A 60,948-nucleotide genomic window follows, 5' to 3' on the forward strand; every position below is an offset into this window, starting at 1 on the left:
GCACCTACCAAAAAAACCCTACTGATTTTTTAACAAAGGCCATTCAAAACATTTTCAACTCATGATATATCTTCTCCCAGATTTCCTTTATCACTTTGAGAGCCAGTGTGGTGTAGTGGTTAAGAGCGGTAGTCTCGTAATCTGGGGAACCGGGTTTGCGTCTCTGCTCCTCCACATGCAGCTGCTGGGTGACCTTGGGCCAGTCACACTTCTCTGAAGTCTCTCAGCCCCACTCACCTCACCGAGTGTTTGTTGTGGGACAGGAAGGCAAAGGAGAATGTTAGCCGCTTTGAGACTCCTTAAGGGGAGTGAAAGGCGGGATATCAAATCCAAACTCTTCTTCTTCTTACAGTTCCACCATGTGGTGAAAGGTGCCTTCCTTCTCCTTACATTTCCAACAAATATTATTTGAAGATGGCTATTGTGCTACCTTTCCGCTTTCTCTGGGCAAAGCATCCCCAATTTCCGTTCTTCATAAGGCTCGGCTTCCAGACCTTTGATCATTGCCCTTCTCTGCATACATCCCAGTTTGTCGATACAGTTACTTCCCTCAGAGCTTCAGTGTGCTGATGACAACGTAGTGTGCACACTCAGAGGATGACCTCCAAAACCACCCTAAATATATTCGCAGAAGCTTACGAAAAGCTTGGCTTGTCGCTCAACATCCAAAAAACCAAAGTGCTGCACCAACAAGTACAAAATAACCCATCTGCAGTGCCACAAATCCAACTCAATGGTGTAACATTGGAAAGTGTCGATCACTTCTCCTACCTGGGCAGTTACCGGTATCTTTCCACAGTCTTCCCACATTGATGCCGAAATCCAGCATCGCCTGAGCTCTGCGAGTGCGGCATTCTCCTGACTGAAGTGCAGAGTTTTTGAGGACCAGGACATTCGCAGGGAAGCCAAAACGCTCATTTAGAAAGCTATTGTACTACCAACCTGACTGTACGCTTGTGAAACGTGGACCACTTATGAACACCATCTCAAACTCCTCGTAAGATTCCATCAACGGTGTCTCCGAAAATTTTTACACATCATTTGGGAAGACAGGCGAGCTAATACCAGTGTACTGGAAGAAGCAAAGATCACCAATGTTGAAGCAATGATTCTTTGTTGGACGGGTCATGTTGTGATCAACTCCCGCCCGGAGACCTACGACCCCATTGTGGAAGGACATGTGGATCCAGAATTGGCCTCCGCAGTCACTTATGGACTCATTGTTAAAACCGTGTTTATGGAAGACAACCTTACTCGGCTACGAGGGATCACCAAAGGAGGAGGATATTCCCAGATCTACCTGCTCAGGCCCCTTCATGGATCACTGCCTTGCCGTGGTGAAGGGGCTTGAATAACTCAGAGAAGCTATGAGCTATGCCGTGCAGGGCCACGCAAGATAGACAGGTCATAGTGGAGAGTTTTGACCAAACATGATCCACCTGGAGCAGGAACCGGCAAGCCACTCCAGTATCCCTGCCAAGAAAACTCCGTGGACAAAGACAACAGGCACATCCCCTCTCCATTCTGAAAGAAATCAGCCCTGAGTGCTCACTGGAAGGACAGATCCTGAAGCTGAGGCTCCAAGACTTTGGCCACCTCGGGAGAAGAGAAGACTTCCTGGAAAAGACCCTGATGGTGGGAAAGATGGAGGGCACAAGGAGAAGGGGACGACGGAGGACGAGATGGTGGGACAGTGTTCTCGAAGCTACCAGCATGAGTCTGACCCAACTGCGGGAGGCAGTGGAAGACAGGAGTGCCTGGCGTGCTTTGGTCCAGGGGATCACGAAGAGTCGGACACGACTAAACGACTAAACAACAACACCTGCTCAGGATTAAACCTGGGACCTCTTTGACCCGTTCTACGCTCCTCGTTTTGGGGAGGCGGACAAGGCTCTGGGGATGCGCGGCACGGCCTGCTCCATGCGTTGCGGAGAAACAGTGGGGTGTGACCCCCTCGCTTCTCCAAGGTACCATCAACATGTTGTCAAGCAGGGGGCCTCTTGACCTCTGGGCCGCAAACAATGCTGCCTCTCCTCCATTTACACGAGAGATACATGTCTTTCTGGCCTGCGACGCACTCGGCGCTGGGGGAAGATTGGCAGGGGACAAGGCTGGTTTCCCACATGGGGGGGCAGCACCCGGATATGCACTCCTCGCCTCCCCGCGGCAGGCGTAAAATGCCGATTCTCATTTGCGCCTGTCAAACAGCGGGGAAATCCTGGTGTGTGTGTGTGTGTGTGTGTGTGTGGAGTGGGGGGATTGTGCCAAGAGAGGAATGACCGGCTTTTTGGGGGGGGGGAGTGTTGAGGCCTGTCCACACAGAGAGCAGAAGGAGACCACAAAGCAAGCCTCTTTGCAGCCGACTGCCACACAACCTTGCCACAGCAGTGACAGGCGAATTTTTGCAGCAGAGAAGTTGAAGAAAAATTCGGGATTTCCGAAAGTGACAAAACGATGCGTTTTTATTTATACGAAGTCTGGTTTAAAACCAAAAAACACACAACCGTCCAATCCACCCCCCAATCTTCTCGCCTTGTCAGCGCGGCGTCGGCTGTCACTCACCGGCCTTCCCCGAATTCTCCTTCAAGTTGTCATAGCGAGACGGGGGGCCGGGTGTGGGTGGAGGGGGGCCGGATTATGCTAACGCGGTGTCCAGAATCGATTCAAGTGGAACGCTTGTTTGACTAGCGGAACCGCTGGTCTGAGCGGAGAGCGTTGAGACCCTGGATTTTCCCACCTTCCCGGAACAATTTGGCATTGTTTTGGTTCCAGGCTCGGTGAGCTCTTGTCCTGGAGATCTGAATGACAGAGCTTTTGAGTCTATGCGAGGCTGCTTTGAATTTCTAAGACCCTCTCTGGAAGTCCCCATGGTCTCCCACTTCTGTTGTCTTTCCCTTCTAACCCCCCCCCCCCCTTTGCACTCTCTTTTGACTCCCCCCCTTCACTCCAATTCTTCTAATTCCAAGCCTTTAGATCCCTAACGTATTTCCCCCCTCTCTTATCCGCATGCCCCCATCTCCTTTGACCGTCCAGAATTTCACTTTGCTCTCTTGCGGTTGCTGCAGACATTTCCCCTTTTCCGAGCAAAATATAGAGAGGGGAGGTGGATTTCAGGGAGAGTTGGGGAAGTGTTAGGATCAGGCCCTTCCCCCCCCCCCAAAAAAATGTTTAGGGGTGCTCTCATTTTGACTCAAGAAAATCACTGTTTCGTAGTTCAAATTGGGGAAAAATAAAGACAGTAAATGGACAAAAGTACAAAGATCCGCAAAATGTTTAGGGGTATGCGTACCCCCAGAAAAAAAGCACCGGTGAGGATGCTTACATTACTCGCCACCCCAACCCATTTTTTTTAACCAGAGCAGCTGCTATTTTGCGCACACACACACACACACACACACCCTGTATTTTAAATTCAAGGGCTGAAAAAATGAGCCCTGGAGAGGAAAACTTATTATTTATTAGTTGATTTCATAAAATCTACACACTGCCTGGTTGTATTCCCCCCCTCAAAAAAAGGCAGTTTACCAAAAAAAGACAAAGCAATAAAATTATCAATAAGACAAATGAACAACAATGATATGAATAAAAGGAAATAAGGAAAACACATTAAAATTTGCACCAGCTTTCTAAACATCTGGGGAGGCTTGCCTGAAATATTTTTAGCAGAAATAGAAGTTATTGATTGATTGCCTACATATTTTTACCTTTCTCCTTCAAGGAGCTCAATGTGGGGTATGTGGCTTTCCCCCTGCCCATTGAAACCCTACAACAGCCCTGAGAGGTAGGCTAGGCAGAAAGGTAGTGACTCACCCAGCGAGCTTCTTCTGGTTGAGTCACGCAGTGCTGGATTTAAAAAGGTAAAGGTAAAGGGACCCCTGACCATTAGGTCCAGTCGTGACTGACTCTGGGGTTGCGGCGCTCATCTCGCTTTACTAGCCGAGGGAGCTGGCATGCAGCTTCCGGGTATGTGGCCAGCAGGACTAAGCTGCTTCTGGCAAACCAGAGCAGCGCACGGAAATGCCATTTACCTTCCTGCCAGAGTGGTACCTATTTATCTACTTGCGCTTTGACGTGCTTTCAAACTGCTAGGTGGGCAGAAGCAGGGACCGAGCAATGGGAGCTCACCTCGTCGCGGCGATTCGAACCGCCGACTTTCTGATCGGCAAGTCCTAGGCTCTGTGGTTTAACCCACAGCGCCACCCGCGTCCCGCGTGCTGGATTTACGTATAAGCTAAACAAGCTGCAGCTCGGGGCCCCACTCTCTTGGGGGCCCTGAAAAAAATTAAAGGGGGGGACTAGATGTACACTTCCAAAACATAAGATAAAAAACAAATAAAATAAAACCTACATCTAGCAACAGTGTTTTGTGTTGCGTAGGCTCCTAAGATGTAAGTCATGGGCCCCGCCTGCTCCCTAAAATAGCACTGCTTTGCTCCTTTCTATATGTAGGGTGCCGACATTCTGCATGGACTGGTTGCATGGCAACATGCACAAATGGCTTGAGATGCCTATTAGGTCCATCAATTACCATATAGCATAGATTCAACACAAAAAACAATGACCATTTGTTGTTGACAAAGGACAGCTGGACATAGAAAGGGCCCCATTCCCTTCAGTAGCTTAGGGCCTCATCAAACCTAAATCTGGCCCTGGTTGAGTGCGAAGACTTGAACCCCGTTGTCTCCCAACTCTACAATTCTATGATTCTATATTTGGCTTTTAAAAGCCGCAAACGCTTTCGCCTTTCCCTTTCCAAGAAGCCGGCCCGGTCCACCATCGCTTCAATAGTTTTGGCTCCCTGAGACTTATAATCAAATATTAGAGTTGGAAACCCAATGGGTCACCTAGACCAATCCCCCTACAACGCAGGAACAACCCAACAAAATTATACCAGAATTCACGGGCCTAAAGTAGCCACGCCAGTTAATTTCAGTGGATCTACTCTCACAGTTTGGCTAACATTGGATACGATAAAGGTAAAGGACCTCCTAGACGGTTAAGTCCAGTAAAAGGCGACTACAGTGGTTCCTCGGGTTACATACGCTTCAGGTTACAGACTCCGCTAATCCAGAAATAGTGCTTCAGGTTAAGAACTTTGCTTCAGGATGAGAACAGAAATCGTGCTCTGGCGGCGAAGCAGCAGCAGGAGGCCCCATTAGCTAAAGTGGTGCTTCAAATTAAGAACAGTTTCAGGTTAAGTACGGACCTCCGGAATGAATTAAGTACTTAACCTGAGGCACCACTGTATGAGGTTGTGGCTCTCATCTTGCTTTCAGGCCAAGGGAGCCGGAGTTTGTCCGCAGACAGCTTTCCGGGTCATGTGGCCAGCAGGACTAAACCGCTTCTGGCGCAACGGGACAGAAACCAGAGCGCACGGAAACACTGTCTACCTTCCCACCACAGCGGTACCTATTTATCTACTTGTGCTGGTGTGCTTTCGAACTGCTAGGTTGGCAGGAGCAGGGACCGAGCAACGGGAGCTCACCCTGTCATGGGGATTCGAACCGTCAACCTTCTGATCAGCAAGCCCAAGAGGCTCAGTGGTTTAGACCACTGTCTCCGAAGCGCTTTCTGCTCCTCTGTGAGATGGGACGTGCAAGGCCGTCTGCGGCGTTCCGAAATACGCCCGTACGTCAGATTTGTATGGAGTTGTTTCTTCCCTCCCGTCCCTAATAATCCCTAACATGGAATTCTGCGCTCTCTCTTCTTCCCCCCCGACTGCCAATGCACACTGAGCTGACATTTTGATAAAACTATCCGCCGCGACCCCGAGTTCTCGTTCCTGGGAAGGAGACATCAGCCAGCATAAATACTCTGGTGCCAGGGGGACAAGAGTCTACCTTTAATCTCCCAGACGAAAAATAAAATAATAATAAAGCACCATTCTGCCTCCTGCTCTCCAAGAAGCCAGTCTTCCTCCCCACTCTCTCATGTTTTCAGCAAATATAGAGCCTATAAATATATGAATTTATCAGCAGAGAAAATCCATTCTTTTACCTGGAGCAAAATGCTAACGAGGGCTCTCTGCCGGCGCGGCTGACAGTTCCAAAGTGTGTTTCAGTCACAGGCGAGACAACTCACTTCTAGGGGGAAATGAGAGAGGGAAAGTCTGGCAGGAGGCAATGGCAGGAGGCGAGACTGTGGCGGAAAGGGAGTGCTGTGTAGTGGTTACAGCAATGGTGCTCTGCTCACGGGAAAGCCTTAGGGCAGTCTTGCCTTTATACTGCACCCCCCATAAGCCCTGTCATGGTCCAGTTCATGGGCGATCAAAGTCCCGGCTGGGGACGTCGGGACCGGGGGCAAGATGGTGGGGAGGGAGCAGGAACAGGAGTCCAGAAGCCAGGAGTCAGGAAGCCAAGGGTCCGAGGGTTGAGAAGCAAGGAGTCACGAAGTCATGGGTCCAAGGGTCGAGAAGCAAGGAGTCACGAAGCCAAGGGTCCGAGGGTTGAGAAGCAAGGAGTCACAAAGTCATGGGTCCGAGGGTCGAGAAACAAGGAGTCATGAAGTCAAGGGTCCAAGGGTCAAGAAGCAAGGAGTCACGAAGCCAAGGGTCCGAGGGTCGAGAAGCAAGGAGTCACGAAGCCAAGGGTCCGAGGGTCGAGAAGCAAGGAGTCACGAAGCCAAGGGTCCGAGGGTTGAGAAGCAAGGAGTCACAAAGTCATGGGTCCGAGGGTCGAGAAACAAGGAGTCACGAAGTCAAGGGTCCACGGGTCAAGAAGCAAGGAGTCACGAAGCCAAGGGTCCGAGGGTCGAGAAGCAAGGAGTCACGAAGCCAAGGGTCCGAGGGTCGAGAAGCAAGGAGTCACGAAGCCAAGGGTCCGAGGGTCGAGAAGCAAGGAGTAACGAAGTCAAGGGTCCGAGGGTCGAGAAGCAAGGAGTCACGAAGCCAAGGGTCCGAGGGTTGAGAAGCAAGGAGTCACGAAGTCATGGGTCCGAGGGTCGAGAAGCAAGGAGTCACAAAGTCAAGGGTCCGAGGGTTGAGAAGCAAGGAGTCACAAAGCCAAGGGTCCGAGGGCTGAGAAGCAAGGAGTCACGAAGCCAAGGGTCCGAGGGCTGAGAAGCAAGGAGTCACGAAGCCAAGGGTCCGAGGGTTGAGAAGCAAGGAGTCACGAAGCCAAGGGTCCGAGGGTTGAGAAGCAAGGAGTCATGAAGTCAAGGGTCCGAGGGTTGAGAAGCAAGGAGCCAAGATCCGAGAATCAGGAAGCAAGAAGCCAAACGCAGCAAGGCAGGAAACAAGCTGCTGTGGCAAAGAGCCGAAGGGAAATGCTGACCTTATATCCCTTCCTGGCTCTTGCCACCAGGTGCTCTGAGTTACCAATCAACCTCACCTCTTCAGAACAAACTTAGGAAGGCCCCAGTCCCGCAAAGTCCTACTGGTCCCAGGGCCTGGCTCCTGCATGCACTCTTGACAAGCCCCAGCCAGCATGGCTGTTTTGAGCTACCACTCCCAAGTCACAGAACCATAGAATCGTACAGTTGGAAGGGACAGATGGCCACCCAGCCTCTGCTTGAAAACCTCCAAGGAAGGAGAGTCCACCACCTTCCATTCCACAGTCAAGCTGCTCTTACTGTCAGAAAGTTCTTCCTGATGTTGAGTCGGAATCTCCATTCATGCCACTTGAAGCCATGGGTTCAAGTCCTACCCTCCGGTGCAGGAGCAAACAAGCTTGTTCCCTCTTCCATGTGACAGCTCTTCAGATATTTGAAGATGGCTCTCATATCTCCTCTCGGTCTCCTCTTTTCCAGACTAAACATACCCAGCTCCTTCAACCGCTCCTCACATGGCTTGGCTTCTAGACCAAGTGCGCATTTTGACATGCAAGCTTTCTTGCTTACTCACTATCGGTTTTTTAGATAGGGTAATGTCAGGGGCTGTGTGACCACCTCCGACTCCTCAAAAGATTCCATCAACTTTGTCTCCGAAAATTTTTGCACATCACATGGGAAGACAGGCGAGCTAGTGCCAGTGTCCACCAAGAATCATTGATCACCAATGTTGAAGTGATGATTCTGAAACATCAACTTCGTTGGACTGGTCATGTGGTTCAGATACCTGATTATCGTCTTCCAAAGCAACTACTCTACTCCAAACTTTAAAATGGAAAGTGTAATGCTGGTGGTCAACAAAAGAGGTTCAAAGACTCTCTCATGGCAAATCTAAAAAAAATGTAGTATAAACACTGACAACTGGGAAACACTGGTCTGCGAGCCCTCCAATTGGAGAACAGCCTTTACCAAAGGTGTTGTGGGCTTTGAAGACACTCAAACTCAGGACACAAGGGAGAAACACGCTAAAAGGAAGGCACGCTTGGCAAACCCTCACCGGGATCAACTCCCGCCCAGAGACCTATGTCCCCACCCTGGAAGGACATGTGGATCCAGAATTGGCCTCCATGGTCACTTACAGACTCATTGTTAAAACTGTGTTTATGGAAGACCATCTTGGCTACAAGTGATCGCCAAAGAAGAAGAAGACACCAACTCTTTGAGTTCCTTATGCTGTTGGCCGCCATTTTTTAATTCCCTGGTGCTGTGGATCAAAGCTACGCTGCTATCAACTATGGTTTTGCACAGGCTGGGAGCACAATGAGCTTTTTGTAGAATTACCACCACCACCAACCCCCAAATAAATCAACCCACCCTCCTGAAAAACACTCAACAGTGCCCCTCATTCGTGGCCACCGAATGGGGCGTACGAAAATGGAGAGGCCATTATGCCTCAGGCCTACACAACCCTTGACAGTTGAACACGCTCTGGTCTCAGAAGGCTCCAGGATATTGGCTGCTAGTAAGAAAGTTGAAGAGGGCCTTAGTTAGCATTTTGCTCTGGGTTATAAAAGAATGGATTTTCTCCGCCGATAAAGTTTTATACTTAGAAGCTCTACGTTTTCAAGAAAGCATGATGGGTGTTGTAGGTCTGCTATTAGAAAGGATTTGGTGCTGAGGGACTGACATGAATAGAGAGAGGGAGAGATGGAGAGTGGAGATTTCCAAATACTTTAATTCCCCTTTTCTCTCTTTCTAGAAAGAGCATGGCAGTGGAGAAATTAAATATACGTGCTTTATTATTATTTTTTAAGTGAACAAAAGGAAGGGAGGTCATCAGGTGTCCTCCCTCCACAGATGTAAAGTAGTCCCAGGAAGTCAATTCCGTTCCCGTTTAAAATAAGATTTTATTCCGGCATAATGAGAGAACAAAATAATTAATTTCCTTCCTCTTTTCAAGTCGGAAAAGCAAACGAGCAGAGAGCTAAGCGTCTTGGTTTGAAAAGGGCGATTCCCCAGTCTCGACAAAGCCCAAAGCGGAACTGGCTGGACGAGAGGACAGGTTTAGTTGAAATAACGCCGAAAAAGCCCTGAAGCGGAAACTGACCAAAAGGGACCCATCGAGCCTAGCATCCTCTTCTCACAGTGGCCAAATGCCCCAAATAACCTAAGAATCTAAATAGAGTGTCTCTGAACCTGGAGGTTCCACAAGAACCTAAGAAGAGTGTGATGGATTAAGCCAATGGTCATTCTAGTCCAGCAGCCTCTTCTCACAACGGCTGTGATGGCCTGGGATTCAGACTCGGAGGCTGAACCTGAGGAATCCCAGCCTGCACAGGAGTCCCCGCCTCCAGAACCAGCTGAGCCGGGACTGGGGCTTGAGCCTGAAGGGTTCTCACCTGTGCTGGATCCTCAGGTGAGTCTGCTCTGGCTCCTGAGGTGATGGAGGACCCATTGCCTGCAGGTGCTCCACTCTCAGCCCCGTCAGGGGAAGAGGAGGTTGCCTCTGGGTCCGGGAACCCTCCAGCCTCTCCTGAGCTGCAGAGGCTCAGGGCAGAGAGGCGGAGGGAACTAAGTTCCCGCAGGAGGAGGGCTCGCCTCCAGGCCAGGAGAGGCGAGTCACCTGTGGACTGGGGCCGCCCTGTGCCTCGGGGCAGATAAAAGCCAGCCAGTCCCAGTCCCAAGTTGCAGGAGCAACAATGTTGGTTGCTAGTTCCTGCCTGCACCCTGTCCTGCTTCTCTGCCGGAGCTCCTGACCTCACCCGACTCCCTGCCTTGGACCCAGCTTCAGCTTTGACGGACTGTCTCCCTACTGCACCCTTGATTTCGGACTGGACTCGGAGCTCACCTCACGGTTAACCCTCGAGACCAGCACAATGGTCAACCAGATACCTTAAGCAGAACCTGAGCCACTCTGCCCATGTGTGACCCCAACAACTGTTACTCAGATGTAAAAGGTAAAAAGGGAAAGGACCCCGGAATGGTTAAGTCCAGTCAAAGGCAACTATGGGGTTGCAGCGCTCATCTCGCATTCAGGCCGAGGGAGTTTGTCCACAGAGAGCTTTCTGGGTCATGTGGCCAACATGACTAAACCACTTCTGGTGCAACGGGACACTGTGACAGAAACCAGAGCACACAGAAACGCCGTTTACCTTCCCGTCGCAGTGGTGCCTATTTATCTACTTGCACTGGTGTGCTTTTGAACTGCTAGGTAGGCAGGAGCTGGTACAGAGCAACGGGAGCTCACCCCGTTGTGGGGATTCGAACTGCCAACCTTCCGATCACCAAGCCCAAGAGGCTCAGTGGTTTAGAAGCAGACCACCTCTGACAGTTGTGGAAGAACATACGATCCCTCCCAGATATCCTTTTTTAAATTATTGCACATCCATGATGGTTGGTGCTCTCGACGCTGTCAGAGCGGTCACACAGGATTCCCTCTTCCACTACTGTCTGTGCCTGCAAAAGTTTGCCCCACTTCCAATCAGCGCCATTTCCTCTCCTTTTTCCAGTTGCGGCATCACAAAGTAGGGCTCGGCGATGTCGTGGGGCGGTGACATCATAAGGCAGGCCCTGGTGGTGTCACAAGGCTGTCAACCCCTGAGAGCCCCCAAAAGAGACATGGGGGGTCGAGATTTGGGGCACATGGCTTTGGGCGTGCGCCACTTTCCTTTGCTCCTTTGCCACTGTGATCAGAAGGGCTGCCGATTCCATCGGGCATCGCGGCCCATAGGTGAGAGGGCAAAGATTTTACATGGACACAGAACGACCGGGGGGACTTGGCTGAGCGCTCGCGTGGAGTTCAGGTCACCGGGAGCTGTGAAGAGCCCAATGGCCGCCAAGATCTTTGAGACCATGAGCAGACTAGGCCTGGGTCTGGCGATTGCCGGTGGCATAGTCAACTCTGTTGTTTACACCGTGGATGCGGGCCACCGTGAATCCGGTCATCTTTGACCGGTTCCGAGGCATCCAGGACGTTGTGGTGAGAGAAGGGAGCCACTTCCTCGTCCCCTGGCTGCAGAAACTGGTCATTTTCGACTGCCGCTCTCGCCCGCGCAACATCCCGGTCGTCACCGGCAGCAAAGATCTACAGAACGTGGACATCACCCTGAGGATCTTGTTCAGGCCGGTGGCGGCGCAGCTTCCCTGGATCTACACCACGGTGGGCGAGGACTACGACGAGAGGGTGCTGCCCTCCATCACGACCGAGACCCTGAAGTCGGTGGTGGCTCGTTTCGACGCGAAGAACTGGCGGAAAGAGCAGCCCCCTTTGGTCTCGTTCTGGACGACGTTTCCTTGACACACCTTACATTCGGGAAGGAGTTTGTGGAGGCCGTCGAAATGAAGCAAGTGGCCCAGCAGGAAGCAGAAAGGGCCAGGTTCATGGTGGAGAAGGCCGAGCAGCTGAAAGCTGCGGCGGTCCTCTCCGCCGAAGGCGACGCAAAGGCCGCTCAGCTCATCGCCAGCTCGCTGGCTTCGGCGGGCGACAGACTCATCGAACTGCGCAAGATCGAGGCAGCCGAGGACATTGCTTTCCACCTTGCGCCATCCCGCAATGTCACCTACCTGCCCATGTTGGTCCAGCCAGCCCAGCAAGTGAAGCCAGTATCCCCGTCCCAATAGATTTAGCCGCAATTTTAAAGCTTGCCCCATTTTTAGGGGGATTGAAAATGCAAGATGTCCTAATTAAAATGCATTGGAAATCCCTCTGTTTTCATTGTTTATTTATATATATATAAATTATATAGTGGTAACTTGGTTCCCGAACAGCTTGGCTCCCAAATGCCGCAAACCCGGAAGTGAGTGTTCCAGTTTGCAAATGTTTTTCGGAAGCCGAACGTCCAACGTGCAGGAAGCTCCTGCAGCCAATCGGAAGCCACGCCTTGGTTTTTGAACATTTCGGAAGTGAAATGGACTTCCGGAACGGATTAAGCTTGGCACTTTTGTGTTTTGCTATTTATTCTCCGTTTTTGTTTTTGAGGCTTTTTCGATTCATTTGTTTTTGTGACTGTGTGGAACCCAGTTCAGCTACTGATTGACTGATTGTGTGACTGCGGAAATGGATAAAAGTCCCCCATCCAAACAATGAGTATCACCAGTGCAGGTATGAAAAATATTTAATTTAAATTTTTATCATCTACAATACTGTCTTATTTATTTTATAGTACAGCACATTGATTATTGCTTTCATTTTATGCACTAATGGTCTTGTTAGAGAGCAAAATTCAGGTTAAATTGCTGTTTCAGAGGTTGTTTTTAAAACTCTGGAACAGATTAATCCGTTTTGCATTACTTTCTATGGGAAAGCGCGCCTTGGTTTTGGAATGCTTTGGTTTTGGAACTTTCGACTTCTGAGGTACAACTGCAATGGATGTGACTATGTAGTCCTGGTAATTTTAATGGGGGTTCTGCTTTGAGAAGGACACGGGGTCTTATTAGATGGCGCTTAGAAGGCTCCATGGTTGAGTGGGCTGCAGAGAAATAAATACATCTTTATGGCGATGATGACTGGGCTGGCGAGGGTGGAGGGCAGAAGATCTTATCCGAAAGGAAACGGCGAACCAAAGTCCCCCACATTAAAAACAAGGCACAGAAAATAACCCAACCAGGATTCTCAGAAAGTATCTCTATTAGAATATTATTTTTTTCTCATATCTGAGACAATTCCAGGCTTCCTTGATGTCTCCTGACTGCCGACGACTCCTTTCAAACAGAGAGCCTTGCTTGGTTTTCGTTTCATATCTCTTTTTCCCCTGGAAAACTGAATACATTGACTCTGTCTCATGTCCTTCTGGTGTCCCTGTTATGTTCCTGAGATTTCGGGAGGGGGCTGGTGGGACGGCTGGATTTGCATCCAGTTTCTCTGAGCTGGAGGGAAGAGGAGGGGGGTGGGAGGGAGAGAGAGAGAAAGAAAGAGAGAGAGAGAGAGAGAGAGAGAGAGAGAGAGAGAGAGAGAGAGAGAGAGAGATGGCTGTCTATGGATAATGATTATTTATCACTGTTTCATCTCCAGCATCCGCCGAGCTCAGTGTTTTATCCACAGCAAATAAATAAATATGTTTAAACAGAGGACACTGCCAAGCAGGTCTGCAAACATAGAATTGGCTCCCTTTTCCCCATCCTACCACTGCCCTCTCTGGTTCCTCTGTGGTATTTTTGGCATTTCTTCTGAGCTGGTCTGAGTTGCCCAGGCCCGAAGTTACCGTATTTTTCGCCCTATAGGACGCACTTTTTCCGCTCCAAAAATGAAGGGGAAATGTGTGTGCGTCCTATAGGGCGAATGCAGGCTTTCGCTGAAGCCTGGAGAGCGAGAGGGGTCGGTGCGCACCAACCCCTAGTGCTCTCCAGGCTTCAGGAAGCTCTCCGCAAGCCTTGGGAGCCCGTGGGAGTTCCTGCCCAGCTCCCCAGGCTTGCGGATAGCAGCCTGCATCCCAAAGCCTGGGGCGCGCTGTCCTATGGGGCGAGTGCAGGCTTCAGGAAGCTATCCGCAAACCTTGGGAGCCTGCAGGAGTTCCCGCTGGGCTCCCTAGGCTTGCGGACAACAGCCTGCATCTCAAAGCCTGGGGCGTGCTGGGTGAATCAATGGTCTTGACTTGCCTGAGACCCAGCCTTTTCCTGCGGGAGAAAGGCTTATAGGGACATAGGAAGCTGCCTTTTAGCAAGTCAAGACCATTGATCCATCCAGCTCAGTATTGTCTACACTGACCGCCAGCAGCAATCTAGAGTTTCAGGTGGGGAGGGGGCATTCCCAGCCCTACCTAGGGGGATTGTACCTGGAACCTCCTGTGTTCAAAGAAGGTGCTCTCTCACTGAGCAATGGTTCTTCCTCTAAAAATAAAGATTCCAGTCCTCATTGTTCTGAATTAAGGGAACATGGACTGCAAGAAGATCAAACCTCTCCATTCTGAAGGAAATCAGCCCTGAGTGCTCACTGGAAGGACAGATCCTGAAGCTGAGGCTCCAAGACTTTGGCCACCTCATGAGAAGAGAAGACTCCCTGGAAAAGACCCTGATGTTGGGAAAGATGGAGGGCACAAGGAGAAGGGGACGACAGAGGACAAGATGGTGGGACAGTGTTCTCGAAGCTACCAGCATGAGTTTGACCAAACTGCGGGAGGCAGTGGAAGACAGGAGGGCCTGGCGTGCTCTGGTCCAGGGGGTCACGAAGAGTCGGACACGACTAAACGACTAAACAACAACTTCTTTCCAGTGGGGACTCAGTGTCCAACCTCGGCAGGCAGACCGCAGTCCAGAGCCAGAGAACCAGAGGCAGCTAAGCAGAGGGTGGCAGGTTCCGGGTGCCAACCTTGGCATGGCTCTCAGGACCACGCCATCACGCGCCAGTTGTTCTGCAGACGAGTCCAGTCCTGCTAACCTCCAGCCGCCGTCGGTGAGCAGCAACCTGGCTCCAAACGACTGCAATCTTTCTTTTACGGGGAAAGTGAAACAATCTGAGCGTCATAACAACTTGGCCACAATAAGGAAATTTTGCTCGTGGTATGACTGTTTTCCACCTTCGTATTTCGACTCTCTGGGACCCTATCTGCATAACCTAGCAATTCCAAAATAAAGACGCGCTTTTACTCTTGCAACATTGAATGTATTGCCCTCGGCTGCACCTGAGGGATGATTCCAAATATTCCACACGAAAAACGCTTATGTCCCTGTGGAGATAGCAGTCCCGAATCGGTGGCGCATGCCCTTCTGGCTTGCACCCTTTATAAAGACTTGAGGAATGAGATTATCACCCCTCTTTTATCGTCCATTCCGGGTCGCCCAACCACTGCCCCAGTATCCTTTCTCTTGGCAGATCAAGATGAGCAGGTGACAGCAAAGGTGGCAAGGTTTTTCGCTGGGGCAATCAGAATAAGATCCACTATTTGACCATTGATTCAAAACCCCAAAATGTATTTTATATAATTGACTTTTTCTTTCTATTCTTTGTATATCATATCGTTGTTCTTTTGCTATGACCGATGGCTGATGCAAATAAAGATTCATTCATTTATTCATTCAACGTCACGACGCCCAGCCACTACCACCATTCACCGTATTTTTCGCTCTATAAGGTGCATCAGACCACAAGACGCACCTAGTTTTTGGAGGAGGAATACAAGAAAAAAAATATTCTGAATCTCAGAAGCCAGAACAGCAAGAGGGATCACTGCGCAGTGAAAGCAGCGATCCCTCTTGCTGTTCTGGCTTCTGGGATAGCTGCGCAGCCTGCATTCGCTCCATAAGACGCACACACATTTCCCCTTACTTTTTAGGAGGGAAAAAGTGAGTCTTACAGAGCAAAAAATACGGTAATTTCTCTTGGCAGCTCAAGATGAGCAGGTGACAGCAAAGGTGGCAAGGTTTCTCGCTGGGACAATCAGAATAAGGTCCACTATTTTACTATTGATTCAAAACTCTAAAATGTATTTTATATAGTTGACTTTTTATTTCTATTCTTTGTCTATCGTATTTACTGTTTTATTTATTGTTGGTTGAGTCATTTATTCTTCCTTCTTCTCTGTCCTTGAACCCCCACATGATGTTCCTGCATTGTAGGGGGCTGGACTAGATGGCACTTTGGTTCCCGTCCAACTCTACCAATCTAAGATTCCACGAGATAATCAGTCTTCCACTCCCCTCCCTTTTCACAGCTCGCTGAACACCGGTGGCTGGGAGCCAAAGCGTTGTCATCTGCGAGCCAGATCTGGGGAGAACCGTGTGTCGAGGGAGCCGGATTCAAGTTCCCAGCACCGCAAAAAAGGGAATTTTGTTGTGCTGCCCTTTGCCGGGGGCCAAGTCTGACAATTCAGGGGGCTGAATATCGCCCCCCAGATCCAAGAGTCTCAGAGCCCCTGCCGCAATGGGTTGGAAGGGTCGAATCCAGACGGAGGAGCCGACTCCTCGCTCGCTAACCAGCCGGAAGAAATGGAGCGTGTTATTAAAATCCCATTAGCACGCATTTCGCATATTCAATATCCAGAACGCCGTCAGAGGAACCCATGGCGAGGTGCGACCTCATTCGCTTGCCCCTGCTGGAGCGCTAATTTCCTACCTTGTAGGTACAAGAGAAAGGCCGTGTTAGAATTCCTCGCCGATGCAAGGACATCGTCTGCCTTCTGGGAGCCTGCAAATGGATGATCCCAGAGGCGGAAGAATGTCCTTGGGCTGGCGGAGAATTCTAACACTGTCTTTTACATGCTGCGGCGGATACGGCGCTCAGAGCCAGCTTCTCTGCCTGGTCTCCTGAGCACCGGGGGAGAGGTGGGCTGGGCCGGATTAAGAGATGTGCCGTGGGCCCCAAAGCGCCAAGGGCCGGAGCAGTGCCAGGTTAAGATGTACGCAAGCTTTAAAGACCGGAGTATGAAGTCACCCGACGGCACGGCTGGACCCTACCCCAAAATATAGGATGCAGACCTTATGCTGTTGTTGTCTAGTCGTGTCCGAATTTTGTGACCCCCTGGACCAGCGCATGCCAGGCACTCCTGTCTTCCACTGCCTCCCGCAGTTTGGTCAAACTCATGCTGGTAGCTTCGAGAACACTGTCCCACCATCTCGTCCTCCGTCGCCCCCTTCTCCTTGTGCCCTCCATCTTTCCCAACATCAGGGTCTTTTCCAGGGAGTCTTCTCTATACCCACATCAGATTATGGATCTGTTTAAGAACATAATACCCCAAAGAACCTAGGAGTTCAGATAGACTGTCTCTGGAGCTGGAGGTTCCATAGAAGAGCCCAGCAGCTGGGTTGGGCCAAAGGAGGCCTATCTAGTTCAGCATCCTTCACAGGGGCGGAGGAAGGGGGTGCGGTGGGTCGGACCGCCCCGGGTGTCACCACTGAGGGGGTGACAAAATGCCAGGCGGCACTCACCACAGAGCCTGCAGTGTGCCTGAGCCACGCATCTATCATGGGAGAGACACGGTGGCTTGGGCGCGTGCAGGCTCCGTGCTGCCCAAATGGTCCGCCTGCTGCCTCCCCCCCAGCTGTAGGGCGGCTGAGTGGGAGGAGGCAGGCAGACTCCGGAGGCCCCACGGTGCGCCCTGCCCCATGGGCAAACTGAACCTGGCACCATCTGCATTCAAAATCTGTACTCTACCACTGAATAGTAAAGGTAAAGGGACCCCTGACCATTAGGTCCAGTCGTGACAGACTCTGGGGTTGCAGCGCTCATCTCGCTTTATTGGCCGAGGGAGCCGGCGTACAGCTTCCGGGTCATGTGGCCAGCAGGACTAAGCCGCTTCTGGCGAACCAGAGCAGCGCATGGAAACGCCGTTTACCTTCCCGCCGGAGCGTTACCTATTTATCTACTTGCACTTTGACGTGCTTTCGAACTGCTAGGTTGGCAGGAGCAGGGACCGAGCAACGGGAGCTCACCCTGTCGCGGGGATTCGAACCGCCGACCTTCTGATCGGCAAGTCCTAGGCTCTGTGGTTTAACCCACAGCGCCACCCATGTCCCTTAACCACTGAATATTTTCCTTTAAAATAAAGCAAGATTCCAATTCTTATGGTTTGGGGGTGGGTGGGAATGTGAATAGGGATATAGGGTGTTGGGTTATACCAAATCAGGCGTATTGGCCTGATCCCTTTGCCAACCTACAGAGAAGGAAGCAGTTTTTTTTGGGGGGAGGGAAAGTGGGGGACAAGACAGGCAGTTTTGCTGACCCTTTTGGCAGTTAAACTTTGAAAATGAGGCTTGAAGATAGTGAGATTTTGCATCAATCTGGGTCTCCTTTTAAGACATTGCTTTTCCCTCGTTCTGAAGGCTTCGCACCCCTCATTCCAAAGTTTGGGGGTCCGATTCTCCATCGTGCACCCCCATCCTTCTCTCTCTCTCCCTCGTCTGCCTTCCAACATCTTTTTAAAAGAAGGGAGACGATAAAATCCAGGTGCCTTTTAACCTGTGATCTGCTGCGTCTTGATGTTAAAATTCCTTTCCCCGCCGGAAGGTTTAACGCCTTCACCCCTTTACTCCTTTGGAAAGGTTTTAAATGCAAAACAAAGGAAGATGTGCTGCGCTGTTCTTAAAAGAGAGGCCTTCACTTTGGGGAAAGACCCATAGCTCAGCGGTAGAGTTTCTGCTTCTCAGGCAGAAGGTCTCGGGCTCAGACCCCAGGTAATGCTGAGAAGGCAGCCCTTTTCCAAAATCCTGGAGCTCTGCTGCCACTCAGTGCAGGGCAGTCAGTGATGCAGCAAGGCTGTGGCTCGGGGAAAAGCAGTTTCCAGTCTTCCTTTTTAAATCAGCCTTTGGTTCAGAGTCATGAGGTCTGGAACCATTAATAATAATAATAATTTATTTATGCCAAAGGACCAACAAAGGTCCGTATAGTAAAAGCTATGGTTTTCCCAGTAGTGATGTATGGAAGTGAGAGCTGGACCATCAAGAAGGCTGATCGCCAAAGAATGGATGCTTTTGAATTATGCTGCTGGAGGAGACTCTTTTACTCTCTTACTCTTTTACTCTTAGTCATGTCCACCTCTTCGTGACCCCCTGGACCAGAGCACGCCAGGCCCTCCTGTCTTCCACTGCCTCCCGCAGTTTGGTCAGACTCATGCTGGTAGCTTCAAGAACACCGTCCAACCATCTCGTCCTCTGTCGTCCCCTTCTCCTTGTGCCCTCCATCTTTCCCAACATCAGGGTCTTTTCCAGGGAGTCTTCTCTTCTCATGAGGTGGCCAAAGTATTGGAGCCTCAGCTTCAGGATCTGTCCTTCCAGTGAGCACTCAGGGCTGATTTCCTTCAAAATGGAGAGGTTTGATCTTCTCGCAGTCCATGGGACTCTCAAGAGTCTCCTCCAGCACCAGAATTCAAAAGCATCCATTCTTCAGTCATCAGCCTTCTTTATGGTCCAGCTCTCACTTCCATACATCACTACTGGGAAAACCATAGCTTTTACTATACTGACCTTTGTTGGCAAGGTGATGTCTCTACTTTTTAAGATGCTGTCTTAAAATAGTAGTATTAGTATTATTAAATGGCCTGACTCAGTTTAGCTAAGTTCCCCTGTTCTACATTCCCGTTTCTGGTATTTTCCATTTTTCACTTTTGCCACAAGCTGCTTTAATTGGTATCCACACAGAAAAGCAGGAACACAAATAGGAACACAGAATGAAACCGATCAGGAAAAGCCACAAGGACACTGATAAAGAGGCCAATAGCCCCGCCCTGTGGCCATTACCCACGACAGCAGCTGCCCAGCGGAATATAAGGACTTGCATCTATCTCCAGGGCTAGGCAAAGGTCCCTGGTCTCTCCTTCCCTTACAGCAGTGGTCTTCAACCCATGTGCCGTGGCACCCTGGGGTGCCTTGAAGGATGGTCAGGGGTGCCGCGGGCAACACTGGCCTCTGTCCCTCTTTCCTTCGCTCCCTCCTCTGATGCCCTCTCGCGTCTCTGCCTCCCAAAGGCTGGCACGGCTGTTTATTGCAGCACCCCTGGCTACAAGCTCCGCAGGCGAATGGTGCCTCTGGGTTTGGCCAGGGGGTGCTGGGTGCAGGGGCTGAGGCGGCCATGGAGCAAGCAAGCAAGCAAGCGGGCAAGGGAGCGCAGCCAGCCAGTCCGCCAGTCCTTGCTGTTGGGAATGGACAGACAAGTCCCAGGCTCCTGTGGGGCAGTGTAAGGAAGCACCTCTCTTTGGGGTGGTTGGGGGGCAGCTCAAAGACCAGCGACTGCCCGGAGGACGCCCAAGCAGAGAGAAGAGGAGGCTGAGTACGATTTGCCACAGCACCTGAGCACAAGGGCATCTCTGCAAAGCTGGATGTTGGATAATTTATAGAATTTCCCTAGGAAGAAAGCTGGCAGCATTCAAGCCCTTTTAATAATAATAAATAATAATCATTTTATCATTTATACCCTGTATGTCCAACTGGGTTGCCCCAGCCACTCTGGGGGGCTTCCAACACACACAAAAGCATAATTTTAAAAATCAAACATTAAAAACACCCTGATACAGGGTTGCTTTTTTAGTTTAGAGAAGAGGCGAGTAAGAGGCATCCGCACAACATGACCGGTCCAATGACGTCGATGTTGAAGAATCCTTGCTTCAACATTGGTGATCTTTGCTTCTTCCAGTACACTGGTATTAGTTTGCCGGTCTTCCCAAGTGACGTGTAAAAATTTTCGGAGACAAAGTTGATGGAAGCTTTCGAGGAGTTGGAGATGGCGTTTATAAGTGGTCCATGTTTCACCAGATGGGCTGGGCTAGCCCCTTTGGGTCTTCTGATGTTTGTAATGTCAGGAAGTGTAAAGCAAAGTTGCCATTTATGAGTGGTCCATGTTTCACAAGCAAACAGTAAGGTTAAACCTGCTATAGCTCAGTTGGTAGAGTAAGGTAAAAGGGGGAAAGGGGACCCCTGACCATTAGGTCCAGTCGTGGCCGACTCTGGGGTTGCGGCGCTCATCTTGCTTTATTGGCTGAGGGAGCCGGCGTACAGCTTCCAGGTCGTCTGGCCAGCAGGACTAAGCCACTTCTTGCGAACAAGAGCAGCGCACGGAAACGCCGGTTACCTTCCCGCCGGAGCGGTACCTATTTATCTACTTGCACTTTGACGTGCTTTCGAACTGCTAGGTTGGCAGGAGTTGGGACCGAGCAACGGGAGCTCACCCCGTCATTGCGGGGATTCGAACCGCCGACCTTTTGATTGGCAAGTCCTAGGCTCAGTGGTTTAACCCACAGTGCCACCCGCGTCCCTAGTTGGTAGAGTGTTGTTGTTGTTTAGTCGTTTAGTCATGTCCGACTCTTCGTGACCCCCTGGACCAGAGCACGCCAGGCACTCCTGTCTTCCATTGCCTCCCGCAGTTTGGTCAGGCTCATGTTTGTAGCTTCGAGAACACTGTCCCACCATCTCGTCCTCTGTCGTCCCCTTCTCCTTGTGCCCTCCATCTTTCCCAACATCAGGGTCTTTTCCAGGGAGTCTTCTCTTCTCATGAGGTGGCCAAAGTATTGGAGCCTCAGCTTCACGAGAAGTTGGTAGAGTACGAGACTCTTAATCTCAGGGTCGTGGGTTCGAGTCCCACGTTGGGCAAAAGATTCCTGCATTGCAGGGGATTGGACTAGAATAGATGACCCTTGCGGTCCCTTCCAACTCTACAATGGTAGGATTCCCTGATCCCCCAGCTTGGCTGGATACGAAATGAGTTCCTCATGCTGCAGCATCTCTGCTCTGGAGTGCCGGAGGAAGCGGCAATGAAACGCAGGCGCCTTTGGGTGGCAGGAGCGAGCCGAGTTGAGGCTGAAGCTGGCAAGCCACACTTTCTCAAATAGAGGTCACCGGGATGTTGTCTCTCCCGGGCGTGGTCTCTGAGCATCCTCTGAGCATCATCCACCAGAGCAGGAGTGGAGGACCGCTCCAGAGGGAGAAATTGCACTCCGCCATGTGAAACTTGAACCTCGCCGAAAGGAAGGCTGCAGCCCAGGTTTGGAAAGCCGCCGGCACCTCCGTGCTGATATTGTGGGGTTTATTTTCCAAATATAGATGCTGTAACTGTTATAATTACTGGAGAGGAGCAAGCAAGGGCCGTATCTTTTTCTTGGGCACCTGGCAAAACAGGGGTTGCCACGCCAACCCCAGCAGCAATCCTGGATTTAAATCTTGAAACTGGAGTGGGTGGGGGAGTGTTCCTCTCCGGGTTAGACCCCCCCCACACCTAAAAATATTTGCAATGTCCTGGAGGGAGGGTGGTTTGGGGCAGGAGCCTGAGCAACAGGAATAACTTGACTTGTCCTACTCTGCCAGATTGGTACATTATTATTATTATTATTATTATTATTATTATTATTATTATTCCTCAAGGTGATCCCCAGGATGTAGAAAAAGACGGAGACTTTGTCAAGAAGCAGAAGAAACCGCATCACCTTAACTGGAGGAGGTGGCCAACCCAGGCCTGAGTGAGAGAGCGTGCAGGGGTTCTCAGGCACCCCAAAACCTCAAGGGGTATCTCTAAAGGCAAAGACTCGCTTGCCTTTTTTTTGCAGGAGGCAGCTGGGGGCCTCGTGCAAAACGAGCGTGCAAGGAACGTGTGAGGCGGCCTGAGGGGCTCCATCCAGCCGGCGGAGAAGCGCAGCAGAGGCCCACCTGCCACCCTCTTGTGCGGAGCTGGAAGCGGAGGAGGGAGATTTGAGGACGTTTACTCTGATCCTCCCCGGATAATCCTGGAAATTGCTTTCCCATCTCCGCCGCTCCCTCCCCGCCTGCCCATCTGCGATGTTTTAAGAGGGCCAAGCGAAAAGCCAGCCTCCTCGCCTCTGGGAAGGACCCTCGCCTCTGCCCCAAAGATGCCCACCTCAAAGCCGCTGGAGGACGAGTACTGGATCGAGGGATCCCGCAGGGATGCAGTCCTTGAGGATTTCTACATCATGGGCCCGGAACTCGGCAGGTAAGGATGGGATCTAGAATTCCTTCTGGCTGTTTATTATTACAGCGGTACCTCGGGTTACATACGCTTCGGGTTACAGACTCCGCTAACCCAGAAATAGTGCTTCAGGTTAAGAACTTTGCTTCAGGATGAGAACAGAAATCGTGCTCCGGCAGCAGCAGAAGGCCCCATTAGCTAAAGTGGTGCTTCAGGTTAAGAACAGTTTCAGGTTAAGAACGGACCTCCGGAACGAATTAAGTACTTAACCCGAGGTACCACTGTATTATCATCGGCATGCACGACACTTTGGAGGGACCAAAGGGGTGGGAAGCCATTTTATTCTGAAGATCACTAGTCCATCTAGCTCAGTACAGTCTACACTGGCTGGCAGCAGCTCTCTGGGATTTCGGCTCACGTGGAGATGTCGGGAATTGCACCCGGCACCTTCTGCGTCCAAAGCAGGTGCTGAAACACTAAGCTGTGTGAGTTACTTCGCTGTTTGGAAACTCCCTGTAAGATTCCAGGCCTTGTGGATTCGAATACAGGACTGGTTTTAAGTTGGAACGTAAGACGCATTATACTGAATCAGACTATTGGTCCATCTAGCCCCATACTGTCTACACGGGTGGGCAGCAGCTCTGCAGGGTCTCAGGCAGGCCACCTTCCCCAAATTTACTTGGAAATGCTGCTGAGAATTGAACCCAGGACTTCAGCAGGCATAGCAGGTGTTCTACCGCTGAGCTGCAGTCTTTCCTCTAAAACAGAAACAAGATTCCAGTCCTCATGTTTCGGAATAAAGGGCTGGTTTTAACAGGTGCCTTAGACTGAGTCACTGCTCCAACTATTATTATTATTATTATTGATTTGCATACCGCCCTTCATCCAAAGATGCATAAAAACACAAAATGCAGAATAAAAACAAGAACGTAAACAAAGCGAACCAATAACCCTCCCTTCCAGAATATTAATCACCCCCAAACCTGGTCGAAGAGGAATGTTTTTGCCAGCTCCCAGTGCCAGGTTTACGTATAATCTAAGCAAGCTATAGCTTAGGGCCCCACTCTCTTGGCGGCCCTGCCCCCCAAAAAAATTAAAGGGGGGGAAAAACCTGGATGTACATTTCCGAAATATGAGATAAAAAAACCAATAAAATAAAACCTACATCCAGCAACAGTGTTGGGTAAGCTCCTATTTGTTATCTGCAAATGGCTTTAGATACCTATTAGGTCCGTAAATGACCATATGGCATATATTCAACACAAAAAACCAGCAACTATTTGTTGTTGTCAAAGGACAGCTGGACATAGAAAGGGCCCCATTACCTTCAGGAGCTGAGGGCCTCATCAAACCTAAATCCGGCCCTGCTTGCTCCCTAAAGGTGTATAATGAAGGAGCCAGGCAAGCCACTCTGGGGAGGGAATTCTACAAATGGCAGAGCCACTGCAGAAAAGGCCCTGCTCTCATGTTGCCAACATCCGGACCTCACGTGGAGGAGACACACAAAGAATGGTGCCAGGATTGTGGACACAGTCTGGCAGCGGCTCTCCGGGGGTCTCAGGCAGGGGAAATATTTCCAGCCCACGCCCCCCAGAGATGCTTTTGGGGACTGAATTTGGGGAATCTGCAAGCAAAGCGGATGCTCTAGCATCTTTGCCCCAACCATAGGAGTTCCCTTACTGTTAGGTAAAGGTAAAGGTAAAGGACCCCTAGACAGTTAAGTCCAGTCAAAGGCGACTATGGGGTTGCGGCGCTCATCTCGCTTTCAGGCCAAGGGACCTGGTGTTTGTCCGCAGTCAGCTTTCTGACTCATGTGGCCAGCAGGACTAAAACGCTTCTGGCGCAACGGGACACCATGACGTAAACCAGAGCGCACGGAAACGCCGTTTACCTTCCCACCATGGTGGTACCTATTTATCTACTCGCCCAGGCGTGCTTTCGAACTGCTAGGTTGGCAGGAGCTGGGACAGAGCAATGGGAGCTCACCCCGTTGTGGGGATTCGAACCGCCGACCTTCTGATCGGCAAACCCAAGAGGCTCAGTGGTTTAGACCACAGCGCCACCCACGTCTGTTAGGTGTTACCACCTGCATACTGTTAGGTGATGTACTGTAAGATTCCAGTCCTCGTGATTCCGAATTTAAATAGGAAATTAAGAAAGTGCAATGTACTGAATCAGACCATTGCCCCATTTAGCTCAGTATTGTCTACACTTACCGACAACAGCTCTGTGGGAGGTTGGTGAGGACCGTGGCCTGGGAGAGTTTTGGGGGCCAGACACCAAGGTCTGGAGGGCCGCATGTTTCTGCAAATGTCTAATTCTTTCCAAAAAATATATATTCCTTTTTCCTTTTGGTGCCCCTGTTGTGCTACTGCCCCTAAGCACGTGCTTAAATCTGCCTAGCGGGCAATCCAGTCTTTTGCCCTTCAGGGTTCAGACCCCACCCCACCTTGCACCGTCACAACGAAAGCTGTGAAACTCTGCGTGGGAGTCAATCCCACTGCGCTCAGCAGCCGATAAGCACTGGTTCGCATTCTGCACCTCTGGGTGCGCATGCCTGCCACCAGAAACACGCCTGGGCCGATGTCTCACACCCCGGCCGAGCTGCCAAGGACTGCTTTGCACTGACAATAACAAATCATAAAACAACTCTCGCTCGCTTTTTTCATTAACCTGAAGAGCAAGCCCCCTCTTGCCATTTTTGTCCACAACCCTGCGAGGTGGGTGAGTCTGTGAGGCTGGCCACACCCAAAGCCACACACCCTGGGATATTCAGGGCCGAGTAGAGAGATTTGAACCCTGGTCTCTCTCAGGTCGTTCCCCGACAATCTAACCACTACACAACACAGATAGCGATGATGTTTAGCAGGATATTTAGTTTCCTTGGGTGGTGTTTAATCACTTGGTGAACATTCAAGCTGCTACATAAAGGAACGTGCTAGCTAGGAAGAATATTGATAAACAATATATCCTCTCCTGCCACCCTGAACATCCCCACAATTCTTTGAAAGCTGAATTTTACAAGCAGAGCAACCTTGCACGTTGTTAAAGGGGGGATGGAGTCACGAACAGAGAGGAGCGGCACGCTTGAGAAAGGCTTTTGCAGAATTGCAGATAAACTCTTAAGTAAAAGCATCTGTTCTTCTCTCACTCCCATGAGCCAGATGGAAAATTAACAAAGGCTAAGGTGTCTGTTTGTTCAATTTGGCTGAGCATGCCTTAAGAGAGATACCACGGAGGCGGTGGCAAGACTGAAAGAAAGGCAACGAAACAGTGAAATGAATTCCGCTTTTTCTCCCTCCCTCCCTGGGAGAGCCAGAGAGAGAGAGAGAGACTCTATGTCCCTAATTAAGGATTTACCCAACGGCTCTGTTACAGCCACCGCACTGATCAGGATTAATATCCCCCAAATATAAGCGTTTTAAAAACACATCTCAATGTGTATTTACTAGAAGAGCATGCCAGGAGCTTCCTAAAGACCCAACACATTTACCCCCACCGCCGCTTGAACGTTCACCAAGTGACTAAACACCACCCAAGGAAACTAAAGGTAAAAGGTAAAGGGAGCCCTGACCATTAGGTCCAGTCATGACTGACTCTGGGGCTGCAGCGCTCATCTCGCTTTATTGGCCGAGGGAGCTGGCGTACAGCTTCCGGGTCATGTGGCCAGCATGACTGAGCCGCTTCTGGTGAACCAGAGCAGCGCACGGAAACGCTGTTTAACTTCCTGCCGGAGCGGTACCTATTTATCTACTTGCACTTTGACGTGCTTTCAAACTGCTAGGCTGGCAGGAGCTGGGACCGAGCAACGGGAGCTCACCCCGTGGCGGGGATTCGAACCGCCGACCTTCTGATCGGCAAGTCCTAGGCTCTGTGGTTTAACCCACAGCTCCACCCGCGTCCCAGAATAGTAGCAGAGTTACATTCCCCCTTTTACATGCCCAGCAGATAGTTGGTTGCAGGCTTGTGTGAGCCTCTCGCTACTATACAACTCAGTCTGTCTCAGATTGAATTGTACATTCCTGGTAAGTTCCCTTGAATCCCTCTCCAAAGAATAAAGAAGCCACAATCTTATTCAAAGTCAATAAAAGAAGTTGACTCACATCAGTTCACAGTTGGATTCCTGAAGGCAGACGTAGTTACAAATATGTACATGTGGATCTACCCAATATGGGGGAGGAATCCCAGTGCTTCTGCTAGCTGAGAGCTAGCAGCAGTGGCGTAGCGTGGGGGGTGCAGGGGGGGCCAGCCGCACCGGGCGCAACATCTGGGGGTTAGGGTTAGGGGGCGCAAATCCACGGGTTAGGGGGCGCAAATCCACGGGTTAGGGGGCGCAAATTACTTGCCTTGCCCCGGGTGCTGACAACCCACGCTACGCCACTGGCTAGCAGAGCAGTCTTAGCTAAAACCTGGTCAAATGAAGAAGGAAGTCAAAAAGAGAGGTGTGCTGTGTGACTCGTCCTTTTGTTACCTGGGCAGGTGAGGTCACGCCCACCTTCTATCACATGCAAAAGGAAGGATGCTCCAGCCAGGAGGAACAGGAAGTTTCGACTGGCTGGACCAAACATTCCCTCGCATGTCTTTTCTAGCATTACAAGGAATGTTGTACTTGACTGCCTCTCATGGATCACATCCTACAAGAATTTCAACCTATCTATCTCTTCTTCTTTTACCCTCCTTTATAACTTTCCATGTGCATGGAGAATATGCCAGGTGAATCTCAGCGTAATGCATGGAAATGTGTCTGGACGGACAGTGTGGTGTAATGGTTACCTCGTAGGACACGAAAAGGCAAGGGGGCAGCAGAGGAGCGCTGGAGGTGTAAATCAGACTTTTAAAAGCTCCTCTCCTAGGTTCCTATTTAAATCAGCCCTTTATTCCGAATCATGAGGACTTGACTGTTGCTCTACAGTGGTACCTTGGTTGTCAAACGGCTTGGCTCCTGAACGCCGCAAGCCTGGAAGGGAGTGTTCTGTTTTGCGGACGTTTTCCAGAAGCCAGACGTCCAACGTGTCTTCCCATCAGCTGCAGGCGCTTCCTGCGCTCAATCGGAAGCCACGCCTTGGTTTTCAAATGGTTCCAGGTGTCAAACGGCCTCCCGGAACAGATTAGTTATCTAGTTATCTCCCGCTTGGACTACTGCAACGCGCTCTACGTGGGGCTACCTTTGAAGGTGAACCAGAAACTGCAATTAATCCAGAATGCGGCAGCTAGACTGGTGACTGGGAGTGGGCGCCGGGACCATATAACACCGGTTCTGAGAGATCTGCACTGGCTCCCAGTACGTTTCCGAGCACAATTCAAAGTGTTGGTGCTGACCTTGAAAGCCCTAAACGGCCTCGGTCCTGTATACCTGAAGGAGCGTCTCCACCCCCATCGTTCAGCCTGGACACTGAGGTCCAGCTCCGAGGGCCTTCTGGCGGTTCCCTCATTGCGAGAAGTAAGGTTACAGGGAACCAGGCAGAGGGCCTTCTCGGTAGTGGCGCCCGCCCTGTGGAACACCCTCCCTTCAGATGTGAAGGAAATAAGTAGCTATCCTATCTTTAAAAGACATCTGAAGGCAGCCCTGTTCTGGGAAGTTTTTAATACTTAACGCTGTATTGTTTTTAATACTTGATTGGAAGCCGCCCAGAGTGGCTGGGGAAACTCAGCCAGATAGGCGGGGTATAAATAAATTATTATTATTATTATTATTATCATTATTATTATTATTATTAAGTTTGACAACCAAGGTACCACTGTATTTGTTTTGGAAATGACCACAGCCTGCCAATCAGGCTGGGCCAGTGGCCTGACTCAGCACCAGGAAGGTTCCTGTTGCTCCATCTCCACCAAAGATGGAGTTTCAGGCATTTTGTCAGCATCTGACGTCAAAGTCGGTTTTGCTTATGCTGCTGGAAATATACAGAGATGTGGGCAGGATGAAATTGCAAAGGATCTAGGGAGGGAAGGGGCAAAGTGAGCACAGCTAATTTTACTTTCCCATCCACCTGCTGCTGCAGATAATGAGGTTCGGCGGAACAGATGCCAAAACCAGGCTATTCTTAGCGAGAGGAAGTATATCTGGTGCAGATTCCGGAGACGCTGCGATTTCCTTTATCCTGATGGATGTTAAGAGCGGCTGTTTCCTATCATTTCCATTTCACTTTTAATTTGCACGGCGCCTTTTCTATATTGCTGCAAGGCGGTTTGCAGCGACGAAATGTACAACGAAGACCACACGCCTTATAATAATCAATCAATCAATCAATCAATCAATCTTTATTACGGTCCAGAGACCCAACAAATCATTACAAATCAATACACAATTCAGACAAGCCTTCCTCCAGGTTAAACAAGCATTTTGTTTAGAATATAGGGCTCATTTGTTCTTGCAACCACCGATAAAAACTTTGCCACTGCTAACGTTCTAGCATTTGTCCGGTCTTCCAGTAGGAACCTGACATAGTGAGCCTCTGATTTTCCCGGGAAAGGTACCAGCAAGGGTAATATCAGTTCAGCCCTGGCCTGCTCATATTTTGCATAATGCAACAAAATATGTTTTATGGAATCGATGTCTTGAGCACACAAGCAAAGTCTGTCCTGGTAGGGAACTCCTCTCCACCTGCCATCCAACACTGCAGAGGGAAATACATTTAGTCTAGCTTTGGTGAAAAGCCTTCGGTAGTTTGGTACTGTCAGGTTTTTAATGTAAGATGTTGACTTAAAGACATGCCCATATTGAACTCCTACTGCCAGCGGACTACAGACTGCGTGCAATCGAGTTCGCAAGTCACTGTGTGCATTATCCCATAATCTTTGCTTTAAAATCTTTTGGGCACCTTCATAACCCAGGTAATACACTTGGGGGGGAGACAGACCAATAGAGGTGGCTTTTTTAGCCATGGTTTTCTGCCATTTGCTGACAAATTCCTCATTGGTCAGGTGTTGGTACAAACCCTTCCCTAGATTAAACACTGAAATCCTGAGCCAATGTCCAATACAAAAAGGTCTTAACTTTGAAATGGAACAGCTTATATATAAAAAAAGAAATATTCAATAATCCTTTGGGATACAGTAGTGCGCATCAAAGTTAACTCTCAAGACATCAGCAAATCATGAAACAGAAACAGAAATTCACTCTTAGGTTACAATAAATAATTACCCAGCTATGATCTTTTTAAAAAACATTTTTTGATTCATTTCCACTTTTAACATTTATCATCATACATAAATCATCAGAAGTCAAGGAAATAAAACAACTACAGTGGTACCTCGGGTTAAGTACTTATTTCGTTCCGGAGGTCCGTTCTTAACCTGAAACTGTTCTTAACCTGAAGCACCACTTTAGCTAATGGGGGCTCCCACCGCCAGAGCACGATTTCTGTTCTCATCCTGAAGCAAAGTTCTTAACCTGAGGCAATATTTCTGGGTTAGTGGAGTCTGTAATCTGAAGCGTATGTAACCTGAAACGTATGTAACCCGAGGTACCACTGTGTGTGTCTGTGTGTGTGTGTGTGTGTAGTCTGGCCCCCCAAAAGGTCTGAGGGACAGTGGACTGGCCCCCTGCTGAAAACAACTATCTGACTTTTAGAAGACATCTGAAGGCAGCCCTGGTTAGGGAAGGTTTTAATGTTTGATGTTTTATTGTGCTTTTAATTCTGTTGGGAGCTGCCCAGAGTGGCTGGGGAAATCCAGCCAGATGGGTGGGGTATAAATAATTTATTATTATTATTATTATTATTATTATTATTATTATTATTATTATTAATAATAATAATAATTTTGGCGGGTATGCGGGTGTCCCTGGCTGCACCTCAGGAAGCCAATTCCCAGGCTGTGTGACGCACAAGCCACTTCACTCCCCCCCCCAAAAAAAGCATTTCTTGTCAGCCTGTGCTGATCAGCATGTAATCTCCCCGTAAACACAAATTTGCCAATCTGCTCAGAAGGGACGGAGGCCGTCAAGTCCCCAGGCCTGGGCCAGACGGGGTCCCTTTCGGGCTCCAAAGCCGCTTAAAGGTTTAGAGCTTCTTTAGCATTGCGGTTTTTAATTAAAAACTGTTTTAGCAAAGGCAAGCCAGAAGCGTGCATGAGGACTGGGGGCTGGTCTCTAAGTCCCTTCTGCACCCAGCTGTGTGGATCCGAAATCCCAGGGAAGTCCAAACATCCCCATCCTAGTGCCAGCCAACCCCCCCCCCAAAAAAACTTTGCTGGTTCGAAATTTGAATCTGGCGGTGTAGTTCTCCAAATGCACATACCGTGGTGCCTTGGTTCTCAAACGCCTTGGTTCTCAAATAACTTGGAACCCAAAGACTGCAAACCCGAAAGTAAGCGTTCCGGTTTGTGAACTTTTTTTCAGAAGCTGAATGTGATCCGTTTTGAGTGTTATGTTTTCGATTTGAGTGCCACGCTTCCATTTTGAGGTCTGTCTGTCTGTTTTTGCTATTTATTTTGCGTTTTTGTTTTTGCGGCTCTTTTTTTGTTTTGTTTTCGTGGCTGTGTGGAACCCAGTCCGGCTATTGATGAATTGATTGTGTGACTGCAGTACGTTGATTATTGCTTTCATTTTACGGATCGATGGTCTCGTTAGATAGTAAAATCCATGTCAAATTGCTGTTTTGGGGGTTGTTTTTAAAAGTCTGGAACGGATTAATCCGTTTTGCGTTCCTTTCTATGGGAAAGTGCGCCTCGGCTTTGGAACGCTTTGGTTTTGGAATGGACTTCCGGAACGGATTAAGTTTGAGAACCAAGGTACCAGTGTATAAAGGGGAAAGTGTGCACTGAAAATGCATGTTTGTAGAATGTGCTTCACAAAAACGTTTACACGAGTCAAAACGTGCTTGTTGGGGTAAGTGGTGACATGATATCGACGCCTGTAAAATTATGCCTGGCATGGAAGAAGTGGGTGGAGGGAAGTTTTCCTCCCTCTCTCTAACACTAGAACTTGCGGATGAAGCCGAATGTTAGAAGATTCAAGGGCGGAAATAAAGAAAGCGACGCATTGTTAACCTGCGGAACTCGCTGCCACAGGAGGCGGCGATAGCCACCAACTCGGAGGGCTTCGGTTTTATCGTTAATCAGTTTTAATCGAGCGGTATATAAATTATGAAAGAAAAATATATTCAAACACAGTTCTGACCATCCCTTCCTGCTATGATTTCAATAAGGTTCTTTAGCTTGCCTCCTGAAAAATTATGATCCATTCACAATTACAGTGCAATAGTGACATCACTGTTTTTGATTAATTGTTTGTTTGATATCCTGTCCTTCAGTTGAACTTTGAAGGGGGAATTACAGCATATAATGATAATAAAAAAGAAAAACACAACAGCTGCAAAAAAATTAATAAGGTTCCCAATAAGGTAAAGGGACCCCTGACCATTATGGTGTACAGCTTCCGGGTCATGTGGCCAGCAGGACTAAGCCACTTCTGGCGAACCAGAGCAGCGCAGGGAAACACCATTTACCTTTCCGCCGGAGTGGTACCTATTTATCTACTTGCACTTGACGTGCTTTTGAACTGCTAGGTTGGCAGGAGCAGGCACCGAACAATGGGAGCTCACCCTGTTGCAGGGATTCAAACTGCCATCCTTCTGATCAACAAGTCCTAGGCTCTGTGGTTTAACCCACATCGCGAATAGCCTTAAAAGAGAGTAGCATTGAAAGACCTGTGATTGGTACGAGAAAGACAATTAAGATGTCATTTACATGCTAAGTTTCTTTCTCAAATACTTAAAACTCAGATGAAATAGCAAAAATAAATGAATATAAATAAACACCTTGATATGGCTTCTGACAATTCCCTGGTTGGTCATTTCTCCCAATGGGAATAGGATCTATTGCTTATTTTCTTTCTTTTTTAAAAAAGGAAAAAACTCATTCTGTGCATACATTCTGGGAGGAGGGAATGTGTGATCACCTCTCTCTGTCCCGTTTCTTTAGGGGAGCCACGTCAGTGGTGTACAGTTGTGAGGAGAAAGGAACTAACATCCAATACGCTGCCAAAATATTGAAGAAAACGGTAAGTGCCAATCCCATCTCACTCCTGTTAACGGAAAAATCCGAGGGCTCCCTTGGACAAAAACAAAGACACCAACCAGGATAACTTGGAGCAAAACAGCAGCCTGTAGACTTGGCCTTTATTGATCTGTTGCAACAGGGTGCTCCACTCACTCGCAGGAGAGAGGAAGGACCCAGAAAAATGGTGTGCAAAACCTTATAAAGACTTTTGAAATTGCCACCTTGTAGATCAAGACCACCCCCAGAAACATACATACATCACAGAAGGGGTGTAACCTAAGACCACCCCTCAGATACATACATCACAGAAAGGAGGGGTTGAGGGAGGAGTTGTGGTGGTAACCTGAGTGTCCTGTCACCTGGCTGGTTCCCCCTTTCCCCCTCCCCATGAGCACTTTCCAGGTGACAGAGGGGAGTTTGCAGTTTCCTGCCCCCAGAGGGAAGATCTGATCATTGTCCTTTGTTCCAGTCCATGCCGAATCCACTCCCATATGCAAGTTCTTTGTGATCTTGATGGTCTTCTGTCTAGGACCATCAGGGTTGGCATAGCAACTGGGCAGGGCTCCTGTGTATGTGCTGGGATGCTCAAGGGATTATGGCTGGCCTGTATCAAACCTTCCCCATTTTGTAGTCCTTCCTTCATGGAGTAAAATAAAAGTGGAACAGTGCAAATCCGATGTATGGTTGATTTTCTATGAATTTATAACAGAAGCATAGTGTATGTAGTGTGTGAGGGTGCATGAAGTGTGTGAAGTTTGTACAAACTGAATGATTGGGGGGGGGGGGTTCCTGTGACACTCCAAATGAGGAACGATTAGATGACGCTGCTTGTTCTTTGCAGGGATTCCCCACTCTACCTCTAGGTCAGAGTGGGGCAAACAGAGTCTAAGAGAAGGGAGTGATCATCAGGTTTGGCCAGAATTCATCTATAGTTGCTCCCTGTGTCCCTGCTGACCATCAGCAGGTCTTTCCAAGTTGGCAAAAACAACGGGAAAATGGTGGGGGGTTCTTGAGTTGCACTCTATTCTTCGTTTTCAGATCGACAAGAAAATCGTCAGGACCGAAATCGGTGTGTTGCTGAGGCTGTCGCATCCGAATATTGTAAGTTAAGGGGAGTTGGCGAAAAGAGCACGATGTTTGGGATAGAACGGGTGTGTCAGAGAGTGAATGACCTGGGGGGGTGGGAGAGAGTTCCACAGGTCAGGGGCCTGCCACACCAAAGGCTTGAACCCTGTTGTTGTTGTTTAGTTGTTTAGTTGTGTCCGCCTCTTTGTGACCCCCTGGACCAGAGCACACCGGGCACTCCTGTCTTCCACTGCCTCCCGCAGTTCGGTCAAACTCATGCTGGTAGCTTCGAGAACACTGTCCCACCATCTCGTCCTCTGTCGTCCCCTTCTCCTTGTGCCCTCCATCTTTCCCAACATCAGGGTCTTTTCCAGGGAGTCTTCTCTTCTCATGAGGTGGCCAAAGTCTTGGAGCCCCAGCTTCAGGATCTGTCCTTCCAGTGAGCACTCAGGGCTGATTTCCTTCAGAATGAAGAGGTTTGATTTTCTTGCAGTCCATGGGACTCTCAAGAGTCTCCTCCAGCACCAGAATTCAAATGCATCCATTCTTCAGCGATCAGCCTTCTTTATGGTCCAGCTCTCACTTCCATTCATCACTACTGGGAAAACCATAGCTTTAACTATACGGACCTTTATTGGCAAGGTGATGTCTCTGCTTTTTAAGATGCTGTCTAGGTTTGTCATTGCTTTTCTCCAAGTGGACCTCAGGGGTCACGTGGGGAACCACTAGAGATGCCCCATCAGAGGATGAGCGATCGAGATGAAGCCTTAAAAGCCTTTTTCCAATAGGAGAGCCTCACCATGCCCTTTTCTGAACCTGGCAAGATGGAGGGCTGTGGCACAACAACAACAACAACAACAACAACTTATTTATACCCTGCCCAACTTATTTATACCCAGCCACTCTGGGCGGCTCCCAACAGAATATTACAAACACGATAAAACATCAAACATTAAAAATTTCCCTAAGCAGGGCTGCCTTCTAAAAGTCAGATAGTTGTTTATTTCCTTGACATCTGACAGGAGGGCATTCCACAGGGCAGGCGCCACCACTGAGAAGGCCCTCTGCCTGGTTCCCTGTAACCTCACTTCTCGCAGGGAGGGAACCGCCAGAAGGTCCTCGGAAATGGACCTCAGTGAAATGGGCTGAGCGATGGGGGTGGAGACGCTCCTTCAGGTATACTGGCCAAGTCCGTTCAAGGTCAGCACCAACACTTTGAATTGTGCCCGGAAACGTACTGGGAGCCAATGGAGGTCTTTCAGGAGTGGTGTTATATGGTCTTGGTGGCCGCTCCCAGTCCCCAGTCTGGCTGCCGCATTCTGGATTAGTTGCAGTTTCCGGGTCACCTCCAAATTAGCCCCATGTAGAGCGCAGCAGCTGAAGCTCAATTTCAGACAGCGCTTCCTGGTTGCTTAATGCTTTCTTTTGAAAGGTTGTGAGTTGGGGCTCCTTGCAACCGGAGGGTCAGTGTCCTTCGTGGCTGGCTGGTAAATCGCGTACACAAAGACTGTCTCTAAAATCAGCTAGGCATCCCATGGGGGAACCTGGGCCCTATCACCAATATCCACAGAGCCTTTCAGCTGCCGGATGTGGGATAATCCCCCAGGACACTCTCCTTATAATCCCTAATAGGTTGCCTTTAAGCTGCAAAGCGTGACGATTCGAATAACATCCCTATATATTGGGCTTCCGTGGCACATCATGGACGTCTGCCGACTTGCAAGATCGTATCCTTCTAGGAATTGGATGTTGCTCTGTAAAAGAGAAGTTAATTCCTTGAAAGGGGGGAAGCTGTCAACAGTTCTGGAGGTGCAGGTTTGAGGATCTGAGAGTGAGTGAAAGAGACAGGTGGATCAAGCCAAATCCAGCATGCTGGTCTCGTAATGGCCAGCCAGTTGCCCATGGGAAGCCAGCAAGCAGGAGCCGAGTATAGCAGCCCTCTATGCTCCCGTGTTTTCCTGCAACTGGTATTCAGAAGCTAAAAAAAAAATCTATAATCTATAAAAATGTAGTATAAACACCGACAACGGGGAAACCCTGGCATGCGAGCGCTTCAGTTGGAGAACAGCCTTTACCAAAGGTATCGTGGGCTTTGAAGACACTCAAACTCAGGACGCAATGGAGAAACGTGCCAAGAGGAAGGCACACTTGGCAAACCCTCACCGGGATCAACTCCCGCCTGGAAACCAATGTCCCCAATGACATGTGGATCCAGAATTGGCCTCCACAGTAACTTACAGACTCACTGTTAAGACCGTGTTCATGGAAGATAATCTTACTCGGCTACGAGGGATCATGGAAAGAAGTGTTGCTGCCTCAAACACTTAGGCAGCAAATAGGCAATGAGGCTAGTAAAGGTAAAGGGACCCCTGACCGTCAGGTCCAGTCGTGGCCGACTCTGGGGTTGCGGCGCTCATCTCGCTTTACTGGCCGAGGGAGCCGGTGTACAGCTTCCGGGTCATGTGGCCAGCAGGACTAAGCCGCTTCTGGCAAACCAGAGCAGCGCACGGAAACGCCGTTTACCTTCCCTCCGGAGCGGTATCTATTTATCTACTTGCACTTTGACGTGCTTTCGAACTGCTAGGTTGGCAGGAGCAGGGACCGAGCAACGGGAGCTCACCCTGTCGCGGGGATTCGAACCGCCGACCTTCTGATCGGCAAGCCCTAGGCTCAGTGGTTTAGACCACAGCACCACCCGCGTCCCTTGGGCAATGAGGCTAGTAGCCACCAATTGCTGTCTCCTCTTTTTAAACCATCCAGGTTGGTGGTCATCAGGCCTCTGTGACTGCAAGTTCCCATAGTTTAACTAGGTGCTGCGTGAAAAATGACTTCTCTTTTATCTGCCTTTCATTGAATGTCCACGTCTTCTAGAGTTATGGAAGAGGGAAACTTTTCTCTGCCAGCTTCCTCCATGTCCAAAAAATTCTATAAACTTCTATCATGTCACTCGCCTCTTCTCTAAACTGGAAAGTTCCAAATGCTGCACACTTTTCTGACAACAGATTTGCTCCACCCAGGGGCGGACCAGGGTAATCTTTCATAATGCGGCGCCTGTGCAAGGCCAGAACTTGGCGCCCCCGAATGGATCTTCTCAATCATAGATCTTCTCAATTTTGCACCCCTTCAGCCCTGTACGGGCAAACAGGCCACACCACCCTAAATTCTTCTTGATGGAACCATTTTCCAACTCTACAATACAGTCAAACCTCAGGTCCCGAACGCCTCCGTTTTGGAACGTTTTGGCTCCCGAACATCGAAAACCCCAAAGTAAACGCTCCAGTTTTCAAACGTTTTTCAGAAGACGAATGTCCAAGGTGACTTCCGCTTGAGTGCAGGAAGGTCCTGCAACCAATCGGAAGCCGGGCCTTGGTTGTCGAACGTTTTTCCGAAACCGAACAAGCTTCCGGAACGGATTACGTCCAACAACCGAGGTTTGACTGTATCCTTTTTGAGGCGAAGCAGCCAGAATTGTACACAGCATTCCAAATGCTGTTTGACACCACTTAGAAACCACAGCCCTGAGTGCTATAGAAATATTAATAAAACCGGCATTAAATCAATCGATTGGACTGTGCACACTATAAAATGAAATTACCGTATTGGCCTGAATATAAGTCTCACTTTTTTGACTTCCGGGTTTTTTGCGGAGAGGAATGGCAGCACCCGACGCTTCGTCCTACTAAAGACGGGCGCTTTGGGGGTCGATGAGCGATGAGGGGAGGTTGCCAGGACTAGGCACCCCCCTTAAAAAAACCCTGCAGAAGACCAGGGCTTTGAAGGGGTCCAGCAGAGTCCGTTCTTTCCTCCTGCCGGGACCCAGCTCTCATAACTGCTTCAGCAGTGGGCAAGGGGCAGTTGAAGTGCGGCTTATGTTCACGACCTTACGGTATGCAGCCAGGAGCACGGGGTAAACAGCGCCAGGATCGCAGCAAAGCAACGCCCGCCCCCTGCATAGTCCCCCGTCCTCTCCCCCAAGGCCGGGAAGCGAGGGAGCAAGAAATGGAGTGGCTTTTATTCAGGTATTTTTTGTCGTCGTCCCCCCCCTCCAATTTTAAAGGTGTGGCTTATATTCGGGTACGGCTTATATTCAGGCCAATATGGTACATATTAAAACCTGCCGGCTTTATGTATCTGCGTAGGCTTGCCTTACCGAACAGGTTTTTAGCAGGGGCTGAAGGCAGCTGCACCCTAATAAAATAAACAGTCAAACAATATTTTTTTCAAAAAACAAAACAAGCATAACAGCAACTTGAAGGACGAACAGCCATTATTCCAAGCTGTTGTTGACCTAATTTTTTGCTCTAATAACCAATAGTTTCAGAGGGGGGGGGTTAGGATTTCCACATGCACCCCTCACATTGGCAAGCTTCTTTGTTCACTCAGATGTTCATATACACACACACACACACACATATATACACATATACATATATACCGTATTTTTCGCTCTATAAGACGCAGCAGACTACAAGACGCACCTAGTTTTTGGAGGAGGAAAACAAGAAAAAAAATATTCTGAATCTCAGAAGCCAGAACAGCTTCTGGGATAGCTGCGCAGCCTGCATTCGCTCCATAAGACGCACACACATTTCCCCTTACTTTTTAGGAGGGAAAAAGTGAGTCTTATAGAGCAAAAAATACGGGTGTGTGTGTGTGTGTGTGTGTGTGTATGGAATTCTATTTCTGTTATTTACCCTTTTGCGACTCCTATCTTCAGCCGCCCCTGCTTGCAGGCGGCTGATAGGGAGCGATAATAGGATTGTAAACTTCTGAAGTTAATAAGAGATTGCGCCGCCACGTATTAAGGGAAGGGGGGGGGCATTAAGCCTCTTCCTTCTTCTCCCAGCGTCACTTACACGGCGGGATCTTTCCAGCAGCCGCGGTTTTAATCATGAAAGTGCCATGAAATGTGCGGTGTCACCAAAAGTCTAAAGAAACCGTGACATTTTCTTGTTTTCTTCTTCTTTTTTGTTTTGTTTTAAATGCAATTTCCAAGTCTTTCCTCCTCCCTGGAGGGGAGGGGAAAAACGCATTCACAACTGTCTATTTCCAGATGTGCTGCTGTTAAGAACGCAAGCAGGAAATCTCCTTGGCTGAAAAGGTATGGTGTGTGTGTATATATATATATATATATATATATATATATATACACACACACACACATATACATACATATATATACACACACACACACACACACGGCGGTACCTTGGTTCTCAAACTCAATCCATTCCGGAAGTCCGTTCCAAAACCAAAGCGTTCCAATACTAAGGCACGCTTTCCCATAGAAAGGAATGCAAAACAGATTACCGTATTTTTCCGTGAATAAGACTGGTTTTTTTCCTTTAAAATAATGTCCAAATTTTGGGGGTGTCATACACTGATAGATCTCTTCCCCCCACCTTTCTTAAATTGGAGTCCCCAAAAATAGGGGGCATCTTATACATGGAGATGTCTTATAGACGGAAAAATACGGTAATCGGTTCCAGACTTTTAAAAACAACCCCTAAAACTGCAATTTAACATGAATTTTTCTATCTAACGGGACCGTTGATCCATAAAATGAAAGCAATAATCAATGTACTGTACTTCTTTGGCGATCCCTCATAGCCGAGTAAGATTGTCTTCCACAAACACAGTTTTAACAGTGAGTCCGTAAGTGACTGTGGAGGCCAATTCTGGATCCACACGTCCTTCCACAGTGCGGACATTGGTTTCTGGGCAGGAGTTGATGACGGTGTGGATTTGCCAAGCGTGCCTTCCTCTTAGCACGTTTCTCCCTCGCGTCCTGAATTCGAGTGTCTTCAAAGCCCACGACACCTTTGGTAAAGGCTGTTCTCCAACTGGAGCGCTCGCAGGCCAGTGATTCCCAGCTGCCGGTGTTTAAACTACATTTTTTAAGATTTGCCTTGAGAGGGTCTTTAAACCTCTTTTGTTGACCACTAGCATTACGCTTTCCATTCTTAAGTTCGGAATAGAGGAGTTGCTTTGGAAGACGATCATCAGGCATCCGCACAACATGACCAGCCCAACGAAACTGATGTTGAAGAATCATCTCTTTGACACTGGTGTCTTTGCTTCTTCCAGTACACTGGCATTAATTCGTCTGTCTTCCCAAGTGATGTGCAAAAATTTTCGGAGACGCCGTTGATGGAATCTTCCGAGGAGTTGGAGACGGCGTTTATAAGTGGCCCATGTTTCACAAGCTTACTGAGTCAGACCCCTGTTCCTTCTAGCTGAGTGTTGTCTACAGTGGCTGGCAGCAAATCTCAGGCTAGAATCTTCCCCCAGCATACCAGGAGATGGTTCTGAATATGAGATATCTGGAGAGAAACGCAGGAGGCTGTGCTTGTACCATTCATCTAGCTCAGCCATTTCCACACCGACTAAGCTAGGTAGATTTCAGATGGGGACATCTCCCTAAGTTACATGCACAGCTTGGCTGGTTGGAGCGTGGTGAAGATAACGCCAAGGTTGCAGGTTCGATCACCAGCTGCCTATTCTTGCATTGCGGGGGGTTGGGCTAGATGACCCCCCGGGGTCCCGTCCAACTCTTGTTGTTGTTTAGTCATGTCCGCCTCTTGGTGACCCCCTGGACCAGAGCACGCCAGGCACTCCTGTCTTCCACTGCCTCCCGCAGTTTGGTCAAACTCATATTAGCAGCTTCGAGAACACTGTCCCACCATCTCGTCCTCTGTCGTCCCCTTCTCCTTGTGCCCTCCATCTTTCCCAGCATCAGGGTCTTTTCCAGGGAGTCTTCTCTTCTCATGAGGTGGCCAAAGTCTTGGAGCCTCAGCTTCAGGATCTGTCCTTCCAGTGAGCACTCAGGGCTGATTTCCTTCAGAATGGAGAGGTTTGATCTTCTTGCACTCCATGGGACTCTCAAGAGTCTCCTCCAGCACCACAATTCAAAAGCATCCATTCTTCGGCGATCAGCCTTCTTTATGGTCCAGCTCTCACTTCCATACATCACTACTGGGAAAACCATAGCTTTAACTATGCAGACCTTTGTTGGCAAGGTCCAACTCTACAATTCTATTATTCTACATGGAGAGGCTAGAGATTGAACCTGGTATCTAATGTATGCAAAGCAGGTGCTTTTCCCACGTAGTTAGAATCCTTGTCCGTGTGGGTTTGTGAGTTGCTTTTTCGTATTTGGAGACCAGCTTGCCTCAAAGTTAAAATGCCATTCCCCCCTGCTCAACCTCCTTTATCTCTTTTTTTATTTTTAGATCAAACTCAAAGAGATCTTTGAGACTACCTCGCAGATCACCCTCATCCTTGAGCTGGTGACAGGTGGCGAGCTGTTTGACAGGTAACCAGCAAGACGCCTTCCGCCGAACTGGCAGGTTCTTAATAAAAGGTGACAAATTGCACTGAGGAAGGGGAAAGGGATGGTAATTTGTGTCAGAGCGACCTGCAGAGAAGCTGTGTATGTTATTGTGTGTGTGTGTGTGTGTGTGTGTGTGTGTGTGTGTGTGTGTTGGGATAGAGAGAGGGGGGGTTTGAGGACTACAGTACCCGTATTTTTCGCTCTATAAGACGCACCAGACCACGAGACGCACCTAGATTTTGGAGGAGGAAAACGAGAAAAAAAATATTCTGAATCTTAGAAGCCAGAACAGCAAGAGGGATCGCTGCGCAGTGAAAGCAGCAATTCCTCTTGCTGTTCTGGCTTCTGGGATAGCTGCGCAGCCTGCATTCGCTCTATAAGACGCACACACGTTTCCCCTTACTTTTTAGGAGGGAAAAAGTGAGTCTTATAGAGCAAAAAATACGGTACTTTATGATGGCCATTCTCGAACATCACTGTCAATTCCCGCTGCAAATTCTCTGCGATCTCTTTTCTCTCCCTCCATCACACTCACTAAAAAAAAGTTCCGCTCACTCCAGTGCCAGAAAGCTTGTTCTTTCAAATGCCCAGTTATCTGCACTTCATTGCTCCAAGTGAGCAAAGGGCTTCGTTTTTAAACTTGCGCTTTGCACATGAGCAGAGACAATCTCATCTCATATACAAAAACTGTATTTATTTTTTTAAATAAAATGTTGTTTGACAGTTAGCAAAACAAACTATGCAGAGGTACTGCGGCTGCGCTGGTTGAACTCTTTCAATATTACTGCTATTCCAACGAGAGCCATACTCAGAGGGGACCCATTTTACCGCTCGAGCAGGGTATAAATTTTACGAAATAAACAACATGAATAAAATAAGTTCAACGGGCCCCCAGAAATCAATGCATTACCTTGAGGATGATGATGAGGAATATGTCCCCAAATATTCACATCTCCTTTTGCTCTTCCCACTGGTAAAGTAAAGGTAAAGGGACCCCTGACCATTAGGTCCAGTCGTGACCGACTCTGGGGTTGCGGCGCTCATCTCGTTTTATTGGCTGAGGGAGCCGGCGTACAGCTTCCGGGTCATGTGGCCAGCAGGACTAAGCTGCTTCTGGCGAACCAGAGCAGCGCACGGAAATGCCGTTTACCTTCCCACTGGAGTGGTACCTATTTATCTACTTGCACTTTGACGTGCTTTCAAACTGCTAGGTTGGCAGGAGCAGGGACCGAGCAACAGGAGCTCACCCCGTCGCAGGGATTCGAACCACCAACCTTCTGATCGGCAAGTCCTAGGCTCTGTGGTTTAACCCACAGTGCCACCCGCGTCCCTCCTTCCCACTGGTCACAAACGTAAATTCAGACCAACTGCAACCTATAGTTAAGAAGATCAGGTTCTGAAGCCCTGGGTTCAAATTATCCCACTCAGCTATGAAGCTCACTGGGTGACCTGTCTCAACCTGATCAACGGGCTGCCGTGAGTATAAAATGGGGGGTGGGGAACCACATGCTTCGCCTTGAGCTCCTTGGGAAGAACGTTGGGTGATAAATGTCAATAAGGCTCAGAAAGGGAGAATCAAAACAACCGAGGGACGAAGCTGCACCCCTAGGAGGAACAGCTGCAGAGTTTGGGTCTTTTTAGCTCAGGGAAAAGGAGAAAACACCTTTATTCCTCTGTTCTCCCATTTATCTATAAGCTGCTTTGTCACTGTGCGGTATAAAAAAGGTAAAGGGACCCCTGACCATTAGGTCCAGTCGTGGCCGACTCTGGGGTTGCGGCGCTCATCTCGCTTTATTGGCCGAGGGAGCCGGCGTACAGCTTCCGGGTCATGTGGCCAGCATGACTAAGCCGCTTCTGGCGAACCAGAGCAGCGCACAGAAACGCCGTTTACCTTCCCGCCGGAGCGGTACCTATTTATCTACTTGCACTTGAACATGCTTTCGAACTGCTAGGTTGGCAGGAGCAGGGACCGAGCAACAGGAGCTCACCCCGTCATTGCGGGGATTCGAACCGCCGACCTTCTGATCGGCAAGTCCTAGGCTCTGTGGTTTAACCCACAGTGCTACCCGGCAAAGTGAAAACATGGCAACTTTTGAACCCAACACTTTGTGCCAACCTCTGCCCTCTTTCAGGATCGTTGAACGGGGTTTCTACAGCGAGAAAGACGCAGCTCACGTGGTGAAGCAGATCCTGGAAGCTGTTTCCGTAAGTCATCCCTCTCTTCTGTTCGGGTTTTTTCTCTCTCCAGAAGACCCTTGGAGCTGGACCTCAGTGTCCGGGCAGAACGATGGGGGTGGAGCTGCTCCTTCAGGTATACTGGGCCGAGGCCGTTTAGGGCTTTCAAGGCCAGCACCAACACTTTGAATTGTGCTCAGAAACGTCCTGGGAGCCAATGTAGGTCTTTCAGGACCAGTGTTATATGTACATAACACTCTGGCTCCAATACGCTTCCACCACTGACGTTGAAAGCTGAGTACACACAGGACTTCCGGGTTGGCGCCATCGCCGAATGGCGGACTCCCTCCGAGCTCCGGAGGGAGTCTGCTCGGCAGGGGCTGGGTTCTACCGCACCGGCGATGCGGGGACCCTTAGAAACCACGGCCACGGAGGCCGTGGACATGGAGACTCGGCTTGCACCGTTAGCGCCCTCCCGACTCGTGAAGGAGCCTTTTTAAAGGCTACGGATCGGGTGCCGGGGAGAAGCGTGGTGCCTTGAGTTTTCTGCTTCCCCTGCTGAGCGAAGCCGCATGCCATCCGGCGGAGAGCGCTGACTTCTTCCATTGAAAATTCGGACTTTTCAACAACAACCCGTGAGTAAATTTGGAAACCGGGCTCAAAAGGAGGAAAAAAAAATTTTTTTTTTTTTTTTTTCGAATTGGATACGAGCGGGGGGGATCCAAAAAGGAAGTCAGTCCCCTCCCTATTGTAAACTTTCCAAAACAAGGACGGGGAAACCAAGACCCAAAAAGGCTTGCATTGCTGATAAAAATCCAAAATTTCACGATGGGGAACTACAAGAACTGTGCTGGAGGAGGAACTGGAGAAGGGAAACGCAACCCCCCCCCCTGGGAACCGGGGCGACTGAAGAGAGAGCCTGGTGAAAGGAGTCGGAGATTTTGACAGCTGTCAAAATAGCTGTCAAAGTCGAAAAGCGGAGTGGATTTTATTATGAGAACTTGGCTGGTTAAATTTGATACAATTTGATACAACTTGTTAAAATTTGGATACAAAATGGCGAATATGGATAACAAATTGACTTTTGGATTAGAGGAAACAAAGTCACAACAATCCCCCTTGAGGAGCTTCGGGACATTACAAGGATTGGGAAAGTGGAAAAACACCAATGGAACTTTACCGGACTGGTTATCTTCTGGGAAAGCTGCAAAACGGAAATAACATCTCGTCTTCAGGGCGTTTTCTTTTTTGTTTTTTTAAAGGAGACAATAGATTTCTCTATTGAAGAAAGGAAGGGACTGAACGTAAGGTTTTGCCCCTGAATAACAACCATCCCTGCAGACTTACCAAACTTTCGAATTACAACGTTTTAGCAGCGGAACAAAGGGAAATTAGACTACAACCTGGAAAGAACAATGGAGGGAGTTCTATTACAGTTTTATTAAAGACTGAAGTTAAAGTTTTGAATAATAATGATAATAATAATAATTTTGATTTTCAAAAAAATTTATTTTTAATTTTAAAAAGAAATAGCCAGCAAGGAGTTGGGGAAAAGTTGTGATTTATGGCCTTAAGAATTCCAGGCAGACACTAGGGGTTGATGGTCAGGGGGAAATTAAACCGGAGACAGGGGGGGGAGAACTAAAACTCCAAAGGCTTGCCAACTTTGTTATTTTTTGCTGAATTGGTCTATTATTCATTATATTTTTTTTATTTTCTACCTTTTCTGTTTCTATTATCTGGGGTGCCTCTTTTATTAAAAAATGGAAATTGTGGAATGACATGGGGTGGGTCTTGGGGAAAGAACACTGGGTTTTTTTTCTTTTTTTTTTTTTTTATTATTATTAAGGGTAAAACAAATTAAGTTTCAATTTGAATGGGGAACTTGTTTGGCCAACAATATGAAAGGGGAATATGGTAGGGGTGGGGGAAGGGGGGAGTCCCGTAAAGTGATATTTTTTGTATTTTTGAAAAATTTTAATAAATATTATTTAAAAAAAAGAAAGCTGAGTACACACAATGATGTTAGCTGCAATCAATCTATACCCTGCAGATTCCCGAGAGACATTCCTGTTCAGTGTGTATTTTCCTGCAAACCAGCTTCCCTCCGAATGGGAAACGAAAACCATAGTCACGCTAAGGTGTGTCCCTTTCAAGCAGCCACTGAGCATGCTCAGATGAGAGCACACACTCGGATGGCTGCTTCAGGGAACCGGAATTCGGCCCGTGGAAACAAATCAGGGAATGGGCAACGGGTAGAAACACCGATGCCCTTTTTCTGGTCTGTGTGGCAAATCACAGAGCGGAGGAACAGCCTCACTGAATTTGAAGTTGCTCAAGTGCGCATACCCTGCATTTCAAGGCGGCTTCCTCCCCCAGATCAGCTTTGCTCCAAACTGAGAAAAAGAACAAACTAGCAGATAATGTGTTCACAGCCTTAGTGAAATACAAGGCCCCCACGCCACACAATCCCCGGGTGCGGGGCAGACCGAAATTCAGCAACTTCCTCAAAAGTTCCATTTATGCTAATCCTTGCAAAGCTGAGCTGTTGCTTTCTCATACCTTCCGACGTGAGTGAAATGGCCACCTCCTGCCTCGCTGGTGTGTGTGTGTGTGTTTTATTTCATTTTTATTAACTGTCACTATCTTTTAAAGCTCCCCGTCTTTCCAATCTCTTGCAATCGGCAACCTGTGAAATTAAGATTGGCACCAGCAGCTCCCTAGGCTGGTAACACAATTTGCACGGCATCTGTTGTTTGTTTGGGTGAGAGGAGCCAGAGAAAGCGGGTGCCAAGGGACCAAAGGCGGAACAAAAGGGGGGAGAGGGGGGGTTATTTGCTGTAGGGCAGGACAAGTTAGTCCTGTGAGGGTTAATAGCTGGCGCACAAAAGGTAAAAGGTAAAGGTAAAGGTCGCCTGGACGGTTAGGTCCAGTCAAAGGCGACTATGGGGTTGTGGTGCTCATCTTGCTTTCAGGTCAAGGGAGCAGAGTTTGTCCACAGACAGCTTTCCAGGTCATGTGGCCAGCGGGACTAACTGCTTCAGGCGCATGATGGAAACCAGAGCGCACGGAAACACCGTCTACCTTCCTGCCACAGCCATACCTATTTATTTACTTGCACTTTTGGGCGTGCTTTCGAACTGCTAGGTTGGCAGGAGCAGGGACCGAGCAACGGGAGCTCACCCGTCATTGCGGGGATTTGAACTGCCGACCTTCTGATCAGCAAGTCCTAGGCTCTGTGGTTTAACCCACAGCGCCACCCACGTCCCATTTAGGAAAAGTTAAAAGGTAAAGGAACCCCTGACCATTAGGTCCAGTCGTGGCCGACTCTGGGGTTGCGGCGCTCATCTCGCTTTACTGGCCGAGGGAGCCGGCATACAGCTTCCGGGTCATGTGGCCAGCATGACTAAGCCGCTTCTGGCAAACCAGAGCAGCGCACGGAAACGGCGTTTACCTTCCCACCGGAGCGGTACCTATTTATCTACTTGCACTTTGACGTGCTTTCGAACTGCTAGGTTGGCCGGCGCTGGGACCGAACGACGGGAGCGCACCCTGCCGCGGGGATTCAAACCGGCGACCATGCGATCGGCAAGTCCTAGGCGCTGAGGTTTTACCCACAGTGCCACTCGCGTCCAACCTATTTTGACGCGAGAAAATCACCACTTTATCAGGAAAAATAAATACAGTAAATGGACAAAAGTACGAAGATTCACAAAATGCTTGAGGTGTGCGTACCCCCCAGGAAAAAAAGCACTGATTGTGTGTGTGTGAGAGAATATATATTTGGCACCTGCAGATATATCTACGTACAGAGAATATTAGCTAGGTCACCCTTTCTCTTTATTAAAGGTCAGTGTGAGACTGTTTCCATGGAAACCAAGGGTATTTTTTTTTCTTCTTCCTTTCTTTTTGGTTTTTAATGAGGTGAGGAAAATCCTAAAGGACAGTATCCCACGTAAATGCTCTGCGGAGATTTCGACTCCACCATTCTGCACAGGCAGAATAATAGCGCCCTAGCAGCAAAAGATTAAAGCGGCCTGCAAGTTGAGTGAATCGTACAAATGGCTTGCAGACTCTAGGGGGCAAAAATAAAAGCAAAGTTCAGCTTGTAACAGTTTGGGTGGATTTTGACAACTGTCACAGATCGTCTCCCGCGTTGAAACCGGTTGCCCTGAAATTTCTGTCTTCTCCCTACGCTGTCGGGGGCAGCGAGGCCTCTGAACACCAGTTTCTGGGAACCTCAAATGTGTAGAAAGTGTTAGGTTGTGGGCGAACATATCAGACGACACAGCGATTCTTCAAACAGCTTTTGTTTATTCACAGGCCAGAACAGAACTGAACTGAAGAGCTCAGTCAGTCTGCTTATATAGAGCTCCACTAGAATGCAACAGTAACCATTTTCTGTAACTAGCCAATCACTGAATGTCACTTTCGATCCTTCATTTGCATACAAACTATCCAATCACTGAACGTCACTTTCGATCCTTCGTTTGCATAACTATCTACAGTATCCCCCTGCTGGCCCAGGGTGAGAACTTCAGTACATAACAGAAAGTACAGTGGTACCTTCGTTCTCAAACTTAATCCATTCCGGAAGTCCTTTCCGAAACCAAAGCCTTCCAAAACCAAGGCTCGCTTTCCCATGATGCATGTAACCCAAGGAAATGTTGAATAAAAGCAATTTAAATAACACCACCTGGAGGGTATTTTCACCTTTCCCCTCGTTGTATTCCGCAGTATTTGCACGCAAATGGCGTGGTCCACCGTGACCTGAAACCGGAGAATCTCCTCTACGCAGATCTCTCTCCAGATGCTCCTCTCAAAATTGGTACGTTCCCCCACCACCACCTCCAAAATGATCTCCCAGGCAAATGTTCTGTTTTGTCTCATAATATTTCCTTCTGGCCCCATGCCAACGCTGGGCATCTAAGGGAGCCAGAGGGGTCTGGATCAGTGTTTCCCAAACTTTTGGTCTCCGACGGTTTTTGGACTACAATTCCCATCATTCCTGCTACCTAGGGATGATAGGAGTTGTAGTCCAAAAACAGCAGGAGACCCAAGTTTGGGAAAACACCGTTCTGGATCTTTTGAGAGGCTGCGCTTCCTTGGCCACGTCTCACCTGAGTGCAGCTATCCTAGTGGGAAAGATTGGGGGTGGGGAGAACAGAGCTCGTCCCATTTGTTTTAACGGGGTCGCCTTTGAAATATGTCAATATGGGTACAATATGGGCATGTCTTTAAGTTAACATCTTACATTAAAAACCTGACAGTACCAAACTACCGAAGGCTTTTCACCAAAGCCAGACTAAATGTCTTTCCCTCTGCAGTGTTGGATGGCAGGTTGAGAGGAGTTCCCTACCAGGACAGACTTTGCTTGTGTGCTCAAGACATCGATTCCATAAAACATATTTTGTTGCACTGTGCAAAATATGAGCAAGCCAGGGCTGAACTGATACTACCCTTGCTGGTACCTTTCCCGGGAAAATCAGAGGCTCGCTATGTCAGGTTCCTATTGGAAGACCTGACAAACGCTAGATCATTAGCTGTGGCAAAGTTTTTATCAGTGGTTGCAAGAACCAATGATCCCTATATTCTGAACAAAAGGCTTGTTTAACCTGGAGGTAGGCTGTATGAATTGCGTATTGCTTTGTAACGATTTGTTGGGTCTCTGGGCCGTAATAAAGATTGTTGTTGGTGTTGAAATATGTCCCTCCCTCTCCATTTTGCACCAGGTGATTTTGGACTGTCCAAGATTGTGGATGAGCAGGACACGATGAAGACGGTGTGTGGCACCCCCGGATACTGTGGTGAGTGGGCGAAAGCAGAGGGGGACCCAGCTAGTTTAGGGACTGTCGAAACTAGAACTCTGTGCCAAGAGAGAGGGCATAATATACAGTGGTACCTCGGATTACATACGCTTCAGGTTACAGATTCTGCTAACCCAGAAATAGTGCTTCAGGTTAAGAACAATGCCATTATTATTATTAAAGCAAAGACGAAGGGCAGGATAGAAAATAATAATAATAATAATAATAATAATAATAATAATAATAATAATGGCATTGTTTTGCTGTTTTGTTTTAATTATCTCCTTGTTTTTATCCTGCATTTTATTTCGTGAACCACACTGAGATCGTACGACGAAGGGCAGTATATAAATTTAGTAAATAAATATTAAATTTGTCAGGACTCCCCCCCCAACCTGGAGTCCTGTGTCCAGTTCTGGGCACCACAGTTTTAGAAGGAGATTCCCTCACAGGGAACCAGGCAGAGGGCCTTCTCGGTAGTGGCACCCGCCCTGTGGAACACCCTCCCAGCAGATGTCAAGGAAATAAACAACTATCTGACGTTTAGAAGACATCTGAAGGCAGCCCTGTTTAGGGAAGTTTTGAATGACCGACGTTTTAATGTATTTTTAATCTTTTGTTGGAAGCCGCCCAGAGTGGCTGGGGAAACCCAGCCAGATGAGCAGGGTATAAAGAAAAATTATTATTATTATTATTATTATTATTATTATTATTATTATTATTATTATTATTATTGGCAAGCTAGAACGTTCACAGAGGAGGGCGACCAAGATGATAAATGGTCTGGGAACCATTGAGTTGAGGGGGGTTGGGGGTGTTTATCTCCTGGAGAAGACTTGGGAGGGGACACGGCACTAATTCGCAGATCACTGCAAGGATTGAATTTAAGACGGGGAAACTGAATTGGACGGATCCTTCCAGCCCTGCAAAGATCTGTGCCTGACCTTGTGAGCTTTTCCCTTCCTCCTCCTCCACCAGGAGCTAAGTCTTTCTCACCCTTTCGAAATCTCATGCACACATGCAACTCACTGGGGAATAAGTGGTAAATTAAGAATATGCCCCGCTGCTGCTGCTGCTGCTGCTGCCTCCTCCTCCGCCTTGGCAGCTTCCAAAGGATGCAAGCCTGTCAACACCTCCCACAAACTAACTGCGGCAGGTGTGAAAGCATGGCTGAGCGCGAAAGGAGCAGAGAGAGGAGGGGGGAGAGAGAGAGGAACGGGTGGGCGAAGGATGATGCATATGCTAGCTGCCTGTGCTCCTATCTTTTTTCCAATTTTATTTCAACTCTTCCAACGCCTGCAGCACCCGAGATTCTCCACGGTTCTCCCTACGGCCCAGAAGTGGATATGTGGTCTGTCGGTGTCATCACATATATCTTGTGAGTAACGTTAAAATGCTTTGACACATCGCAATTCCTCCTTCCTCTCCCCTCCTTCCAGCTTCATCCGTGCGCAGGCCCAATGGGCAAAACGCCTTTGCCTCTACAGTGGTACCTTGGTACTCAAATGGTTTAAAGGTAAAGGTAAAGGGACCCCTGACCATTAGGTCCAGTCGTGGCCGACTCTGGGGTTGTGGCGCTCATCTCGCTTTATTGGCCGAGGGAGCCGGCATACAGCTTCCGGGTCATGTGGCCAGCAGGACTAAGCCGCTTCTGGCGAACCAGAGCAGCGCACAGAAACGCCGTTTACCTTCCTGCCAGAGCGGTACCTATTTATCTACTTGCACTTTGACGTGCTTTCAGACTGCTAGGTGGGCAGGAGCAGGGACCGAAAAACGGGAGCTCACCTCGTCATTGCAGGGATTCGAACCACCGACCTTCTGATCGACAAGTCCTAGGCTCTGTGGTTTAACCCACAGCACCACCCGTGTCCCTGGTTTAGCTGCTGAACAAATCAGCTCCGAAACGCCGCAAACCCGGAAGCGGGTGTTCTGGTTTGCAAACGTTTTTCAAAGCCAAACATCCGTCGCGGCTTCCGATTGAGTGCAGGAAGCTCCCGCAGCCAATCGGAAGCCGCGCCTTGGTTTTCAAACGGTTCCGGGAGTATGGGACAGCTGCATATTCCTGCACTGGACTAGATGATCCTCAATGTCCCTTCCAAATCTACTTTTCTACGATTCCTTGATTCTCAAGGCAGCTCCCCACTGACCGCAGCCCCTAAGCCATTTCTAAGTCACCTCTAGCTAAGGTATGAGAATGTTTGCACGGGGATAAAGACATCCCACTGCCCCACTGATGTGTGGGAATGTTCAGGGTGGCAGAAGAGGATATATTATTTATTAATATCCTTCCTAACTTGCGCTAGCAAGTTCCTTTACTTTGCAGAGTTACATTCCCCTTTTTACATGCCCAGCAGATAGCTGGTTGCAGGCTCGTGTGAGCCTCTCACTATTATACTACTCAGTCTGTCTCAGATTGAATTGTACATTCCTTGTAAGTTTCCTTGAATCCCTCTTATAAGAATAAAGAAGCCACAATCTTATTCAAAGTCAATAAAAGAAGTTGACTCACATCAGTTCACAGTTGGATTCCTAAAGGCAGACTCGGTTACAAATATGTACATGTGGATCTACCCCATATGGGGGAATAATCCCGGTGCTTCTGCTAGCAGAGTAAAAAGGTAAAGGGACCCCTGACCATTAGGTCCAGTCGTGACCAACTCTGGGGTTGCGGCGCTCATCTCGCTTTATTGGCCGAGGGAGCCGGCGTACAGCTTCCGGGTCATGTGGCCAGCAGGACTAAGCAGCTTCTGGCGAACCAGAGCAGCGCACAGAAACGCCGTTTACCTTCCCGCCGGAGCGGTACCTATTTATCTACTTGCACTTTGACGTGCTTTCGAACTGCTAGGTTGGCAGGAGCAGGGACCGAGCAACAAGAGCTCACCCCGTCATTGTGGGGATTCGAACCGCCGTCCTTCTGATCGACAAGTCCTAGGCTCTGTGGTTTCCTAGCTGAAAGCTAGTAAAAAAAAAGAAGGAAGTAAAAAAAAGAGAGAGAGAGATTGCTGCGTGACTCGTCCTTTTGTTACCTGGACAGGTTAGGTCACAGCCACCTTCTATCACATGCAAAAGGAAGGATGCTCCAGCCAGGAGGAACAGGAAGTTTCTCCTGGCTGGACCAAACACTCCCTCGCATGTTTTCTCTAGTGTTACCAGGAATGTTGTACTTGACCGCCTCTCATGGATCACATCCCACACGATGCCCCTCTGGCATGTACACAAACAGAAAGCGAACCTGACACGAATGAAGCTGTGCTGATGTGAACAGCTGGCGGGAGGGAGCTTGGAGTACACGCTGTTGTTGTTTTGTGGGGGGGAGAGAACTTCACTAAGGCGGTACTGTGACATGAATCCCCCCCCCCCGAAAACTGCATGCATCAAAACCCAGAGGGATCAGGGTGACGGATGTAGCAAGAGTAAGGTTAGCCACTTTCTGCACCACCCCTCGCAGCGACACTGACAAAGGGAGGCTTGACCTCCTTTCTCTCTCCTGCCCGCTGCCGCTGTTTCCATTGACCTAAATGGAACAGATGGCGGTCACAGCCCGTCAAAATATGTTGGGTTTCCATTGGTTTGGCTTGTTAGGATTTACACACACACACACACACACACACACACACACACAATCTCTAGCCAAGTTGAAAGTAAACGCAGCCCTGAGGCTTTTTGCTTAAACATTTCAGCAGCAAGCAGATGATTATTTTCCCCCAAAAAACTCCCCCCCCCCAACTGAATAGACACTGATGCTGAGGAGAGCCAAGCAGCAGATTTGTGTGTGTGTGTGTGTGTGTGTGTGTGTGTGTGTGTGTGTTTTAAGAGACGCGGGTGGCGCTGTGGTCTAAACCACTGAGCCTCTTGGGCTTGCTGATCGGAAGGTCGGTGGTTCAAGCTCTCGTTGCTCCGTCCCAGCTCCTGCCAACCTAGCAGTTCGAAAGCACGCCAGTGCAAGTAGATAAATAGGTACAGCTGCGGCGGGAAGGTAAACGGCGTTTCTGCGCGCTCTGGTTTCTGTCACGGTGTCCTGTTGTGCCAGAAATGGTTTAGTCCTGCTGGCCACATGACCTTTAAAGCTGTCTGCGAACGTCCGCTGGCTCCCTCGGCCTGAAAGCGAGATGAGTGCCGCAACCCCGTAGTCGCCTTTGACTGGACTTAACCGTCCAGGGGTCCTTTACCTTACCTTATTTTAAGCCTATGTTGCAGCAAAGGAAGCATGAACTTGAAAAACATCCTACCCCCCTCGAACGTCAGATCCATTACTTCACCAGAGGAATCTTCAGAGGGTTAGGATTCTGCAAGGACTGGTGCCCAATTATTGAAACCTTAGTCGATTAATCACACGAGTTTTGTCAGTAGATTGATGGATCGTTCAGCTGCACTTCAGTATTTTGTGGGGTGCTGGCATAGTTCTGGAGCCATAGTTATTCTTTGTATGTGTGCCTGCTGAAATCATGTGGTTCAGCAATCAATTCCTCTTCCCAGATGAGTAACTCACAGAGAGAGGTAGCAGGCAGACTCCTCAGGAATTTGGAGCTTTATTAATTTGAGAGTAACTACATGTCAAGGGTGGCGCTGTGGGTTAATCCACAGAGCCTAGGACTTGCCGATCAGAAGGTCGGCAGTTCGAATCCCCGCAACGGGGTGAGCTCCCGTTGCGCGGTCCCTGCTCCTGCCAACCTAGCAGTTTGAAAGCACGTCAAAGTGCAAGTAGATAAATAGGTACCGCTCTGGCGGGAGGTAAACGGCGTTTCTGTGCGCTGCTCTGGTTCGCCAGAAGCGGCTTAGTCCAGCCACATGACCCGGAAGCTGTAGGCCGGCTCCCTCGGCCAGTAAAGCGAGATGAGCGCCGCAACCCCAGAGTCGGCCACGACTGGACCTAATGGCCAGGGGTCCCTTTACCTTTTACAACACATGTTGGCCTATGTGTGTCTGTTTATCATCAATATTTCTCCTCAATATTTTATGTAAACCATTTACAGGTGCTTTATTCTTCTTCTTCTGTTCTTTAAAAAAAAATTCTCCAGGCTTTGTGGCTTCGAGCCTTTTTTTGACCCGAGAGGAGACCAATATATGTACAGCAGGATCCTAAACTGTGACTACGAGTTTGTCTCTCCGTGGTGGGATGAAGTGTCTCTCAACGCCAAGGATTTGGTGAGTTGCTTTGAGCCCTACCCAGATGGGGGAGCCAGCTTGTGGGAAAGTTCAGGGTGGCAGGAGAGGATGTTGTTGTTGTTGTTGTTTAGTCGTGTCTGCCTCTTCGTGACCCCCTGGACCAGAGCACGCCAGGCACTTCTGTCTTCCACTGCCTCCCGCAGTTTGGTCAAACTCATGCTGGTAGCTTCAAGAACACTGTCCCACCATCTCGTCCTCTGTCGTCCCCTTCTCCTTGCGCCCTCCATCTTTCCCAACATCAGGGTCTTTTCCAGGGAGTCTTCTCTTCTCATGAGGTGGCCAAAGTCTTGGAGCCTCAGCTTCAGGATCTGTCCTTCCAGTGAGCACTCAAGGCTGATTTCCTTCAGAATGGAGAGGTTTGATCTTCTTGCAGTCCATGCGACTCTCAAGAGTCTCCTCCAGCACCAGAATTCAAAAGCATAAATTCTCCGGTGACCAGCCTTCTTTATGGTCCAGCTCTCACTTCCATACATCACTACTGGGAAAACCATAGCTTTAACTATATTGTTTATTAATCTCCTTCCTAACTTGCATTAGCAAGTTCCTTTACTTAGCAGAGCGCATTCCCCTTTACAAAGCAGAAAACTGGTTGCAAACTTGTGTGAGTTTATTAAGACAATACGCAATTCAATCTGGCTTGTCCACCAGACGCACCAGACCATAAGACACACCTAGTTTTTGGAGAAGGAAAACAAGAAAAAAAATATTCTGAATCCCAGAAGCCAGAACAGCAAGAGGGATCGCTGCGCAGCGAAAGTAGCAATCCCTCTTGCTGTTCTGGCTTCTGGGATAGCTGCGCAGCCTGCATTCGCTCCATAAGACGCACACACATTTCCCCTTACTTTTTAGGAGGGAAAAAGTGAGTATTATAGAGCAAAAAATACGGTACTTAACCCGAGGTACCACTGTAATGTCAAGCATCCAAGCCTCTGAGCAGAATCAAGGCATCCAGGCCTCATCACCCACCTTGTCATTGCTGGTCTGTTCCAGGTTCAGAAACTGATCGTTCTGGACCCCCAGAAGAGGCTCACAGTGCAACAGGCTCTGGAGCACCCTTGGGTGATGGGCAAAGCCGCCAAGTTTGCCCACATGGACAGCACGCAGAAGAAGCTGCAGGAGTTCAATGCGAGGCGCAAGCTGAAGGTAATGGCGCAAAGAGCTGCGGCGGGACTGGCGTAGGGATGGAGGCAATAAGCTGAAGCCGAGGAGCGCAATCTCTAAAACACAGCCACTATGTACACACATGCGCTGTAGTCTTACCAGTGTTACTCCTCTTCTTTCGTTACAAGCGCGTAAACAACAACAGAAATGAAATATACTCAGAGTCGCAAAGTGATTTCATGCTCTTTACTCAGCTCATAGTGGTGAGGAGGAATGAATGAAAGTCCCTTCAAAGTATCTGCTTTATATATATTATTTACACAATGGGCTGCACATGATTGGCTAATTCCAGAATTCTACTGTAAGCCAATCAGGTTGTGGATTCACTTCTATCTGGAGCATGATTGGGTGGTTCCTGCCAACCAATCATACTGCTGCATTGTTCTAGGACCAATCAGACTGCTGCCTTTTGAATCCTATTGTTCTAGGACCAATCAGACTGCTGCAGTTTGGATCCTATTCAACTCAGTACATAACAAGAAACTTGCCACAGAATATGGTGGCTGGTAGCTTTTTTAACTTGGTAGGCATTGCAGTTTTTAACCTCGCTGCTAACGTCCCTGTTATGTACTGAGTTGAATAGGATCCAAAATGCAGCAGTCTCATTGGTCCTAGAACAATAGGATCCAAAAGGCAGCAGTCTGATTGGTCCTAGAACAATAGGATTCAGAATGCAGCAGTCTGATTGGTCCTAGGACAATGCAGCAGTATGATTGGTCTGCAGGAGCCACCCAATTCAGCTCCAGATGGAAGTGAATCCACAACCTGATTGGCCTACAGGAGAATTCCGGAATTAGCCAATCACGGGCAGCCCATTGTGTAAATAATGTATATAAAGCAGATACTTTGGGGAAACATTCATTCCTCCTCACCACTATGAGCTGAATAAAGAGCATGAAATCCACTCTCGACTCTGAGTTTATTTCAGTCCCTGTGGAGATTGCAGTCCCGAATTTGTGGCGCATGTCAAGCCACACCTTGGTTTTGGAACGTTTTCGGGAGTTGAACCAAACTATGACTGTACTAATATTGAGTTACGGCAATAATTGGTGAGAATTTTTTTAAAAAATTGATTCCCCTCTTCTCAACGTGTCTCACACAGGCTGCGATGAAAGCTGTGGTAGCATCTAGCCGGCTTGGCAATCACGGCCACCATGACAGCTCCAGGAACGGACGGCACCAAGACACCCCCAAGGAACCGGAACTGGTCCAAGGAGCAAAGGGTGCCCTCCTCCTTGAGGACCACACTTACAAGCAGACACCCTCCAGGACCGGCGGGGTGGTGGATCCTACTCCAGCTGCCTCAGAGAAGCTCGATGAGACCCACGGTGCCACGGCCGCAGCACTCAACGGCTCCAGCGGCGAAAGTTAGCCCTGTGCAAGCCTGGTTGCTTTGCTCCTGACAGACGTCGAAAGGGAGGGGAGGGAAGTCTGTCCTCATCACCACAGCAGATAGACCAAAACAAGAAGACAAAAAAGATGAAGAAGAAAGGATGGAGATAAATAAACAAAGCCACTTGGCGCGTTTTAAGATGGCGTTCTCGGACGACGAAGGAGCAACCTATCTTGAAAGCTAGCAGGTGTTAGGAGGCAGTGATGTTGTAGTGTGTAGCTTTGCTTACAAAGGGTGCTGTGTTGAAGAGAAGTTGTCGTCTACGGCAGTTATTCCGCCCGCCCCCTGCCCCACAATTTTCCGACAACGTCCCCTTTTCAGAATGTATTATTCAAATCCCTCTCCCAACTAATGGCTCTTTAGAGGAAAAAGGCTATCAAAGGAAGAAAACTTGAGACAGGCTTTCATACTAAGACCATCAGAAGAGCCTCACAGCCGGATCAAGCCAGAGTGGGAACATCTAGTCCAGCATCCTCTTTTCATGGTGGTCCACATGCGCCGATGGAAAGCCTGCAAACAAGGATTGCAGCAGCACACTTTGCCATTTGTGATTCCCAGCGACTTAGTCTTCAGGAGCACCTTTCCCCCAACAGGGCAGGTAGAACAAGGCCATCATGGCTCATAGCCCCTGATACGCCTATCTCAGCCTCAGTCAGTTTTATTGCACATAGCCAAAGGCTGCCGCAACGTACACAGAATTATTTGACAATTAAAAGAAAATATACTGAATTGATAAAAAAGGCTTAAAACATTCATATTATTAAAACACTACGTACTCTAAACAGAGCTATAAAAGTACCCCAATGTACAAATAAAAACATTAAACAATAAAATTCATAAGCTAAAATCATCACATGGTCACTAATGTTAAAAACAATATCAATTAATACAGTGTGCAATTTATACTCAGAGTTTGGTGACAAAGATAGAGCATAGCCTGAGGGAGATAGATAGGATCAAATAAATTCATCTCCTTTACAGTTAATGGCTACCTTGGCTATATAATTTGCTCTAATTTTCCTAGCAGCAGTTGCAAAAAGTGCTACACGCCAGGTCACATACTTCTCTGTGTCTGGATACACCTATCTTCTGTGAATTGCTTAACCCCCTTTTAAAGTTGGGGGTCACCACTAGATCTGGTGGGAGTAAATTCCATAGTTTCATGGTCTTCAGTTTGAAGAGGTCTTGCCTTTTCCCTGCCCTTTCAGCCTTCAGTGTCAGGATTTATGATGTCTCTCTCACACCGAGACGCGTCAAGCTGGCAGGTTTGTTACCCTGAGGTTTATTTAGTATTTACACAGTAGTTTCAGTCCGAGCCCTCAAGGCTCAATCTTCTCCAGATGAGACTTTGGGACAGCCTGCCCCTCCTCTTCCTCTTGAGCCGAATCTAACAGCGGCAGTTCCTCTGAATCATAGAATCATAGAGTTGGAAGAGACCACAAGGGCCATCGAGTCCAACCCCCTGCCAAGCAGGAAACACCATCAGAGCACTCCTGACATATGGTTGTCAAGCCTCTGCTTAAAGACCTCCAAAGAAGGAGACTCCACCACACTCCTTGGCAGCAAATTCCACTGTCGAACAGCTCTTACTGTCAGGAAGTTCTTCCTAATGTTTAGGCTCTGTCTGCCTTGTGCTGTTTTGAGAATTTATAGCCTTCATTCCAGGATGCGAGAGACTTCCATCACTCTCAGTGTGGGCAGGAATCAAGCCTCTACTCCCCTCAGCCTGTCCCCCTTCTTCCCCGGCATCTTCGTTGCCGCTCTGGGAAGGGACGTCCCTGACGTCCAGCTTCAATGGGTGACCGAAATTGGATTCTAATATTATGAGAAGCAGATGATGACTTCCTGTCCACTTTCTTCATGCCGTTAAAGAAAACCAGTGACTGGTATTTGGAGACGTACTGTCTCCAACGGTGGACATAGGAATTCATGGCTCCCTACCCTCTGTGATGTATAAACTCCTTGCACTGCGTCCTCATCCCCCAGGAATATCTTAAGCTGTCTTATCGCAGGTCACAAACCTTGGCCCATCGAGTCCCACAATGTCTCTGCAGGGGTTTCAGATGACCCTCTTATAAATGCTGGGAGTTGTTCCAGATACAAAACTGGTGCTCTCTTAACACTTGAGGTTACGGGCTTTCCCCAGAACTGTATCCTCAACTTTAGATTTCCACATATCCCAAGTTCAGTTCATTAAACAAATTCATAGTAAAGGTAAAGGGAACCCTGACCATTAGGTCCAGTTGTGGCTGACTCTGGGGTTGCGGCGCTCATCTCGCTTTATTGGCCGAGGGAGCCAGCGTACAGCTTCCGGGTCATGTGGCCAGCAGGACTAAGCCGCTTCTGGCGAACCAGAGCAACGCACGGAAACGCTGTTTACCTTCCCGCCAGAGTGGTACCTATTTATCTACTTGCACTTTGACGTGCTTTCGAACTGCTAGGTTGGCAGGAGCAGGGACCGAGCAACGGGAGCTCACTCCGTCACGGGGATTCGAACCGCCGACCTTCTGATCGGGAAGCCCTAGGCTCTGTGGTTTAACCCACAGCACCACCCGCATCCCTTAACCAAATTCGTACATCTAATTAATTAAATAACACTCCAGGGAGCCTCAAAGTTTCCCTGGTAAAACTCAGAGAGTGAGGGGGCAGGTTGCTTGTCTATCTCAGTGGTTCCCTGCTAGGGCCATGCCTTGTCTCCTGGTTCCAAGGGCAGGTGAATCTGTTCTCTCTCCTTCTTGCTGCATTGGCGTGTGACCACAGTATTCAGTCACTCCTACCGCAGAGACACAGCAGAATTATCTGCTCTCAGAAGAGGCTTCCAACTCTAGAATTCTACAACTCTAAGCTAAACATAACTAGTCCTCTTAATCTATCGCCACAGGGCTTTTTCACAACCTCTGATCTCCCCTCTCCTGAAAGTGCAGCCCTCTGAACCTTTGAAACAGCCTTTTTAAAATTAAATAGTTGAGATGAAGTCTGCAGCGCCATCAGAATGCGTGTTTGGCGGAGTATCGCAAGGAGGCAGGAGCTTCAAGAAGCTTTCCGATTTTAATGTTGGAGGCAGAAGTAGATGAAGATCACTATCATTTGTCAATCTGGCTTGAAGTAACAGCAAAATGAATCTCCCCATTAAAAAACAAACACCTTTACAGAAGACGTTTCATTGGACATGGGTTCCTAGCTTCTTCACAGGAGGAATTTCCTCCTTCTGTTTGTTGGGATTCTACAGTTTTGTATAAATGGAACAACAAACAGCCTGGCTGCTGGATCCAGGCCAAAGTCCTGCAAATCAAGTCCATAAGCGAGGACCAGAGCACAAAAGCAACTCTTCCCCACTTGTTCAGAGACATACTGCCTCCAACAGTGGAAAAGGAACAAAAGCCATTTTGGCTGGAAGCCATCAGAAAGCATGTACAAATTTGTGTGTGTGTTTGTGTGTGACAAGGCCACTGGGTCACTACCACCTCATCAAAATCCGCACCTGAACAGTTGGCCTTGCCGAGAGGATAATCTTGCGGCTGGTTTCACTGCTAGAGTGAACATGATTACAGTGGTTCCTTGGTTCTCAAATTTAATCCATTCCGGAAGTCCGTTCCAAAACCAAGGCGCGTTTTCCCATAGAAAGCCATGCAAAATGGATTAATCCGTTCCAGACTTTTAAAAACAACCCCTAAGACAGCAATTTAACATGAATTTTACTATCTAACGAGACCGTCGACCCATAAAATGAAAGCAATAAACAATGTACTGCAGTCACACAATCAATCCAGCAGTAGCTGGACTGGGTTCCACACAGTCACAAAAACAAAACAAAAAAAGAGCCGCAAAAAGAAAAACGCAAAATAAATAGCAAAAACAGACAGACCTCAGCGTAACACTCAAAACAGAAGCGTGGCATTCAAAACGGAGCACGTTCGACTTCTAGAAAAAGTTCACAAACCAGAACACTTACTTCCGGGTTTGCAGTGTTTGGGTTCCAAGTTGTTTGAGTACCAAGGCGTTTGAGAACCAGGTACCACTGTATTTGAAAACGCCCTCTGCCCTCTTCGAAAAGTGACTAAATCACCCCTTTAACCGCCACTTAACCTTCCCAGTAGTGTTTGCAAATACATGGCAATATTCTTCCGCAAGTGTCTGAGTGAAAGAACGCACATATTAAAGACTTCTGAGCGGAACAGACTACCAACACGGTATTTTGGTTGAAACCCAAAACTTAGGTCTATCGATGCAACCTTTTGCTATG

General features: G+C 48.6%; 2 protein-coding genes and 1 pseudogene across 5 annotated transcripts in view; 2 read left to right on the top strand and 1 right to left on the bottom strand.

Annotated features, from left to right (window-relative positions):
- EFNA2 (ephrin A2) overlaps positions 1–6,022 on the bottom strand; it is a 190,381-nt gene extending 184,359 nt beyond the window's left edge. The window contains exon 1 of the mRNA XM_083594960.1: positions 5,998–6,022. The gene's annotated coding sequence lies outside the window, so the exon portion shown is untranslated. The remainder of the gene's footprint in view (positions 1–5,997) is intronic.
- Positions 6,023–10,765: 4,743 nt separating this feature from the next.
- On the top strand, positions 10,766–11,969 carry LOC310753205 (prohibitin 1-like; annotated as a pseudogene). Its single transcript has one exon. The product of its transcript is annotated as a prohibitin 1-like (transcript).
- A 9,467-nt stretch (positions 11,970–21,436) lies between these two features.
- LOC310753446 (calcium/calmodulin-dependent protein kinase type IV-like) lies at positions 21,437–58,112 on the top strand. Of its 3 annotated transcripts, XM_083594769.1 has the most exons (12): positions 21,451–21,667; positions 22,045–22,627; positions 32,528–32,606; positions 33,644–33,706; positions 40,903–40,985; positions 43,136–43,208; positions 47,916–48,006; positions 48,911–48,985; positions 50,288–50,363; positions 54,004–54,130; positions 55,142–55,294; positions 56,415–58,112. In XM_083594769.1, exons 2-12 carry the CDS (start codon positions 22,527–22,529, stop codon positions 56,682–56,684), a joined length of 1,191 nt encoding a protein of 396 aa, XP_083450895.1. In that variant the 5' UTR covers positions 21,451–21,667; positions 22,045–22,526; the 3' UTR covers positions 56,685–58,112. The 3 variants fall into 3 exon arrangements, with proteins under 3 accessions (XP_083450894.1, XP_083450893.1, XP_083450895.1); XM_083594768.1 differs by lacking the exons at positions 55,142–55,294; positions 56,415–58,112 and having other exon boundaries at positions 21,437–21,667; positions 22,056–22,627; positions 54,004–54,782; XM_083594767.1 differs by lacking the exons at positions 55,142–55,294; positions 56,415–58,112 and having other exon boundaries at positions 21,440–21,667; positions 54,004–54,782.
- Positions 58,113–60,948: the final 2,836 nt, after the last annotated feature.

This window comes from Podarcis filfolensis (assembly GCF_964270895.1).
Source record: "Podarcis filfolensis genome assembly, chromosome: 18".
Classification (NCBI taxonomy): Eukaryota; Metazoa; Chordata; class Lepidosauria; order Squamata; family Lacertidae; genus Podarcis; species Podarcis filfolensis.

What these genes read in the sequence shown, in the direction of transcription:
- LOC310753446 (XM_083594768.1), top strand. Translation starts at nt 22,527, where the DNA reads ATGCCCACCTCAAAGCCGCTGGAGGACGAGTACTGGATCGAGGGATCC. An exon ending in CCAAAATATTGAAGAAAACG is followed by an intron (nt 32,607 to 33,643) that starts GTAAGTGCCAAT and finishes CTTCGTTTTCAG; the next exon opens with ATCGACAAGAAAATCGTCAG. An exon ending in GGTGGCGAGCTGTTTGACAG is followed by an intron (nt 40,986 to 43,135) that starts GTAACCAGCAAG and finishes GCCCTCTTTCAG; the next exon opens with GATCGTTGAACGGGGTTTCT.